The sequence below is a fragment of the Mobula hypostoma genome, chromosome 5, assembly GCF_963921235.1.
Source record: "Mobula hypostoma chromosome 5, sMobHyp1.1, whole genome shotgun sequence".
Taxonomy (NCBI): Eukaryota; Metazoa; Chordata; class Chondrichthyes; order Myliobatiformes; family Myliobatidae; genus Mobula; species Mobula hypostoma.
In genome coordinates this window covers 12,947,709-13,019,797 of record NC_086101.1, presented here as the reverse complement: position 1 = coordinate 13,019,797, position 72,089 = coordinate 12,947,709, and the positions used below count along the sequence as shown (strand labels likewise).

Below are 72,089 nucleotides of genomic sequence, written 5' to 3'. Positions count from 1 at the left end.
CCCTTTATTGCAGGCTCCACATTCCTCTCCTACCAGATTTCATCATCTTTGTCTCTCCCACCTCTCACCTCCCAGTTTCTGACACATTTCCACACTCCACCCCTCCCTCTCTGGATCAGCTGCCAGCTCTCACTCCACCCTTCCTCCCACCTTTCTATGCTGACTGTCTCTGCTCTTCCTTTCAGTCCGGATGAGGGGCCTCAAGTCAAAATGTCAACTATCTACTTCCGTCCATAGACAGAGTCACAGAGAAGTACAGCACAGCAACAGGCCCTTCAGCCCATCTAGTTCCTGCCAAAACCATTGAAACTGCCTATTCCCATTGACCTGCACCGGAACCATAGCCCGGTATGTCCCTACCATTCATGTAACAATCCAAACTTCTCTTAAACATTGAATTCGGGCTCACATAGACCACGTGCTGGCAGCTCCTTCCACACTATCATGACCCTCTGAGTGAAGAAGTTTCCCTCGTGTTCCCCTTAAACTTTTCACCTTTCACCCTAACCCAGGATCTCTGGTTGTAGTCCTACTCACCTCAGTGAAAAAGCCTGCTTGCATTCACCCCATCGATTGGTGTTGGCATCCAACTGTCTCGAAGGACAATGCGTGACGATGATCATCACAGGCCTAGGCAGAAGGTATGGAGACCCTGAGATGCCCAGTCGTCAAGATCCCCCTCTCACCCTCACTAGTGTGGTCCAAAGGAAAGCTTATGAAGCTTTATATTTGGCACCAGCTTGGCTGTAGGGCATTCAGTTGCCTTAGGGGCTCCACTCCGGATTTTCTTTTTCAATCTCTTTATTAATTTTAGAATATATAAACAAAACATAGCAATGATACAAATAATAGGAGATAAATTGTTACACTTACAAACAGTAATCGTAAAGTCCAATATTGAAATTTGACTAAACTCCCAATCATATAAAACTAACAACGGATAATACAGATTAAAAAAAACTAAAAAAAAACATGAAAAAGAAAAAAAACAAAACCAAAAAAAAAACCCCAACCCAAAAGAAAGACAAAATTGATCAACTGAACTAAAAGACTTGGGCAAATCTAAAAACTTAAAAATGAAAAAGAAGAAAACCTCAGTGCCAACGACTCCATTCCCCTCCAACAACAATACAGAGAAATAGAATAGGTTTGGAAATAAAGATATTACATTAAGTGAAAATGCTGAATGAATGGCCTCCAAGTTTTTTCAAACTTGATGGAAGGGTCATAAACTGCACTTCTAATTTTCTCCAAATTCAAACACAGCATAGTTTGTGAAAACCAATGAAATACCTTAGGAGGGTTAATCTCTTTCCAATTCAATAAAATAGACCTTCTGGCCATTAAAGTAAGAAATGCTATCATTCTTCGTGATGAAGAGGTTAAATTATTTAAGTCTATCATTGGTAGTCCAAAGATAGCAGTAATTGGATGCGGTTGTAAGTCTATATTTAAAACCGTTGAAATAATATCAAAAATATCTTTCCAATATTTCTGCAACAGGGGACGTGACCAAAACATGTGGGTTAGAGAAGCTATCTCGGAGTGACATCTGTCACATATTGGATTAATATAAGAGTAATAACGAGATAGTTTATCTTTGGACATGTGAGCCCTGTGCACTTAACTGTATCAACCTATGCTTAGCACATACAGAGGATGAATTCACCAACTGAAGAATTTTTTCCCATTTTTCAGTCGGTATATTAATCTCAAGTTCTCTTTCCCAGTCAGCTTTAATTTTATTAGAAGTATCAGGACATAAATTCAAAATTATATCATATATGATTGCTACAACACTTTTCTGAGAGAGATTTAAATCTAAATTTTTTTCCAAAATATCCGTTGGATATGGATGTGGGAAATTAGGGGAAACAGTAATTTAAAAGTTCCTAATCTGTAAATATCTGAAAAAGTGAGATCTGGGTAAGTTATATTTATTAGAAAGTTGATGAAAAGACATAAAACAATTATCCATAAATAAATCGCGAAAAGATATTATACCTTTGGTTTTCCAATCAGAGTAGGCTTGATCCATCGTGGAAGGTTGAAAAAGAAAGTTTGACAAGATAGGGCTTGCTAGGATAAATTGATTGAACCCAAAAAATCTTCGAAATTGAAACCATATACGTAAAGTATGCTTAACTATTGGGTTATTCATTTGTTTATATAATTTAAAAGAAGTAAAAGGAAGTGAAGTTCCTAAAACCGAACCCAAGGAAAGCCCTTGTAATGAATTAGATTCAAGATTTACCCAATGAGGGTTTAAAGATACGTCCAGATCTCGTAACCAAAATTTAAAATATCGAATATTAATTGCCCAATAATAGAATCTAAAATTCGGGAGGGCAAGCCCCCTCCTTTTTAGACTTCTGTAAATACCTTTTACCTAACCTAGGATTTTTATTCTGCCAAATATATGAGGAAATTTTTGAATCTACATTATCAAAAAAAGATTTTGGGATGAAAATTGGGACTGATTGGAATATATACAAAAATTTAGGCAAAATGATCATCTTAATAGCATTAATCCGACCAATCAAAGACAAAGAGATTGGCGACCATTTGATAAATAACAGTTTAATCTGATCAATTAAAGGTAAAAAGTTAGCTTTAAATAAATCTTTATATTGTTTCGTAATTGTTATCCCTAAATATATAAATGAATCATTAGCCAGTTTAAATGGTAAAAATCGATAAATAGGTACATGCTTATTTAAAGGGAATAATTCACTCTTATTAAGATTCAATTTATAACCAGAGAAGTTACTAAATTGAGCTAACAAATCTAAAATAGCAGGAATTGACTTCTCCGGGTTAGAGATGTATAGCAGCAAATCATCTGCATATAATGATAATTTATGTATTTCATTTCCACGGGTAATACCAACAAATTTGGCGAGTTACGAATAGCAATTGCTAAAGGTTCAAGAGCAGTATTGAATAGCAAAGGACTAAGAGGGCAACCTTGCCTAGTGCCACGAAAAAGACGAAAAAAGGGAGATCTATAATTATTTGTACAAACCGAGGCTACCGGGGAGTAATATAACAATTTAATCCAAGATATAAATGTCAAATTAAAATTAAATTTCTCAAGAACATTAAATAAATAAGGCCATTCGACTCTGTCAAAAGCTTTCTCGGCATCTAAAGAGATAATACATTCCGGGGTGGTAAATGAAGGGGTATAAACAATATTCATTAACCTCCTAATATTAAAGGATGAATAGCGATTCTTAATGAATCCGGTTTGATCCATAGAAATAATTTGAGGTAATACCTTCTCCAATCTAGTTGCTAGAATTTTTGAAAAAATTTCAGAGTCTACATTCAAAAGAGATATCGGTCTGTATGATGTACAATCAGTAGGATCTTTATTCTTTTTAAGAATTAAGGAAATAGAGGCTTCATAAAACGATTGTGGTAATTTACCTAAACTGATTGCTTCCTTGAATATTCTAGACAATTTAGAGGAAAGAATGGAGGAAAAAAAATTTAAATTCCACTGTAAACCCATCCGGACCGGGTGCTTTACCAGAATTCAAAGATGAGATTGTAGTTATTATTTCTTCATCTGAAATGGAAGTTTCTAATGATAGGGACTCTTCGGGTGATAATTTCGGAAAACTCAATTTACTTAAAAAGTCATGCATAAAATTAGAATCATGAGGAAAATCAGAGTGATACAAAGAGGTATAGAATTCTTGAAAGGTTTGATTTATCCCAGCATGATCCACTGTGAAAGTATCATCCTGTTTATGAATCTTAGTAATTTGACGTTTAACCGAATCAAATTTCAAATAGTTAGCCAGTAATTTACCCGATTTATCACTATGAATATAAAAATCACTCCTAGTTCTCATTAATTGATTAATTAATTGTTTAAACCATCCTATAAAACGGAAGAAGGTTTTCAAAGTGTTCCAAAGACTGAATGCTCATATTATTTTTGCACAAGAGACTCGTGTAAGGAAAGAGGATAATCAACGCTTCTTTAAGTTTTGGAAAGTTTAACAATACCACTCAAATGCTCAAGCCAAAATTAAAGGCGTTTCAATTTTTATTGATCTTTCAATTACTTTTATTCATCAAGACATTATTTCGGATCCTAATGGCAGATTTTTGTTAGTTAGTGGGGTACTTTTTAAGCCTACCGTGTGGAACCTTGTCAAATGCCTTACTAAAATCCATATAGATCACATCCACTGCACTACCCTCATCTATATGCCGGTCACCTCCTCAAAGAATTCTATCAGGCTTGTTAGACACGATCTGCCCTTCACAAAGCCATGCTGACTGTCCCTGATCAGACCATGATTCTCTAAATGCCTATAGATCCTATCTCTAAGAATCTTTTCCAACAGCTTTCCCACCACAGACGTAAGACTCACTGCTCTATAATTACCCGGACTATCCCTACTACTTTTTTTGAACGAGGGGACAACATTCGCCTCTCTCCAGTCCTCCGGTACCATTCCCGTGGACAACGAGGACATAAAGATCCTAGCCAGAGGCTCAGCAATCTCTTCTCTCGCCTCGTGGAGCAGCCTGGGGAATATTCCGTCAGGCCCCGGGGACTTATCTGTCCTAATGTATTTTAACAACTCCAACACCTCCTCTCCCTTAGTATCAACTTGCTCCAGAACATCAACCTCACTCCTACTGTCCTCACCATCATCAAGTTCCCTCTCATTGGTCAATACCGAAGAAAAGTATTCATTGAGGATCTCACTCATTTCCACAGCCTCCAGGCACAGCTTCCCACCTTTATCTCTAATCGGTCCGACCGTCACGCCTGTCATCCTTTTTTTCTTCACATAATTGAAGAATGCCTTGAGGTTTCCCTTTACCCTACTTGCCAAGGCCTTCTCATGCCCCCTTCTTGCTCTTCTCAGCCCCTTCTTAAGCTCCTTTCTTGCTTCCCTATATTCCTCAATAGACCCATCTGATCCTTGCTTCCTAAACCTCATGTATGCTGCCTTCTTCCACCTGACTAGATTTTCCACCTCACCTGTCACCCATGGTTCCTTCACCCTACCATTCTTTATCTTCCTCACCGGGACAAATTTATCCCTTACATCCCGCAAGAGATCTCTAAACATCGACCATATGTCCATAGTACATTTCCCTGCAAAAAAAATTCATCCCAATTCACACCCGCAAGTTCTAGCCTTATAGCCTCATAATTTGCCTTTTCCTAATTAAAAATGTTTCTGTGCTCTCTGATTCTATCTTTTTCCATGATAATGCTGAAGGCCAGGGAGCGGTGGTCACTGTCCCCCAGATGCTCACCCACTGAGAGATCTGTGACCTGACCCGGTTCATTACCTAGTACTAGATCTAGTATGGCATTCCCCCTGGTCGGCATGTCCACATACTTGGACAGGAATCCGTCCTGGGCACACTTAACAAACTCTGCCCCATCTAAACCCTTGTAACTAATCAGGTGCTAATCAATATTAGGGAAATTAAAGTCACCCATGATAACAACCCTGTTATTTTTGCACCTTTCCAAAATCTACCTCCCAATCTGCTCCTCTGTATCTCTGCTGCTACCAGGGGGCCTATAGAATACCCCCAACTGAGTAACTGTTCCTTTCCTCTTCCTGATTTCCACCCATATTGACTCAAAAGAGGTTCCTGCTACATTACCCACCCTTTCTGTAGCTGTAATAGAATCCCTGACCAGTAATGCCACCCCTCCTCCCCTTTTTCCGCCCTCTCTATCCCTTTTAAAGCACTGAAATCCAGGAATATTAAGAATCCATTCCTGCCCTGGTGCCAGCCAAGTCTCTGTAATGGCCATTACATCATAATTCCATGTATGTATCCAAGCTCTCAGTTCATCACCTTTGTTCCTGATGCTTCTTGCATTGAGGTACACACATTTCAGCCCTTCTATCTTACTGTCTTTACACCGTTTATTCTGCTTCTCTTTCCTCAAAGCCTCTCTATATGTTAGATCTGGGTTTACTCCATGCACTTCTTTCACTGATCTATCACTCTGGTTCCCATCCCTCTCGCAAATTAGTTTAAACCCTCCCGAACCATGCTAGCAAACCTACCTGCAAGGATATTGCTCCCCCTCGAGTTCAGGTGCAACCTATCCAATCTGTACAGGACCCACCTTCCCCAGAAGAGATCCCAATGATCTAAAAATCTAAAACCCTGCTCCCTGCACCAACTCCTCAGCCACGCATTCAACTGCCATCTCCTCCAATTCTTACCATCACTGTCACGTACCACTGATAGCAATTCTGAGAACGCCACCCTTGAGGTCCTGTTCTTCAGCCTTCTGCCTAGTTCCTGAAACTCACACTTCAGGATCTCATCCCTCTTCCTGCCTATGTCATTGGTCCCAACATGTATCACGACTTCTGGTTGCTTTCCCTCTCGTACCAGGATGTCGTGCACCCGGTCAGAGACATCCCGGACCCTGGCACCCGGAAGGCAACAAACCATGCGGGTGTCCTTCTCACGTCCACAAAATCTCCTGTCTGCTCCCCTGACTATAGAGTCTCCAATGACGACAGGTCTCCTCTTTGCCCCACCCTTGTGCACCACAGGGTCAGACAGTGCCGGAGGCCCTACCACCGTGGCTCACACCTGGTCGGTCGTCCCGCCAACAGGACGGTAAACTTATTATTCAGGGGAATGGCTACAGGGGTGCTCTGCACTACTTGTCTGCTCGCCTTCGCTTTCCCCCCTCTGACTGTCACCCAACAACCTGCTTCCGACAGCCTAGGTGTGACTACCTCCCAGAAGCTCTCATCTATGACTGCCTCATTCTCCCTTATGAGTCGAAGGTCATCCAGCTGCTGCTCCAGGCTCCTTACACGGTCTTCCAGATCGCCCAGCTGTATGCACTTCTGGCAGATGTGACTCTGCGGGAGAGGGGAGTTCCACCAAGACTGACACATCTCACATGAGAGGCACATCACCATCTCAGGAGACATTGTAAAATCTAACTGGGAACAAGCTCGTCCTCCGCCTCTTCTCGTCGAAGCCTCTCGAGTCAAAGCCTCAAAGCTCCACTCCTTCACTGGCCCACTCACTCACTGGCCGCTTTCCACGTCAAATTATTCCCGGTGAAGGTGTGGAGATGGGACTTGGTGTCCGCGTTGTAAAATGAAACTTTCCTGGACCCGTATCTGAGATAAACTCCCACACTTCCGGAAACAACAGGAATTCTGCAGATGCTGGAAATTCAAGCAACACCCATCGAAGTTTCTGATGAACGCAGCAGGCCAGGCAGCATCTCTAGGAAGAGGTACAGTCGGCGTTTCAGGCCGAGACCCTTCCCTCCCGGAGACGGGACCGACTGGGAGACGGGAACACTGATCACACAATCGACCTGCCTGATGCTCCAGAATCCGGTCTCCTGACTCATTCCGACCCGTACCTTCCTCTCCACAGACTCTGCTAAGACTCCTGGCCTCCAATACCAATTCCCCACACACGTCCGCCTCCCAGTAATGTCTCTCTCTCTCCCGTGTTCCATCTCCCTGCCGGTCCCATCCCCGGGAGGGTGGGAGTTTATCTCAGCTACGAGTCCGGGACAGTTTCATTTGACAACGCGGAGACCAAGTCCCATCTCCACACCTTCACTGCGAATAAATTCACGGGGAAACTTTATCCTTTCTGGGAATATAAACCAGTGCCTGAGAGTCTGCTCCGGATCTGTAAACGTGTCGGGTCCCGGGACCGGCGTCAGGAGTAAGTCCCTGTGATCATCCCGGTCGTTGATACAGATGTCAAACAACAAAGGACCCAGCACCAATTCCTGCAGCATACCACAAGTCACAGAGGAAACCATCTACTGTTCTGGCTTCTCCCGCTCAGCCAATGTTGATAAAATTTCTTGCTCATCCTGAATGCCTTCTAATTAAACTGTGGATCTCATTATCGTGTTGGCCCTTGTTTCTCCATTTGAATTCGGCCTCCATTATCTCACTGACGTCTAATTCATGCCATATTCCATCTCCATAAAGCAGCTTTTAAATACTTCTTTGCAATACTTTTAATTACTTCAGGCAAAACATTTTTCATTGCAGTCTCTTGTCAGTCAAAGCAGTGAGCGCAAGCCAAGGTTACGCATCAAATAACACGTCAGGCACAATGAAAAGGCAGCCTGCCAGGAAACTTGCAAAACCTCTCCGGTTGGGTCTGCCATTAAGTTCAAAAGTTCAGGGTAAATTTATTATCTAAGTCTTTAGATGTTACCATATACTATCTTGACTGAGATTTATTTTGCTGCGGGCATTCATAGTAGGTATGTAGAAACACAACAGAATCAATGAAAACTATGCATAAACAAAGACTGGAAATCAATAATGTACAGTAAAAATAATAAATTCATACATAAATAATTCTGAGAATATGAGATGTAGGGTCCTTAAAAGTGAGTTCATAGTTCGTGGAATCAGTTCAGCGTTGAGCTGAGTGAAGTTGGCCGCATTGGTTCAGGAGTCCGATGGTTGAGAAGGAGGGTATAACCTCTTCCTAAACCTGGAGGGATCTAATGCTCTCCGGACCTGGAGCCCCAGGATTGTGGATTCTCCAGACACAAATCATAAGGGAGCATAAGGAAGCACAATGGGGTGTAAATTTGCAGTCTGATTCCAGGGATGAAGGGGTTAACCTATAGGAGAGATTGAGTCACCTGGGACTGTACTCTCTGGAGTTCAGAAGAAAGAGAGGGGATCTTATAGAAACATACAAAATTTTGAAAGGGATAGATAAGATAGAAGTAGGAAAGTTGTTTCCATTGGTAGGTGAGACTAGAACTAGGGGACATTGCCTCAAGATTCGAGGAGAAGATTTCGGACAGAGATGAGGAGAAACTGTTTTTCCCAGAGAGTGGAGAATCTGTGGAATTCTCTGCCCAGGGAAGTAGTTGAGGCTTCTTCACTAAATATATTTAAGATACAGTTAGATATATTTTTACATCATAGGGGAATTGAGGGTTATGGGGAAAAGGCAGGTAGATGGAGCTGAGTTTACGGACAGATCAGCCATGATCTTATTGAATGGAGGGGCAGGCTCGATGGGCCGGATGGCCTACTCCTGCTTCTATTTCTTATGTTCTTATGTTGAAGGTGACTGGAGGGAAGTATTGAGGGATGTCAGAAGTAAGATTTTTACACAGATTGGTGGGGATGTGGAACTCACTGCCGGGGTGCTGGTAGAGGAAGATATATCTGGTACATTTTAAAAACACTTAGATAGGGACATGGATGATAGAAAAAAAGGGAAGGCTGTGGGGGAGGGAAGACTTAGATTGGTCTTAGGTTAAAGGACTGGTATGACATCATGGGCTGAAGGGCCTGTAGTGTTTTGTTGAGTTCTGTGTTCAAATCTCCACATACTTCTTACTGTGCATCTATTCCATACATTGCTAACTCACTGTATCACTCAATTCCACCGTAACCCCCTTCACAAACCCTGCCAATTTCACCCTACCAATTACTTCCCCCTCCCGGATTACCAAATCTGCCAATCCCATCCGACCCCGTTGCTTAAGCCTGGATTCCCAAGACATACATTCCCAACCTGGCTGATCCCATTTTCCTCATCCCCAGACCCAACAAGTCCTACCATATTCATTCCTGAGAACCTTCCCATTCCCAAAGTCCTTGTGGGAAAGAGATGGGTTGATGGCAGTTGGGTGATCAGGAAGAGGGAGAAAGTTACAAAGAGAAGGTGACAGACAGGGAGCAAGACCGTAAGTTTGAGAATTCGATGTTCATTCTGCCAGGTGCAGGCTGTCCAGGAAAAACAAGAGGAGCTTCTAACTTCGGAGACAAATTGTGCCGGGATTCCTGCAAAAAATCTGCCCTTCGGTTTTGGAACCATTTTATCCAGAGGAAGTGCAAGAACGATGCAGCAAGTCAGTCAGTATCCATGGAGGGAGGAACAGGGTTCGCGTTCACGTGGATAACCTTCATAGAATTGTTTCAAACGCTGCCTGACCTGCTGCGGGTTTCAACTATTTTCCGTTTTATTTTAGTTCTTCCAGCATCTGATTCAAACAAAATGTATCTGACACAAGGAATTCTGCAGATGGTGTAAATCATGAACGATACACACAAGTGCTGGAGGAAATCGGCAAGTCAGGCAGCATCTATGGAGGGGAATAAACAGTCGACGTTTCAGACCGAGACACTTCATCAGAAATGAAAGGAAAGGGGGCGTGAGCCAGAATAGGATAGTGGGAGGAGAGGAAGGAGTCCAAGCCGGCAAGTTTTGGATTGGTGAGACCAGCTGACAAGGAAGTTGGGTGGACGGAGGAGCGGATAGGAAGGAAGGAGCTGGAACGGGAGAGGTGGAAGTGTGAGCGGGCGGAAGAAGAAGGAATCTGATGGGAGAGTGGAGTGGACCTTGGATGAAGGGAAGGAGATGTGCGATGGGAAGAAGAGAACGTTTGAGAGGGTAACCAGAACGGTGAATGGAAAAAGAGAAGGCAGGCGGAAAAAGAAATAAATGTTCATGCCATCAGGTTGGAGGCTACCCAGACGGAATATGAGGTTTTGCTCCTCTGACCAAAGCGTGACCTCATCGTGGAAGTAGCTGAAGCCATCAACGACATGACAGAATAGGAATGGAAGGTGGAATTGAAATAGGTGACCTCTGGGAGATCCTGCCTTTCGCGGCGGGCGAAGCATAAGTACTCGACAAAGCGGTACATCAATCCACGCCGGGTCTCGCCGATGCAGAGGAGGTTCCACCAGGACCACCGGATACAGTGGGGTGACCCCGACAGGTGTCACTCACAGGTGAAGTGTAACTGCTTGGTCCTGAATGGTGGTGAGGGAAGAGGTGCAGGGGCAGGTGTCGCAATTGTCCCGCTTGCAGGGTTAAGTGCCAAGAGGGAGGTCAGTGGTGGGGGACGAGTGCACAAGGGAGTTATGCAAAGTGCAGAAAAAGACCTCTACGGAATTGTGATGTTCTCTTTTTGTGTAAATATTTAATGTACTTGGAAGCTTAACCATTTCGGCAATCGCTTTACAGCATCTCGATCGCAGAGATATATAATTTCGCGGTGCAGGGCCCCACCTGCTGCTGAAAACTGGTACTGCAGGAGGAGCATAAACAAAATGCTGCGACTATCGACTGGAACAGAACCAAGAATTTATTTTTTAATGGAATGTGGGCATCATCAGCAGGACCAACGTTTACTGTGTGGTGAACGAGTTCCCAAATTTTTGCTCGACAGCAAGCGGCAATGAAGGAACGGCCGATATGTTAATCAGCCAGAACCCTTTCCGGGGAATGGGAAACCTGAAGCAGGGAGAATGAATTGAAATGAATTGAATTGAATTGACTTTATTTCTTACATCCTTCACATACGTGAGAGAAAATCTTTACTTTACGTCGCCGTCCAAATGTGTAACGTGCAATTTATAGTAATTTGAAACAAATTACTGAATTTGTTGTGAATGGCAACACAGACTTGGGTGTACAGAGAGCAAAGGAGGGCGATTATAACACAGCCCTGAGGGGCACCTGTGTTGAGGGTCAGAGGGCCAGAGGTAAAGGAACCCACTCCTACCATCTGCCGGTAATCTGACAGGGAGTCCAGATTCCAGGTATAGAAGGAAGGGCGAAGTCCGCGGTCTCTGAGCTTCTTGTCAAGCCTGGAGGGAATTATGGTGTTGAATGCTGAACTGTAGTCTGAGAACAGCATTCTCACAAAAGCATTCTTCTCCAGATGTGTAAGGACGGTGTGTGGAGCTGTAGCTATTGCGTCATCTGTTGATGGGTTGTGTCAATAGGCGAATTGTACGGGATCCAGTGTGGGCGGCAGCAGCTGCAGATGTGGTCCTTGACCAGCCTCTAAAATCATCTGCTTATTATTGAGGTAAATGAGACAGGACACCAGTCGTTCAGCCATGTTACCTTAGTCTTTTTAGGAGCAGGAACAATACATATTCCGATATTAGATATATTTACCGACCGGGGAGCAGCGGCGGTGACAGGAGCACAATCCAGGATTCTGTGGTAAAGGGGCAGGACAGAGAGCAAATTGATGGGTCAGTGGGAACTTTCACTCTGATTGGGTGTAGAGAAGTTGAGATAGTAAAATGCACTAACAGTAGTGTTCATTATCCAATCACTTTGGCTGTTCAGAGAATAAAAATCCCAATAAACTCGATGTATCATGATTATTCGGGAATTGATTTAAATGGGTGACACCACACGGACTGCAGCAGCTGAAATCACTCAGTCATTGGGCTGTAAATATTGGTCCTTCTGTCGACGTCCACATTCCATAAGCAATAAATTCTTGCCTCTTTCTTTATTTTATTGGGGGGCGGGGGTGCTGTCGCATCCGGAATCATTTCCAGCTGGCGGACGATTTCCTTCCACGCCGCTCTGACGTGTTGGGAAGTCACATACGAGGCAAGTTACAGCAGTGCCTTCTGCCGGGTGAGTTCTTTTTTAAGAGATCACTAGCGCTTAACGGGAGTCGGCTGGATTCCACCTCACGATCTCTCGCCCCGAAGTCCAGCGCTGATGCCACTACGCAACCAGCCGGCTCCCTTTCTCTATACTTTGACAATAAATTTACCCCACAATTATACCCCCTCAACCGGCGTGGATAAATTCACTCACTTCAACACCGAATTCATTCTACACGCAACAGACCAGCTTTGAAAGACTCTACAATTTATTTATTTCCCTTCTATTTGACTCTGTGATTGGACGCCTGTGATTAGTGATGTGCTGCATGGATCGATGCCGGGTCCATTGTTGTCTGACTTCAACATCACTGATCTGAATGATAGTATGGTAGACCGAGTAATCAAATTTGCAGACTACACCAAGATTGGGGCGTAGTGGGGACGAATATCAGAGGCTTCCAGCGGGACCTGACAGATGGAATTTAATGCAAACAACTGAGGTGGTGCCCAATTCGGAGGACAAACCAGGGTAGGACTTTCACGGTGAATGTTAGTGCACTGAGGAGCGCTGTAGAACAGAGGGATCTGGGAACACAGATCCGGAATTCCCTGAAGGGGGTGTCATATGTAGAAAGGTTGTAAAGAGAATTTTTGGCATATTGCCCTTTTAGAAATCAAAGTATTTACTGAGTACAGGAGTTGGATACTATGTTGAAGATGTATAAAATATTGGGGTGCCTGATTTAGATTATTGTGTGCAGTTCCGGTCACCTACCTACAGGAAAGATATCAATAAAATAGAAAGAGTACTGTGAAAAATTCACAAGGATATTGCCGGGACTTGAAATCCTGAATGATAGGGAAAGGTTGGCAGGTCCAGGCAGAATGACAGTTTGACACAGGTTAGATGGGCCGAAGGGCCTGTTTACATGCTGTAGTGCTCTGTGGGTTTATACCTATTAGCAGCAATAATCTCGTTTTGATTACGTATATTTTCCCCTATGTTTTATTGAATTTCTTTATTTTGCTGCAAATAATAATAATAATTTGCCTTTTAACTCACAAGTGAGAAGAGGCCATCAGTAGTTGCTGATGTTTCTGTCGCAATTTCTTTTTTACGAGGTCGAGTTGCTAGCTCGACGTTCAACCCAGCATGGATGGAAAGCGTGCAAGGAAAATGATTGTGCTGTAAACGCTGACCATAAACTTACTTTGAACTTTGATCAAGCTGAGAGTTGCAGCATTTGTTCTTCCCTTTCCTGCAGTACCAGTTTACAACAGGAGGTGGTGACACTGCACCGCGAAACCACAAATCTGCTACTCGTCATCCCCATCCTCAGACTGAAAGGCGGCACTGCCATTAACTGAACTTTCGAATATCTAGACACGAGGAAATCTGCAGATGCTGGAAATTCAAGCAACACACATAAAATGCTGGTGGAATGCAGCAGGCCAGGCAGCATCTATAGGAAGAGGTACATCGACTGTACCTCCTCCTATAGATGCTGCCTGGTCTGCTGCGTTCCACCAGCATTTTATGTGAGTTGTTTCGAATATCTATCAACTGGATTGGCGGAGTCCTGAATTCAGGACATTTAATCGATTTGCTACCGTTTTACAAGGCAGGTGAGACGGAAAAATAGATGTTGGAAAATACAACAAATTTCCCAGCTTCCACACCGATCTTCATTTTAAACACAAGCAAGTCATTAGACCTCACCAATCGCCCCATGGCTACATATGCAGGTATTGATCGCGAAGGGAACCTTCTTATTTCCTTGGTTATACTTCTGTTCTCAAAATAATTCTAAAATATTCTGTGACTCCGCTTTACAGCCAGCTCTGGGAGGGTGCATTGCCCTGTCCGGCCAGCAGGTGGCGGAATTGCTCCAGTTATTCGCTCTCCCACTCTGCTTTCACCCAGTTGGGACGGATTCTGCCAACAGATATCAAGTACACAGTCGCTGCTCCCCACTGTCCAGCAGGAGTTGTGTGGAATGACTCTAGTCCACACCCCCTCTCCTTACCAGGGAGGGGGCCTCACATACTGAGGGAATCACAAGGGAGAGAAGTCTGGGAACACGGCGCTTCAACAGCTGTCGAGCAAACAGTCACCAACTGACACGGACATGATAGACAGTTGGAGTCTCTTTATCGTCAGCGTGGGATTGTAAATTACTACAGGGAGTAAATATAAGGTGAGAGGAGGAAGTTTAAGGGAAATTGATGAGGCAAGCTTTTTATTTACACAGAATGGTCGGTGCCTGGGAGGTGGTGGAAACAGATACAACAACAACATTTCAGTGCCAAGACTCATGGAATCTTTTTGGAATCACCTTTACCTTACCTGCTAAAGTTATATCATGTCCGCTTTTGCTCTCCTTTGATTTTCCCTCTTCAGTGTTCTCCTACACCCCTTCTACTCCTCGAGGATTCACCTGAATTACGACTCCATCCGAACCAGAGCCTCAATGACCCTCGTCAGCCAGGGTTCCCTCATCCCTCCAGTCTCGCCATTCACTCTGACAAGGACAGGCTGATCCTGAACCTTTACAGAGTCAGTTTTAAAGCCGCTCACTTGCCAGGTGTCTGTTTACTTGGGACCACCCTCCTGTTCTACACCTCTATTCATTCCCCGACCCCTTCTATCCTCCCTCAGTTCAGTCTGTTCACTGCTCTGAACATCAGAAATACCAGCAAGAGGAGGCTGTTCGGCCCCTCACACCTGCTGTCCCATTGAATAAGATCAAAACCACCTCACCGTGCTACAGATGCAAAGGACGTGACAGAAGTGGAGGTCAGAGAGGAGGGAGAGTTGTGATGTCGATTAGGGAGAACATCACCACAGCACTGAGAGTGATCCTTGTGGGGAACGGCCAGTGAGTGTATATTGGTAGCAGTCAGAAATATGTAGATGGTCACTTTGTTGGGATCGTACTGTCAGATCCCAAATGTCAGTGGTGATCAGAAGAGCCCATGTGTAGGGAGAATGCAGATAACTGTTGGAATATCAGGGTTGTAATAGTCAGAGACTTCAGCTTCCCTAATATTGACTGGCACAGACATAGTGCTGAGAGACTTGACAGGGTAGGATTTGTGAGTGTGGTCTGGAATGTTTTCACAAGTAACGTGTAGATGCCCAACTCGAGAAGGGGTCACACTTGACATTCTCTCAGGAATTGCGTCTCAGCAAGAGGTTGACGTGTCAGAGGGTGGGGGCAGGTTGACCATCATTCTGTTAAACATAAAATAGTTATGGAAATACCTATGAACTCGTCCTGAACTGGAGCAAGGTGAATGTTGATGGGATCAGACAGCAATGTGATGGTTGGTTGGTCGAGGCTGTCCACAGGACAAGGCACACAAAGCTGCAGAAAGTTGTAAACTCAGCCAGCTCCATCATATTTAACTGAAATCCATACACACTACATCCACTGCTCTACCATCATCAATGTGTTTTGTTACATCTTCAAAGATCTCAGTCAGGCTCGTAAAGCAAGATCTACCCTTCACAAAGCCATGACTATCCCTAATCAGGTTATGTCTCTCCAAATGTCATAAATCCTGCCTCATCTGTATTTACTGTGGAGAAGGTGACGGAAGCTGTGGAATTCAGGGAGGGGAATAATAATGTCCTGAAACATGCTGACATTACAAAGGAGTCTGACCAGCTTAAACAGGTAAAGCTGAATAAACCTGGGGGTCTGACCCAGTCCTGGGAAGAAATTGCGGTGTCCCTGTCTGTGATATTTCAAACACTGAACATGGAACAGTACAGCACAGGAACAGGCCATTCAGCCCAACGTGTACTGTCCTTCTAATTTTGAGACTGGCCCAGTCAGTGTCATCTCTCTGAGGACACCACGTGAAGGGTAAAGTTTCAAAGTGCAATCGGGATGTTCAAGGAATGTTTCCTGAAACAATGAGTGGTTTGTTCCTGGAATGATGGCCGGGATAGGGAGTGGTGGAAACAGGCACAATCGTGATGTTTAAGAGGTTCAAAGGTTCATTTTATTATCAAAGTTTACAACTCTGAAATTCTTCAGTTCAAACAGGCATTTAAACAGGAAACGAACAGGCAGGGAACAGAGGGTATGGAGTGTTGCTGAATAGAAATACCCAGGGGAACAAGTACATAGTTCCTGAGAGTAGAGACACAGGTAGACAGTGTAGTGAAGAAGGTGTATGGTACGCTGGCCTTCATTGATCGAGGCATTAGGTACATGAGATAGTTTGTCATGTTACAGCTGTACAAGACATTGGTGAGAGCACACTCAGAGTACTGGGTGCAGTTCTGGTCACCGAGCTGTAGAAAGGATGACATTCAGCTGGAATGTGTGCAGACAAGATTCACAGGAATGTTACCGGGGCTCAAGGGCTTCAAGAGAATCTGGATCGACCTGGACTGTTTTCCCTGAAGCAAAGGAGACTGAGGGTTGACATTATTGTGCTTTATGAAATCCTGCAGGGCAGTGATGAGGTCGATGGTCACAGTCTTTCCCCAGGGGAGGGGAGTCTAAAACTAGGGGATATAGATTTAAGCTCAGAGGGTAAAGATCAGCAGTGGACCCGAGTGGCAAATTTTCCACACAGTTGGTGGTCGGTAAGTGGGATGAGCTGCCAGAGGAAATAGTAAAGGCCGATAGAACTGAAACACTTTTAAGACATTTAGACAAGTTCATGATTGAAAATGTTCAGAGGAATGCTACCTAAATGCCGTCAAATGGGAGGTGCTGAGAAAGCCACCTTGGTTGTCGGGGACATGTTACGCTGAAGGGCCGGTGTGCGTGCTGTCTACCTCCATCAGTCTAATGAGGAAGAGTGGGACCTCACATCAGAGCAGGGCTGTACAGGGGTGAAGTCGGGAAGTTTTCCTGCATCCGTGTTTGAGTAATCCCAGTGTATCCGACACCTCACAATCTTCTGCTGCATCAAGATCCCCCATTTCAGTGTTAAAGACATTCCCTGACAATTTAAATAATTAATATTTAATCATCTTTTCACCCTCCTGCTTTACACCTCTATTTATTCCCCAGACCCTTCTATCCTCCCTGTGGTCAGACTGTACACTGCTCTGAAGAACATCAGAAACAGAAACAAGGAGGCCATTCAGCCCCTCACACCTGCTCTCCTATTAAACATGATCAATACCACTTCCCTGTGCTAATGCTGTTTCTACTGATTCACTTTGTATCCAAAACTCCATCCACATCTCTCTTCAACATAGTTGATGTGTAAATGTGCAGAGCCCTGTTAGATTACGATCTGGGAAAATACATTTATTCACCCCTGAAAGGTCGTTCCCTCACTGTGCCTTCTCCTTCCTGACACTCCTGTTACCAGAAACATCATCCCTGCATCTACCTGGGGAGCCTGGAGCAAGTCTCAGACTCTCTCTCTGTCTCTGCCACACAGAAATACACACAGGGGGCTTCACCATTTACATTTCTCCATTGCGGCAATGAACAACAGTCTGCCCGAGGATTGTGCTGGGATCAGCCTGCATGTGTTGCCACACTTCCGGCTCCAAAATAACATGTCCACTTCTCTCTAACCTTCACCGTACCTCTCCGGGTAGTTCCAACCTGAGCATCGATTTCTCTAATGGTCCACTCCCCTCTCCAAGCACATTCCTTCTTCTTTATCCCCCTTCCGGAGGAAATTACACTGCACTCCCATTTTTTCTTGAATCAGATGCTGGAAGAACTAAAACAAAACAGAAATTACTTGAAACCCACAACAGAGCAGGCCGTGTTTGAATCAATTCCGGGAGAGGTCACAGAGGTGGAACGTGAAGCCTGTTCCTCTCTCCACAGATCCTGACCAACCTGCTGTGTTTTTCCTGCATTTCCTGAGTGTGAACTGGGTCTGTTTTGGATGCTGTTGAGGGGGTGACCCCAACAGAGGATGACCACAGCGATCGGGTCTCTGGCACTGAGCCTGGTTCTGTGGTGCAGAAGGGAAACACGATGAGAAATGCAGTAGTGATAGGGGATTCCATAGTGGGGGGAACAGACAGGAGGTTCTGTCAGCCTGATAGAGATACCCGCATGGTGTGTTGCCTCCCAGGTGCCAGGATACGGTATGTCTCAGATCAGGTACAGAGTATTCTGAAGACAGAGCGTGACCAGCCAGAAGTCTTGGTACACGTTCATACCAATGACACTGGTAGAAAAAGTGAGGAGACCCTGAAGAGAGAATTCAGGGTATTGGGTTGGAAGCTGAAAAGCAGGAACTCCAGGGTAGTAATCTCAGGATTGCTGCCTGTGCCAAGTGCTAACGAGCACAAGAATAGCACGATCAGGCATATTAATGTGTGTCTGAGAGACTGGTGTAGCGGGGCAGGGTTTTGGGTTCCTGGATCACTGGGGGAGGAATCACCTGTACAAAAAGGATGGGTTACACCTGAAAATCCTGCCTGACTAACCTACTGCACATTTTTGAGGAAATAACAAGCAGGGTAGACAAAGGAGATGTAGTATATGTGGTGTACATGGATTTTCAGAAAGCCTTTGACAAGGTGCCTCACATGAAGCTGCTGAGCAAGATAAGAGCCCATGGAATTACAGGGAGGTTACTAACATGGTTGGAGCATTGGCTGACTGGCAGAAAACAGAGTGGGAATAAAGGGATCCTATTCTGGCTGGCTGCCGGTTACCAGTGGAGTTCCACAGGGGTCGGTGTTGAGACCGCTGCTTTTTACGATGTATGTCAATGATTTGGACTAGGGGATTAATGGATATGTGGCTAAATTTGCCAATGATACAAAGATAGGTGGTGGAGCGGGTAGTGTTGAGGAAACAGAGAGACTTAGGTAGTTTAGAGGAATGGGCAAGAAGTGGCAAATGATAGAAAGTGTATGGTCATGCACTTTGGTGGAAGAAATAAACAGGTAGAGTATTATTTAGATGGGGAAAAAATACAAAATGCAGAGATGCAAAGGGACTTGGGAGTCCTTGTGCAGGATACCCTGAAGGTTAACCTCCAGGTTAAGTCAAAGGTGAAGAAAGCAAATACAATGTTTGGCATTCATTTCTAGAGGTATAAAATATAAGAGCAGGGATGTGATGCTGAGGCTCTGAGACCACACTTGGAGTATTGTGTGCAGTTTTGGGCTGGATAAACTGACATTGCAGACACGATTCACGAGAATGATTCCAGGGATGAAAGTGTTACCGTACGAGGAAGATCTTGCAGCTCTTGGGCTGTATTCCCTGGAGTTCAGGAGAATGAGGGGGGATCTCATAGAAACATTCTGAACATTAAAAGGCCTGAACAGATTAGATATGGCGAAGATATTTCCCATGGTAGGGAAGTCCAGGATGAGAGGACTCGACTTCAAGATTGAAGGACGTCCATTTGGAACAGATACGTGCATTTAAGGCAGAGATAGATAGGTTCTTGATCAGCCAGGGCATCAAAGGGTATCAAGAGAAGGCAGGGGACTGGGGATGACTGGAAGAATCGGATCACCCCACGACTGAATGGCAGAGCAGACTCAATGGGCCGAATGGTCTACTTCTGCTTCTATATCCTATGGTCTTAAAATGAATATCTGATTCAATGTAGAGATCCCGGCTCTATTCGTCTCGTAAATTAGAGGAATGGCTCCTCATGTTCCACCAGGGTGGCCAGCAACCTGACGGCAACAACATCAAATTCTCAAACTTCTGGTAGTCGCTCCCTCTCCGTCACTTTTCCTGTTTTATTGTCTCTCTCCTCCTGATCCACCATCGCCATCACCCTATCTCTTTCCCCTCCTTCCCAACTCTCTCCACCTGCCCATCACCCACACACTCCTCCCCACCTCCCTCCCTTTACTCCAGTCTCCACTTTCCCCTCCTGTCAGATTCCAAAATCTTCAGCTCTTTGTCACTGACACCTCTCACCTCCCAGTTTCTGACACTTTTCCACACTCCACCCCTCCCTCATCTACCTGGATCCACCCATCACCTGCCAGCTCTGTCTCCATCCTTCTCTCCCCCATTCTGCACCGGTCATCTCCTCTCTGACTTTCAGACCACATGAAGGGCCTCGAGCCAAAACGTCAACTGTCCATTTCCCTCCATAGGTTTTATCCAACACGCCGGAAGTCTCCGGCGCTTTGTCTGTTACTACCACTACATGTCCCGTGTTACCAAGATTCACCTTGACTTCCCTCTTATAGTCAGCATCACTTGTCCCACTTCACCTGTCTTGGTGCGAGTGGACTTCAGCACCCGGGGGAGCCGGGGAGCTCAGGACCCGCCGCCCGCGGCTGCTGCTGAATCCGCGGTGTTTCTGTTCCGTTGACGGATACGGTGAACAAGTTAAAATAAATGGATCGATAATTCTCACATCATGTTTATTTCACTCTCCGCACATTTATATTTACTCCTGACGCCGGTCCCGGACCCGACCCGTTTACAGACCCGGAGCGGAACCGGAGCTGATTCTCAGCCGCTCGTTTTTATGCCAAGTCCACAACAAAGGATAAAGTTTCTCCATGAATTTATTCCCAGTGAAGGTGTGGAGATGGGACTTGGTCTCCGCGTTGTAAAATGAAACTGTCCCGGACTCATATCTGACATAAACTCCCACCCTCCCGGGGATGGGACCGGCAGGCAGACGAGATCCAGGGGAGGTGAGAACCAACATCTCGTCATTAACCCGCCAGATGATCCAGAATCCGGTCTTCGGAATCGGTGTGACCCGTCTCTTCCTCTCCACAGACTCTGCGGCGACTCCCAGACACCACAACCGATTCCCCGTCACCTCCACCTCCCAGTAATGTCTCCCCGATGTGAACCCCTCCGATCCCAGCACACAAGGCCGGACTCTGAACCTCTTCCCGGTGTCAGGGAGATTCCTCCGGGTCCCGGTCCGTCTCACACTCTTCCGATCCTCAGACACCTCGAGCCGAGGATTCGCCGTTTCCACATCCAGGGTGACAGAGACTGGGGGGAGAAGCAGAGAATTAGAGAGTCCCCGGGGATCGGGGGGAGACTCGAGCAGCGCGGCCCCGGGACCGGACCAGGAGAGGCCGTTGGGCCTCAGGCGCAGTCGAATGGCCGACAGGAACCTTTCCCGTTGTTTTATCCACCTACAATGGATGGACAACCAACATCTTCCCGAGATTTTTCCTCGACACAGAGAGCGGATTTTTTCCGATCAATACACACAAAATTCTGGCGTATCTCAATGGGTCAATCAGCATGTATTAAGAGAGACATACAGTCGATGTTTCAAGACGAGACCTTGCCTCAGATTGGAAAGAAAGATGGGAAATAGCTGTGGAATTAAGAAGGGGTGGAGCAACAGCTGGATCCAGATGAGGATGGGGTGAGTAAACACTGGAGGCATTTAAAGAGGAGGTCAGGCAGAATTCATTTGTGCCAACCAACTCACTTTAATGAACTAGTTCTATTTGCCTGTATTTATCCATTATTCCTTTGAACCTTTCCCACTCATGTACCCATCCAGATATCTTTTAAATCATTGTAACTGTACTGACCTCTACCGTTTCCTTTGGCAGCCTCCTGAGCTCCAGGAAAAAAGACCCAGGAGATCCAACCTTTCCTTATAACCCAAACCCTCCAGTCCCAGTAATATAAACACGAGGAATTCTGCAGATGCTGGAAACTCAAGCAACACACATCAAAGTTGCTAGTGAAGGCAGCAGGCCAGGCAGCATCTCTAGGAAGAGGTACAGTCGACATTTCAGGCTGAGACCCTTCGTAAGAACTAACTGAAAGAAGAGCTAGTAAGAGATTTGAAAGTGGGAGGGAGAGGGGGAGATCCGAAATGATAGGAGAAGACAGGAGGGAGAGGGATGGAGCCAAGAGCTGGACAGTTGATTGGCAAAAGGGATATGAGAGGATCATGGGACAGGAGGCCCAGGGAGAAAGAAAAGGGGGAGGGGGGAAAAACCCAGAGGATGGGCAAGGGGTATAGTCAGAGGGACAGAGGGAGAAAAAGGAGAGAGAGAAAGAATGTGTGTGTGTAAATAAATAACGGATGGGGTACGAGAGGGAGGTGGGGCATTAGCGGAAGTTACAGAAGTCAATGATCATGCCATCAGGTTGGAGGCTACCCAGACGGAATATAAGGTGTTGTTCCTCCAACCTGAGTGTGGCTTCATCTTTACAGTAGAGGAGGCCGTGGATAGACATGTCAGAATGGGAATGGGATGTGGAATTAAAATGTGTGGCCACTGGGAGATCCTGCTTTCTCTGGCGGACAGAGCGTAGGTGTTCAGCAAAATGATCTCCCAGTCTGCGTCGGGTCTTGCCAATATATAGAAGGCCACATTGGGAGCACCGGACGCAGTATATCACCCCAGCCGACTCACAGGTGAAGTGTCGCCTCACTTGGAAGGACTGTCTGGGGCCCTGAATGGTGATGAGGGAGGAAGTGTAAGGGCATGTGTAGCACTTGTTCCGCTTACAAGGATAAGTGCCAGGAGGGAGATCGGTGGGGAGGGATGGGGGGGATGAATGGACAAGGGAGTCGCGTAGGGAGCGATCCCTGTGGAAAGCAGAGAGAGGTGGGGAGGGAAAGATGTGCTTAGTGGTGGGATCCCGTTGGAGGTGGCGTAACTTACGGAAAATAATATGTTGGACCCGGAGGCTGGTGGGGTGGTAGGTGAGGACCAGGGGAACCCTATTTCTAGTGGGGTGATGGGAGGATGGAGTGAGAGCAGATGTGCGTGAAATGGGGGAGATACGTTTGAGAGCAGAGTTGATGGAGGAGGAAGGGATGCCCCTTTCTTTAAAAAAGGAGGACATCTCCCTCATCCTGGAATGAAAAACCTCATCCTGAGAGCAGATGCGGCGGAGACGGAGGAATTGCGAGAAGGGGATGGCACTCTCACAGCTATCTGGACTATTCCTCTTCTCACCCTGTCTCTTGCAAAAATGCCATCCCCTTCTCGCAATTCCTCTGTCTCCGCCGCATCTGCTCTCAGGATGAGGCTTTTCATTCCAGGATGAGGGAGATGTCCTCCTTTTTTAAAGAAAGGGGCTTCCCTTCCTCCACGATCAACTCTGCTCTCAAACGCATCTCCCCCATTTCACGCACATCATCTCACTCCATCCTACCGCCACCCCACTGGGAATAGGGTTCCCCTTGTCCTCACCTACCACCCCACCAGCCTCCGGGTCCAACATGTTATTCTCCGTAACTTATGCCACCTCCAACGGGATTCCACCACTAAGCACATCTTTCCCTCCCCTGCCCCCGCTTTCCACAGGGATCACTCCCTATGCGACTCCCTTGTCCATTCGCCGCCCCCATTCCTCCCCACCAATCTCCCTCCTGGCACATCCCAGTAAGCAGAACAAGTGCTACACATGCCCTTACACTTCCTCCCTAACCACCATTCAGGACCCCAGACAGTCCTTCCAGGTGAGGCAACACTTCACCTGTGAGTCGGCTGGGGTGATATACTGCGTCCGGTGCTCCCTATGTGGCCTTCTTTGTATTGGCGAGACCCGACGCAGACTGGGTGATTGTTTCGCTGAACACCTACGCTCTGTCCACAAGAGAAAGCAGGATCTCCCAGTGGCCACATATTTTAATTCCTCGTCCCATTCCCATTCTGATATGTCTATCCATGGCCTCCTCTACTGTAAGGATGAAGCCACACTCAGGTTGGAAGAACAACACCTTATATTCCGTCTGGGTAGCCTCTAACCTGATGGCATGAACATTGACTTCTCTAACTTCCGCTAATGCCCCACCTTCCCCCTCGTACCCCATCCGTTATTTATTTATATACACACATTCTTTCTCTCTCTCTCTCTCTCCTTTTTCTCCCTCTGTCCCTCTGACTATACCCCTTGCCCATCCTCTGGGTTTTTCCCCCTCCCTCTTTTCTTTCTCCCTGGGCCTCCTGTCCCATGATCCTCTCATATCCCTTTTGCCAATCAACTGTCCAGCTCTTGGCTCCATCCCTCTCCCTCCTGTCTTCTCCTATCATTTCGGATCTCCCCCTCCCCCTCCCACTTTCAAATCTCTTACTAGCTCTTCCTTCAGTTAGTCCTGACGAAGGGTCTCGGCCCGAAACGTCAACTGTACCTCTTCCTAGAGATGCTACCTGGCCTGCTGCGTTCACCAGCAACTTTGATGTGAGTCCCAGTAACATCCTTGTAAATCTGTTTTATACCCTCTCAGTTTAATGACATTCTTCCTGTAGAAAGGTAACCAGAACCGTACAGAGAGATCCAAATCATAAAGACAAGAATGTCTGAGAATGCTGGAACTCCAAAACAACCCACAAAGCCTTGGCCTAAAACATCGAGGCAGACCATCATTACTTGCAGTGGGATCTGGAGCAACTGGAAAAATGGGGGGACAAGTGGCAGCTGGAATTTAATGCAGACAAGTGTGAGATGTTCCACTTTGGTAGGACCCCAGTGTAGGTCTTACACAGTGAATGGTCGGGCCCTGAGGACTCTTTGTTCCATAGCATATCTGGGAATACAGATCCATAATACATCGAAAGTGGTGTTACAGGGAGAGAGGGTCATTAAAAAAGCTTCTGGCACATTGGCCTTCATAAATCAAAGTATTGATTAGAGGAGATGGATGTTATGTTAAAGTTGTATGAGATGTTGTTTGGAATATTGTGTGCCATTTCGGTCACCTACCTACAGAAAAAATGTAAACAAGTTTGAAAGAGTACAGAAAAAATTTACAGTGATGCAGCTGGGACTGGAGGACCTGAGTCATAAGGAAAGATTGAATAGTTTAGGACTTTATTCCTTGTAACATAGAAGACTGAGGGGAGATTTGATAGAGGTATACACAATTATGAGAGGTATAGATAGGGTAAAAGCAAGCAGGCTTTTTCCACAGAGGTTGGGTGGGATTACAACCAGAGGTCATGGGTTAAAGGTGAGAGATGAAAAGTTTAAGGGGAACGTGAGGGGAAACTTCTTCATTTAGAGGGTCGTGAGAAGGTGGAATGAACTGCCAGTGCAAGTGGTACATGCAAGCTCGATTTAAACATTTAAGAGAATGGATGGTAGGAGTTGGAGGACTATGGTCCCGGTGCAGGTCGATGGGAGCAGGTAGTTTAAATGTTTCAGTACAGACCAGGTGGGCTGAAGGGCCTGTGCTGTTACTTTCTACCACTCTGTGACGCTCGTACAAAGACATAACGGTTTGTAGGTTAAAAGCTCATTGTTCATTGCCCCGTGATTGGGCCAGTTTTAAATAGTTGGGCTGCTGGGTGGAGCAGGTCATTGGTCTGGGACGGCCTGTTTCACACTGTATCTAAATAAATAAATAACCTCCTCACTGTCCATGAAACCACCAATTTTAGATTCCTTCACAAACACGTCACCTACATTCTCTCCAAATCATTCATATGAATGATGAAAAACAGTGGACCCAGCACCGATCCCTGCAGCACAACCGCTGGTCACAGGACTCCACCCAGCCAATTCTGTATCCTATTCCAGATCGTACTGTATCCCATGTAATCTAACTCTCTGCTACCTTGTCAAATCCTTCCCTAAACTCCATGGAGATGATGTCTACTGCACTTTCATCAGCTGTAATTTATTTATTGAGATACAACACGGAATAAGCCCTTACTTGCAGTGGGATCTGGAGCAGTTGGAAAGCATCAAGTTGGATAAGTCGCCGGGACCGGATGAGATGTACCCCAGGCTATTGTGGGAGGCGAGGAAGGAGATTTCTGAGCCACTGGCGATGTTATTTGCATCATGAATGGGGACGGGAGAAGTTCCGGAGGATTGGAGTGTTGTGGATGTTGTTCCATTATTCAAGAAAGGGAGTAGGGATAGCCCAGGAAATTATAGACCTGTGAGTCTTACCACAGTGGTTGGTAAGTTGATGGAGAAGATCCTAAGAGGCAGGATTTATGAACATTTGGAGAGGCATAATACGATTAGGAATAGTCAGCATGGCTTTGTCAAGGGCAGGTCGTGCCTTACAAGCCTGATTGAATTATTTGAGGATGTGACTAAACACATTGATGAAGGAAGAAGGAAGAGCAGTAGATGTAGTGGATATGGACTTCAGCAAGGCATTTGATAAGCTACCCCATGAAAGGTTTATTGAGAAAGTAAGGAGGCATGGGATCCAAGGGGACATTGCTTTGTGGATCCAGAACTAGCTTGCCCACAGAAGGCAAAGAGTGGTTGTAGACAGGTCATATTCTGCATGGAGGTCGGTCACCAGTGGAGTGCTTCAGGGATCTGTTCTGGGACCCTTACTCTTTGTGATTCTTATAAATGACCTGGATGAGGAAGTGGAGGGATGGGTTAGTAAATTTGCTGATGACACAAAGGTTGGAGGTGTCGTGGATAGTGTGGAGGGCTGTCAGAGGTTACAGCAGGACATTAATCAGATGCAAAACTGGGCTGAGAAGTGGCAGATGGAGTTCAACCCAGATAAGTGTGAAGTGGTTCATTTTGGTAGGTCAAATATGATGGCAGAATATAGTATTAATGGTAAGACTCTCCGCAGTGTGGAGGATCAGAGGGATCTTGGGGTCCGAGTCCATAGGACGCTCAAAGCAGCTGCGCATATTGACTCTGTGGTTAAGAAGGCGTACAGTGTATCCAAAAGTCTCTTCAAAGACATCATCTTCATCAATCGTGGAATTGAATTTAGGAGCCGAGAGGTAATGTTGCAGCTATATAGGACCCTGGTCAGACCCCACTTGGAGTACTGTACTCAGTTCTGGTTGCCTCACTACAGGAAGGATATGGAAACCATAGAAAGGGTGCAGAGGAGATTTACAAGGATGTTACGTGGACTGGGGAGCATGCCTTATGAGAATAGGTTAAGTGAACTCTGCCTTTTCTCCTTGGAGCGAGGGAGTATGAGAGGTGACCTGACAGACGAGTATAAGATGATGAGAGGCATTGATTGTGTGGATAGTCAGAGGCTTTTTTTCCAGGGCTGAAATGGTTGCCACAAGAGGACACAGGTTTAAGGTGCTGGGGAGTAGGTACAGAGGAGTCGTCGGGGGTAAGTTTTTGACTCAGAGAGTGGTGAGTGAGTGGAATGGGCTGCCTGAAACGGTGGTGGAGGTGGATACGATAGGGTCTTTTAAGAGACTTTTGGATAGGTACATGGAACTTAGAAAAATAGAGGGTTATTTCTAAGGTAGGGACATGTTTGTCACAACTTTGTGGGCCGAAGGGCCTGTATTGTGCTGTAAGTTTTCTATGTTTCTATTTGGCTGTTTCACACTGTATCTAAATAAATAAATAACCTCTTCACTGTCCATGAAACCACCAGTTGTAGAGTCCTTCACAAACCTACGAAACATGTCAGCTACATTCTCTCCAAATCATTCAAATGAATGATGAAAAACAGTCGACCCAGCACCGATCCCTGCAGCACAACCGCTGGTCACAGGACTCCACCCAGCCAATTCTGTATCCTATTCCAGATCGTACTGTATCCCATGTGATCGAACTCTCTGCTACTTTGTCAAATCCCTCGCTAAACTCCATGGAGACGATGTGCACTGCACTTTCATCAGCTGTAATTTATTTATTGAGATACAGCACGGAATAGGCCCTTCCGGCCCTTTGACCCCCACCACCCAGAAACCCCTGATTTAATCCGAGCCTGACCATGGGACAAGTCACAATGACCCCCACCACCCAGCAACCCCTGAATTAATCGGAGCCTGACCATGGGACAAGTTGCAATGACCAAATAACCTGCCAACCGGTACGGGTTTGGACTGTGAAACCACAGCACCTGGAAGAACCCACGTCGTCACGGGAGAACGTACAAACTCCTAACAGACAGTGACGGGACATGAACCCGGGTCACTGGTACTGTAAAGCGTTGTGCTAACCACTATGCTACCGTACCGTCCATGCAGAAAACCAAGCTGGGTATCCCTGATTAGTCCTCACCTTTCCAAATAACAGTCTCTCAGAATCCCCTCCATTAATGTACCCTCCAGCGACGTTAGGCTCACTAGTCAGTACTTCCCAGGCTTTTCCTGACAGTCTATCTTCAATAAATGTTCAACAGTAGTCTCCCTGCAGTCTTCTGGCCCCTCGCCCACAGCTATCGATGACACACATATCTCCAAAGGGGCACCATAACTTCTTCCTGAGCTTCCCACAATGTCCTGGGATACACTTGATCAGGACCTGGGGATTTATCTACCTTTCTGCATTTTCGGACCTGCAGCACATTTGCTCCTGTAATGTGGTAGAAACTGAGGTCAATCACCTTCTGTGACACAGGAGAATTCAGGGCACCATGGAACTGGCGCAGGAGTTGAGGCCTGGGACAGAGAAATGATGACAGGGAGGTTTAGAAGGATAAGGGCCAACGCAGGTAAATGGACTGGGAGGTGATCTGACAGAAATATATAAGTTCTTGAGGGGTGTAGATTGAGCAGAGGAGAAGGGGAGTGATGAGACAGGGGTTAGAAGTGACTGTGAACCTGAAGATTGGTGAAAGGTGGCAGGGACGATGCTCCAGGTAGCAGAAGGATGGGGAGTGTGGACTGTGGAGTTGGTAGACACCGGGAAGTGAGTGACAGGTGGAGACCAACACAATGAAAGTTTTGATCGCTAGTCGGAGCGAGGTTGCGGGGGAGGTTGGGAGATGGGAAGGTGGGAGACAGCTGTGGGAGGGTGAAAAACAGGAGCACAAAGGCCGACCTGTGCTGGAATCTTATCATTAAAGGAGGTTCCACTCTATCCGCCCGAAGGGGAACATCCCAGTGGCCAAACGTTTCAATTCCCATTCCAAAATGTCAGTCCACAGCCACCTCTTGCGCCAAGATGAGGCCATCCTCAGGATGGAGGAACAACACCTTATATTCTGCCTGGGTAGCCTCTGACCTGATGGCATGAACATTGATTTCTTCTCCAGATAAATTTTTTCTCATCCCCTCCCCTCTTCTTCTATTTCCCACTCTGGCCTTTAACCTCTTCTCACCTCCCTATCACTACTCCCTGGGTCCCCTCCTCCTTCCCTTTCTCTTCTGGTCCACTCTCCTCTCCGATCAGATTCCAACTTCTCCAGCCCTTTAGCTTTCCCACCCCCCTGGCTTCACCTCTCACCTTCTAGCTAGCCTCTCTCCCCTCTCCCCTCTACCCACCTTTTTATTCTGGCATCTCCCCCCTTCAATCTTAGTCCTGAAGAAGGATCACAGCACAAAACATCAACTGTTTATTCATTACAATAGATGCTGTCTGACCTGCTGAGTTCCTCCAGCATTTTGTGTGTGTTGATTTGAATTTCCAGCATCTGCAGACTTTTTCCTGTTTATGATCATGGGAACCATGAGGGGAGAGATGAATGGCGGATGGAATCAGAACCAGATGGGGGAGGGGTGGAAAGCCTGTGGTGAACTGTGCGTGTAGATGGAAACAGAAGGTGAACGGGGATGAATATGGGTGATAAGGGTCCCTTTGTCTCCTTTCCCACAGACCCACTCCCCACAGCCCCTCATTAGGACAGAGGATGAATTTGCAGAGACTCTGGCAGATGTATTAGCTTCACATTTCACCACAGGTGAGCTGCTGAAAGACTGGAGGGCGGCTGAGGTGGTGCCTTAAGGGCTGGAAGGTCACACCAGGGAACTCCAGGGGAGCCCAAAACTAGCGGGCAGAGATTGAAGATGAGTGGGGAAAGTTTTTGAAGGGATCTGCAGGGCAACTTTATCACTGTGAGAGAGGTGGGTACATGTGGAATTTGCTGCCAAAGAAAGCCATATAAACAGGTATAATTAAAATAATATAAAATCAATTTAGACAGGTACAACGATAGGCAATGGTTAGAAGGATATGGGACAAACACATGGAAATGTGTCTGTGTCTCTGATGATGTGTCCCACTCTGATGGTGCATTTGCATATTATCAACATATCAATGTATCAATGTGTGTGTGTGTGGCAGTTGTGGTAAATATCAGTGAGTGTGTGTACACAGTGAAGATAAAGGTGTATATTGAACTATTTGTATGTTACAGTGTGTCTTCACATGTCCAGTGTGTGTTGACATTGTGACATGTGTGCGAATTGTTCAAATAGAAACCATTCACTGTGTCAGAAGAGAATAGTTTCCAGGTTACAGAGGGGACTAAAAATGTGCAATCTGGCGGAGGCGTGCAACAAGAACTGGCAGCAGCGGACTGCCAAGGTGAAACAGAAACTGGGACTGTGGGGAGGGCGCTCCCTGTCGATAACGGGCAAGAACCTGGTCATCAGGTGTGAGGTGCTCTCAGGGCTGCTGTACTTGGCGCAGGTCTGGCCCGTCCCCCGCTCCTACAGCTCGGAAATCACCCGGGCTGTCTTCAGATTCGTCTGGAGATCCAAGATGGAGCGGGTGAGACGGACCGCCATGCACAAGTCCCTGGACAACGGGGGCAAGAACGTCCCCAATGTCGCCCTCACCCTGATGGCCAGCTTCGTATGTGGCTGCATCAGGTTGTGTGTAGAGCCCAGGTATCTGGGCACCAAGTACCACTACGTGCCCAGGTTCTACTTGTCGCCCTGGCTACGAAGGATGGGTCTGGCCCCACTCCCGCGCAACGCCCCAGTCAGCTGGTCGTTGCCGGCATACCTGTCCTACGTAGCAAAGTTCTTCCAGGAGAACGCCTTTGACCACAGGGCCATCAGGCAGTGGTCGGCACGTAGTGTCCTGCAGGCACTGCAGGAGAAGGACGTGATGGACACAGTGGGGTGGTTCCCTGAGCAGACTGTCCAGTTCATCTGGCAAAATGCCTCATCGCCAGATCTAACCAACAGGCACCAAGACCTCGCCTGGCTGGCGGTGAGAGGGGCCCTCCCAGTCAGAGCCCTCCTGTACGCCCGGAACGTCGTCTCCGCACCCCACTGCCCACGGGAGGACTGCAGTGAGGAGGAGTCTGTGACCCACCTCTTTGCACACTGCCAGTTCGCAAAGATGGTGTGGAGGAGGATGGACGGGCTAGTGTCACGTTTCATCCCCAGCAGCTGCGTAACAGAGGACTCTCTGATCTACGGGCTGTTCCCGGGGACACACACGGAGACCAACGTCCGGTGCTGCTGGCAGATCATCAACTCGGTGAAAGATGCTCTTTGGTCGGCCCGAAACTTGATGATCTACCAGCACATGGAGATGTCCGTGGGAGAATGCTGCCGACTGGCACATTCTCGACTGCAGGAGTACGTGCTGAGGGACGCACTGAAACTCGGTGCAGCCACCGCAAGGGCCCGGTGGGGAAGGACCACAGTATAGGTTTCTCCACCCGTGGGAGTGGGAGGGGTCGGAGGGCAGGGAGTATACCCCTCAACAATGAAATGATATGGTAAGCTGAACTACTGGAGTGCCACGTGGGTGGCTATAAATACGGATATGTACTGTGTATAATGCAAACGTATGTAAAGGATGAAAAGTTATTGAATGGTTTATTGTATATATTTATTTTTGAATAAAGTATATTTTGAAATAAAAAAAAAATCTGACTACAATCTGCTAAACCTTTTTGTGGATGTGTATGAGGGAGATTTGCCAGACCAGTTATGCTGCGTTCACCAATGTTAATGCTGCTTGGTGTGTCCGGGCTCAGTTTTCAATGTGGTGGTTTGATAACAACAGTGAGACTCGTGAGGCCAGCAGGGGGCACAGCTGAATCAATCAGACTGCGGTCACGGACCGGTCAGACAGGGTGAGTGGCACGAACGACTGGTGTATTTTTCTGACAATCCCTGTCACCACAGTTATACCAGATTTTATCCCCTTTAATGTCATTAATGGAATATTAATTCCAGAGCTCACATGTCAGGATTCAAACTGGTGCATTGGCTTGTTTGTCCAGTGCCAATGGGATCAGGATGCAGTGATTCACCGAACAGACCAGTGAATTGGTTGTATTTTGCCCCGGTTTGCTGTGTTCAAGGATCTGACATCTCCTGCTGACCATGTGGCAGTGATGTGTCCCAGCAGGTGGGGTTGGTGCCGGAATGAATCTGCATGTCTTACCTCGCTCAATGCCGTCAAACGCTTCTCCCAATGCTACGTCGAACAAATAGGGGTGATAGAATTTTTCAACCAGAAGGGCACCATCTGTCACTGACATCGTCCATTCTTCATCACTGATCCTGTAGATATTATACATCTATTTATAAACTGAACATCAGTGATATTTGAACTATTTTACAAATCCATCCAGAGTTTCAGTCAAGAACATCTCCTACCTCCTTTTCCGACGAGCTTCCTCCTGAAATAAATAAAACACAGATCTCAATTGACTGAGACTGACCGTCGGCATCCCAACAGCAGGAATCTGAGCCAAGTTACTACAAGCTGCTGAAAATTCCCACTTAACTCACTCCCGCTGACACACATGGAGAAAGAGAGATACAGAACCATGGGAGAAAGTACAAGGAATGTTTATGAGAATTATACCATAACTGGGAGGATGGAACTTACAGGAGAGACTGGACAGGTTGTGTATTTTTATCTGGATATGATGTCAGGGAGGATCAGATGGAGGAATTTAACATTCCGAATGGATTTGATGGGGTGGGAGTGGAGAAAATATTTCTCCTTCTGTGAGACCAAAAATCAAAGATAAAACATCAGTTGGTTGTTAATAAATCCCACAAGAAATGTGGTGAAGAGAATATCAGAAACACATTCACAGCCTGTGACAGTAACTGGGTGTTACTCTGAGTATCGGGGATATTACACATGGGAATCACAGAAACAATCACCAGCTCAGTGCTCTAATCAGAGTAACTCATTCCCGAGAAGGTTGCAGACTGTCCTGTGATGTACAGATGTCGTGGGAGGCCGGTTTGGGACAATGCAATCCTGAACAGTCAGGATGACCACATGGTGGAAATCAGTTTCCAACTGTAGTATTTGAGATAAAATACATCATTTTGTGATGGTGCACTTTTACAGATCCAAACTGAAATCTCTCACCATGAGAAATATGATATTTTCTTGTTGATCCATCTGCTCCTGTAACTTTGAGATTTTCTCCTGGATAGAATTTAAAATCTCTTGAATGCCTTGAAGATTTTTTTCCATTGGATTCAGAATCCTCTCCTCTTCTTCCCTGAGATCTCGGAGTGCACGCTGCTCTTTCTCAGTGAGAACCCCACGCAGTTCAGCAAACAGGGATGTGATCTGGGACTGAAGGCTGTGTGACTGTTCCTGCCAAATGAAAGGAGAGGCTAGTTTACTATTTGAGGCTATTTTTTGTATTTCCTTCTTACATGGAAGGTAACCATTCAGCCCATTAAAGTCCATGCTGGTTCTCAGAACAATCCCCTCCATCACATTCCCCCACATCTCCCTGAAACATATACTCCATCTCAGACCCACTAACTCCGACCTGATTCACAGACCACCCACAATCACAAGGTTAATTACAGTAGCCAATTTACCGTTCAACCATGCAATGTCGGCTAAAAGAAGGTACTGGTTACAGGGAGAACATGCAAACTCCACGCAGACAGCTCCAGGGGTCAGGATCGATCCCAGGTAACTGGAGCTGTGATACTCTGCTACTCTGCATTAAAGGGGAAAAAAAACTACACAGCGAATTTGTAAATTCTTCTCTGGCAGTCTCACCCGAACTCCAGAAATCTTCTCTTTCTGTTGTTGCTCCATTTCCTCGAAGTCAGATTTCTTTTCAGTGAGAGAGTCTAAGGAAGATTTAACCCGACCCTGGGAATCAGAGAGTGAAGACATTAGACCAAAATATGCAACTAAGTAAACAGCTGATCAAAACCTGGTTAGATTTACCTTGCAGATTTCAACGGCTTCTTTAACCGGCATGAAGTTGTGGGACTTGTGTTCCCGCGCAGTCGCACAGATCAGGCAGATCAGTGTCTTGTCCGTCTCACAAAACAGCTTCAGTTCTTCCTCATGTTCCTCGCAGTGAAGTTTACTTTCCTTCTCTTTCGGATTCAGGTTTAGTTTTCGAGCTTTCTCAGACAGATTTGCTAAGGCCCGACTGGCCCTGAGGGTGCGGTCTGCAATATCCTCCCTACATTCCGGGCAGGAGTTTCTCTCCTTCTTTTCCCAACACCGTGTGATACAGGAGCGGCAGAAGTAGTGACCACACGCCAGCGACACCGGTTCGGTGAAGAAATCCAGGCAGATGGGACAAATTACCTCCTCGGTTAAACTCTCGACCTGTCCTTTAAAAGCCATGTTAACTCCCGGCACTTCCTGGTTCAGAATCTCTTCACATTCGGGAGCTGCTGAACCCCTGCAGTACCGCAATTATCCTCTAGTGGCGCTGCAGTCTCGGGAATGAATATAACGTTGCTACAAGTGTTCTCTGGGAAGAAATCGCGGCAATTTCCACGTCAGGGTGGGTTCAGCAACACATAAAAGAGGTCTGAATATAAATGAACCCGGAGCGCAGAGCTTGGTTCAGTGCAAGGCAGAACTGAAAGGGACAATTCCTGAAAAGCGAGACAGCCTGTTGGCCTGTTTGTCCGATCCATCTCCTGGGCGCTCCTGCCCCACTGAACTCGTGTCCTCATACATCGACTCCATTCTATCCCATTCGAGTCAGTCCCTTTCCCCCGACATCCGCGACACTTCTCATGGCCTCAATCTCCTCAGCAGTTTTCAATTCCCTGGCACTGGCCGTCTCATTTTCATCATGGATGTCCAGTTATAACTTCTATCCCCCAGCAAGAAGGCCTCAGAGCTCTCTGTTTCTTTCTCAATAAAAGAACAAACCAGTTCCTCGCTATCTGGAAGGACTGGTGCTCACCCTCACCAATTTTCCTTCCGCTCCTCCCACTTTCTCCAGATTCGAGGGCGATCCACAGGTATCTGTATGAGCCCCAACAATGGCTGTCTCTTTGTTGGCAGTCCATGTTCCAGGCCTTCCCCAGTAATGCTCCCCAAATCTTCCTCAGAAACAGTAATGACTGCATTGGTGCTGGTTCATACACCCATGCTGAGTTTATCAATTTCATCAACTTTAACTTCCACCCTGCACTTGAATTCACTCGGTCCACTTCAAACACCTCCCTCCCCTTTGCCCTTCTCTCTGCCTCCATCTCTGGAAACAAACTGTCAACCGACATATTTTATAAACCTACTGATTCCCACAGATACCTTGACTATGCCTCTTCCCACCCTGTCTCCTGTAAAAATGCTATTAACTTCAATAAATTCCTACATTTCCACTGTATCTGTTCCCAGAATGCAGTTTCCCATTCCAGAACATCAGGAATGTCCTCCTCTGCAAAGAACAGGGTTTCCTTTCATCCACTATTGATGTTTCCCTTTCCTGCATCTCCTCCATCTCCTGAACGTCTGTGCTCACCGCATCTTCCCTTTGCCTTAACAGTGATAGAGCTCCTCTTGTCCTAACCTACCACCACATAAGTGTCTGCATCCAATGCATCATCCTCTGAAACCTCCTCCATTTCCAAATAGATCCGACCACCAAACGTCACTTTACCTCCGCCTTTCTCTACTGTCTGCAGGGATCACTCCCTCCATGACCCCCTTGTCCATTCACCCTCCCCACTAATCTCACTCCTGACACTTATCCCTGCAACCAGCCGAAGTACCTATTCACCTCCTCCCTCACCTCCATTCAAGGACCCAAAATGTCCTTCCAGGTGAGGCAACACTTCATCTGCTGGGGTCATTTATTTGGTCTGCTGCTCGCAATGCAGCCTCCTCTGCATTGGTGTGACCTTTTATAAACTGGGGACTATTTTGTCAAACACCTCTGCTCCATCTGCCAAAGATGGAACTTCCTGGGGGCCAAACATTTTAATTCCAATTCTCATTCTCAATCCAGCCTCTCAGTCCATGGCCTTCTCTTGTGCAAAGGAAAAACACTGTATTTTATGACTGGGTAGCCTTGAACCTTAAACACGAATTTTATTTCTGCTTCCAGAAAAAATTTCCTTCCCCCTCACCTCTCCATCTATTCCCCACGCTGGCCTCTTACCTTCGCCTAACTGACTATCATCTCCCCCTGCATCCCCTCCTCCTTTGGTCCACTCTGCTCTCTTATCAGATTCCTTCTTTTCCAACCCTTTATCTTTCGAACCTACCTGGCTTCACCTATCACTTTCCAGCTATCTTCCTTTCCGTTTCCACCCAACCCCCCGCCGATTTTATTCTAGGGACGTCCCCCTTCCTTTCCAGTTCTCAAGCAGGATCTCGGCCCGAAATGTCATTTCCATAGATGCAGTCTGACCTGCTGAGTTCATCCAGTATGGAACATAGAACATAGAAAATCTACAGCACATTACAGGCCCTTCGGCCCACAATGTAGTGCCAGCCATGTAACATACTCTAGAAGCTGCCTAGAATTTCCCTACGGCATAGCACTCTATTTTCCTAACCTCCATGTACCACTGCTATCATGTTTGCTGTTGTGTGCTGGGGCAGCAGGCTGAGGGCAGCAGACACCAACAGAATCAACAAACTCATCCGTAAGGCCAGTGATGTTGTGGGGATGGAACTGGACTCTCTCACGGTGGTGTCTGAAAGGAGGATGCTGACTAAGTTGCATGCCATCTTGAAAAAAGTCTCCCATCCACTACATAATGTACTGGGTGAGCACCGGAGTACATTCAGCCAGAGACTCATTCCTCCAAGATGCAACACAGAGCGTCATAGGAAGTCATTCCTGCCTGCGGCCATCAAACTTTACAACTCCTCCCTTGGAGGGTCAGACACCCTGAGCCAATAGGCTGGTCCTGGACTTATTTTATAATTTACTGGCATAATTTACATGTTACTATTTAACTATCTATGGTTCTATTACTAGTTATTATTTATGGTGCAACTGTAATAAAAGCCAATTTCCCCCAGGATCAATAAAGTATGACTATGATTTTTAAAAGACCTTATTGTACCTGGCTCTACCACCTTCACTGGCAATGCATTCCACGCACCCACCACTCTCTGTGTGAAAAACTTACCCCTGACATCCCCTTGTACCTACTTCCAAGCACCTTAAAACTATGCCCCCCTCCCTCGTGTTAGCCAGTTCAACCCTGGGAAAAGCCTTTGACTATCCACATGACCAATTCCCCTCATCATCTTATACAGCTCTATCAGGTAACCTTTCATCCTCCGTCACTCCAAGGAGAAAAGGCTAAATTCACTCAACCTATTCTCATGAGACACACTCTCCAATCCAGACAACATCCTTGTAAATCTCCTCTGTGCTCTCTCTATATTATCCACATCCTTCCTGTAATGAGATGACCAGAACTGACCACAGTATTCTAAGTGGGGTCTGACCAAGGTCTGATACAGCTGTAACATTACCTCACAGCTCTTGAACTCAATCCCACAGTTGATGAACCTTCTTAACCACACTGTCAACCTGCGCAGCAGCTTTGAGTGTCCTATCGACACAGACCCCAAGATCTCTCTGATCCTCCACACTGCCAAGAGTCTTACCATTAATATTATATTCTGTCTTCAAATTTGACATACAGAAATGAACCACTTCACTCTTATCTGAGTTGAACTCCATCTGCTGCTTCTCAGCCCAGTTCTGCATCTATCACTGTCCCGCTGTAACCTCTGACAACCTTCCAGACTATTCACAACATCCCCAACTTTTGTGTCATCACCAAACTAACTAAACCACCCTTCTACTTCCTCATCCAGGTCATTTATAAAATTCACGAAGAGAAGGGTCCAAGAACAGATCCCTGCAGAACACCACTGGGCTCCGTCCTCCATGCAGAATATGAACTATCCACAATCAATCCTTGCCTTCTGTGGTCAAGCCAATTCATGATCCACAAAGCAAGGTCTCCTTGGATCCCATGCCTCATTACTTTCTGAATGAGCTTTGCATGAGGAACCTTATCGAATGCCTGACTGAAATCCATATACACTACATCCACTGCTCCAACTTCATCACTGTGTTTTGTTACAACCCAAAGAATTCAATCAGGTTCGTAAGGCATGACCTGCCCTTGACAAAACCAGGCAGACTATCCCTGATCAGATCATATCTCTCCAAATGTTCATAAATCCTGCCTCTCAGGATCTTCTCCAACAACTTGCCCACCACTGGGAAAAGGGGATGGGATGGTGAAGGACATGTGGGGGGCATTACCAGGGCCTCCTCCACTGTTATGATGAGTCTACGATTAGGTTGGAGGAACAACACCTTATATTCTTCCTGGGTAGCCTCCAGTCGGATGACATCAACATCGATTTCTCGAACTTCCGGTAATGCCCCCAACCCCTCTCCTTCACCATTCCCCATCCCCCTTTTCCCTCTCCCACCTGATCTCCTTGGCCGCCCATCGCCTCCCTCTGCTGCTCCTCCCCCTTTTCTTTCTTCCGTGGCCTTCTGTCCTCTTCTGTCAGACTCCCCCTTCTCCAGTCTTATTTCTCTTTCACCGATCAACTTCCCAGCTCTTTACTTCATTCCTCCCCTTCAGGTTTCACCCATCACCGTGTGTTTTTCTCTCCCTTCCCCCACTTTTTAAATCTACCCCTCAGCTTTTTCCCTCCAGACCTGCCGAAGGGTCTCTGCCCGAAATGTCGTCTGTACTTTTTTCCATAGATGCTGCCTGGCCTGCTGAGTTCCTCCAGCATTTTGTGTGTGTTGTACCGTGTACATCGAGTCCTTCCTGCTGACTTGTGGTCAGTGGTGTTGGTCTGGAGGAACTGTGTCCGAGTCCATTAACGCAAAGTTCATAGGCACAGGCGATAAACAAAATTACTGATAGGAGCTTCCTGTGACTCTGAGAACAAACTCGGCGCTTCCCTTGGACTGAAATCTGCAGCTCACGGAGGCGGTCCGTCAATCAGCAGGACCGGCTCTCATCGGCCGAGGAGTGAGCCCCGCCCAGTGGGCCGTCCATTGCCACCGGGAGCGAGTGGGTCCGATCCGGGGACAGGCCGCAAATCGGCAGCTGCATCTTGGGCAACCGCTGCGACACCGACCGGGGCTGCGAATCTTTTCCGTTGTGGAGGTGAGGAGATTCCGTGAGAAGTTCCAGCTATACGGAGGGTGCCCGGCCTTTCCCCGCCGGGGATTGGGGCCTGTTGCCTGCAGCTGCCTCCGAAATCCGTCTCCTGCTGCAGGGAGACCGGAGCTGCGCCTCAGCGGCTGCTGATGGGTCGCTGGTGCTCTCACCTCTCTCCTGTGCAATCCGACAGACTGAAGGGCGAGGGAGGACAAGCACCGATGACCTCTTCTCCGGTCTTCAACCCTCCTCCTCTCCCTGGTCACCCCGCTCGGGTCTTCTGCCTTCTCTGGATCTTTACATTGCCAACTGCCGATGGGACATCAACCATCACCACTTCACCACTCCTTTCTCCAATTCCAACCTCACTCCTTCCGAACGCTCTGCTCTCCACTCCCTCAGCACTAATCCTCACCTCACCCTCAAACCCGCAGATAAGTGGGGTGCTGTAGTAGTCTGGCGTACTGACCTCTACCGTTCAGACCCAGCGACAATTCTCAGACACCTACTTACTTACCCCTCGAACAGGACCTCACTAAGGAGCACCAGGCCACTGCCTCCCACACCATCACCGACTTTATAAGCTCTGGGGATCTCCCATCCACTGCCTCCAACCTCATAGTTCCCGCACCTCCCCTTTCTACTTCTTATCCAAGATCCACAAACCTGCCTGTCCAGGTAGACCCATTGTTTCAGCTTGTTCCTGCCCCACTGAACTCACATCGGCATACTTCGACTCTGTTTTATCCCTCCTGGTCCAGTCCCTTCCTACCTACAACAGTGGCACTTCACACACTCTGGATCTTTTCAATGATTTCACGTTCCCTGGCCCCAATCATCTGATTTTCACTTTGGTTGTCCTGTACCTATACACCTGCATACCCCACCAGGAAGACCTCAAAGCTCTCCATTTCTTTCTGGACACCAAACCACCCAGTTCTCCACCACCACTCTCCTCTATCTGGCAGAACTTGTCCTCACTCTCAGTAATGTCTCCTTTTGCTCCTATTTCCTTCAAACTAAAGGGGTAGCCATGGGCACTCACCAGGATCCCAGCTATGTCTGCCATTTATCAGCTACATGGAACAGTTTATGTTACTGGTGTCTGTCCCCCACTTTTCCTATGCTACGTTGATGACTGCAGAGGTGTTGCTTCCTGCACCAACTCTGAGCTCTTCGACTTCATCAACTTTGTCTCCAACATCCACCCTGCCCTCAACTTTACCTGGTCCATTTCCAACACCTCCCTCCCCTTTCTCGACCTCACTGTCTCTATCTCTGGTGACAGCTTATTTACTGATGCCTGTTACAAACCCACGGACTCTCACAGCTACCTGGACTGTACCCCTTCCCACCCTGTTACTTGTAAAAATGCCATCCCTTCTCTCAGTTCCTTTATCTCCACCGCATCTACTCACAGGATGAGGCTTTTCATTCCAGAATTAAGGAGATGTCCTTCAATGAAAGGGGCATCCCTTCCTCCACTATCAAAGCTGCCCTCAACTGCATCTCTTCCATTTTGCGCATATCTGCTCTCACCCCATCCTCCTGCCACCCCACCAGAGATAAGGTTCCTCTTATCGTCACCTACCACCCCACCAGCTCCTACATCCAGCACATAATTCTCCATAACTTCCACCATCCCACTGCAAAGCACATCTTGCCCTCCCCCTCACTTTCTGCTTTCCACAGGTTTTTCCCCCTACACGACTGCCTTATCTATTCACCCCTCTCCACTGATCTCCCTCCTGGCAAATGGAACATGTGCTACACCTCCTCCCGCACTACCGTTCAGGGCCCCAAACAGTCCTTCCAGGTGAGGCGACACTTTACCTGTGACTCCTGGTGTGGCCTCTTGTACATCGGTAAGACCCGGCGTAGATTGGGAGACTGCTTCGCTTAGCACCTATGCCCCATTTGCAGAAAAAGCATGATCTCCCAGTGGCCACCCATTTTATTTGCCCTTCCCTTCCCATTCTGACATGTCAATCTATGGCCTTCTCTTCTGTCGCGATGAGGCCACACGCAGGTTGGAAGAGCAACACCTTATATTCTACTTGGGTATCCTCCAACCTGATGGCATGAACATTGATTTCTCATGCCCTTCTTCACCATTCCCCATTCCCTTTTCCCTCTCTTACTTTATCTCCTTGCCTGCCCATCACCTTCCCCTAATGCTCTTCCCCCTTTCCATTTTTCTATGGCCTTCTGTCCTCTCCTTTTGGATTTCCCCTTCTCCAGCCCGGTATCTCTTTCACCAATCAAATTCCCAGCTCTTTACTTCACCACTCCCTCCTTCCCGGTTTTACCTATCACCTTGTGTTTCTCCCTCCCTCCCCCAACTTTTAACCCTGACTCCTCATCTGTTTCTCTCTGGTCTTGATGAAGGGTCTTGGCCAATACGTTGACTGTACTCTTTTCCTTAGATGCTGCCTGAGACTGCTGCATTCCTCCAGCATTTTGTGTGTGCTGCAAAGGTAAACTTATGTTTTAAGAAATTAAACTTTATTTATAATAAAATATCTGCAAGAGATTTAAACACTTCAAATGATATTTAACATTCTTTATGTCATATGGTCAATATATTCAGCAGTGTTGACACTGTTTGAACCATTGTCATTCAGATCGCCTCGGGGATGTTGCAAATTTCAGTGTTCGTGGGGCTTCCCCACCTGACCCAGGCCCTCCATGTGTGGTAGCAGAACGAGCCTCAAATGTGGGCCTCCTCCCCAGAGACTTTGCACTGGCTGCACTGATATCCACTGTGTCCCTCAGCACGTCCTCCTGCAGCCTGGACTGTGCCTGTCGACAGCATTCCCTTCGCGACATCTGGCTGTGCTGGGAGACCAACAGGTTTCGGGCAGAACAAAGAGCCTCTCTCACTGAGTTGATGATCTTCCAGCAGCAGTTCCCGGGCTGAATGACTCAGTGGAGAACGTGGTGAGTCAGTGTGTGTGGAAGTGATAAATAGGAAGGGAACAAGTCCTCTGTTCGAAGCTAGGGGATTGGGAAGCTTTTAAAAACTAACAGAAGGTAACTAAAGATGAACTGGTTAATAATATAAAGGAGGATATCAAAAGTTTTATCAGATATTTAAGAGTAAAGGAGGGGTGAGAGTGAAGCACCTTCAATAACTCCAAAAGACTGAGGTTTCGTAAAATACTGAAAGGCTTTTATTCGCTGTACAATATGACCTCCACGGTGAGTGTCTGCCCCAGACTGAGGGAGAGGGACAAGGCGAACACCTTTATACAGGACTCTGTGGGAGGAGCCACAGGGGCAGTCAGCAGAGGGGCGTGTCCAGACAGTTAACCCAGTTACAACATATATATATGGTTTACCACAGAGAGTGAATATCAAAGCACTAGAAACTTACATTGGAAATGTTGGACAAAGACATTAAGTACATTGTATCAGTCTTCATTGTGGAAGACACCAGCAGTATGCCAGGATTTTGAGAGTGTCAGGGCACAGAAGTGAGTGTTGTCACTATCACTATGGAGAAGGACTGTGGAAAACAGAAAGATCTAAAAGTAGACAAGTCACCTGGACCAGATGAGTGAGACCCAGAGGTTCTTAAAGAAGTAGATGAAGTGATTGTGGAGACATTAGTGCTGATCTTTCAATTTTCACTCGTGCTTTTGGGGGACTAGAAAATTGCAAATGTCACTCCACTCTTTAAGAAGGGTGGGAGGCAAAAGACAGGAAATTATAGGTGATTTCTTCTGACTTCACTGGTTGGCTAGAGTCTGTTATTATGGATGAGGTTCCAGAGTAATTGAAGACACATGATAGCTTGAAATCAGCGTGGTTTCCTTTGGGAGAAATCTTGCCTGACCAATCTGTTGCATTCTTTGAGGAAATAACAGGAAGGATTGACAAAGAAGAGTCAATAGATGTTGTTTACTTGGATGTTCAGAAGGCGTTTGACAAGGAGCCGCACATGAGGCTGCTAAACAAGATGAGAGTCCATGGAATTACAGGAAAGATACTAGCACAGATAGAAGATTGACTGACTCTCAGGAGATAAAGAGGGGGAATAAAGAGGTCCTTTACTGGTCAGGTTTCGATGACGAGTGGTGTCTGCAGGGGTTGGTGTTGTGATCGCTTCTTTTCATTTTGTTTCTCAGTAATATAGATGGCAGAATTGCTGGTTTTGTGGATAATACAAAGATAGCTGGAGGGGTTGGTAGTGGGAAGTACATGGTCTTGCATGTTGGTAGAGGGAATAAAGGTATCGAAGGAATTAAGGTGCTTGCAAGTAGGTACAGAGGAGAAGTCAGGTAAGTTTTTTATGCAGAGAGTGGTGAGTGCGTGGAATAGACTGCCGGTGACGGGAGGCGGGTACGATAGGATCTTGTAAGAGACTTCTGGATTGGTATATGGAGTTTAGAGAAATGGAGTGCTATGGGTAATCCCAGGTAATTTCTAAAGTAAATACATGTTCAGCACAGCATTGTGGGCCGAAGGGCCTGTATTGGGCTGTAGGTTTTCTATGCTTCTATTAAACATGCAGCAAATTCAGAAATCAAAGGTGGAGAGAGACTTGGGAATCCTAGTGCAGTATTATCCAAAGCTTAACATGCAGGCTGAGTCAGTGGTTGGGAAGGCAAATGCAGTGTCAGCATTAATTTTGAGGGTACAAGAATGTAAAAGAAAAGATGTAATGCTGAGCCTTGGTAAGGCATTGGTGTGACCCCATTTGGAGTATTGTGAGCAGTTTTGGCTCCTTGTATCAGAAGGGATGTGGTGACATTGGAGAGGGTCCAAAGGTCGTTCAGAAAAATGATCCTGGTAAAGAACGGGTTAGTTAGAAGAAGCAGTTGATGGTTCTGTGCCTGCATTTGCTGGAGTTTAGGAAAATAAGGAGTTTTCTCATTGTGACCAATCAAATATTGGATGGCCTACAGAGAGTGGATTTGGAGAGGATGTCTCCAATAAGTGGGAGAGTCTAGTACCAAGGGGCGCAGACCCATAATACAAATATCTCCCTTTTGTACAGCGGTGACGGGGAATTTCTTTAGCCAGAAGATTGTGAAACTGGAATTCATTGTCACAGAGAGATGTGGGGGCCAAGTCATTGAGTATATTTAAAGTTGAGGTTGATGGGTTCTTGATTAGTAAGGGCATCAAATTGTCGGGAGGAGGCAGGAGAATAGGATTGAGAGGGTAAATAAGTCAGCCATGATGGATTGACCACGAAGACTTGATGGGCCGAATGGTGTAATTCTGCTCCTATATTCTATGGTTTTCTGGTCAAACTCACTTTGATCCTGTCTGTCAGAAATTTTCCCATCACAGATGTGAGGCTCAGCAGCCTGGAGTTCCCTGGATTGTCCTTCCAGCCCTTCTCAAGTTATGCCCGTGAGCCACCCTGCAGTCGTCCGGCCCCTCACCTGTGGCTAAGTGTGAAGTAAATTTCTCTGCTACGACTCCTGCAATTTTGACCTGGTCCTGATGTCTTTATGGAGATAAAGGGCTGGAGAAGGGGGCAATCTGATGGGAGAGGACAGAAGGCCATGGAAGAAAGGGAAGGTGGAGGAGCACCAGAGGGAGGCGATAGGAAAGGAAATAAGGTGAGCGTGTGAAATGGGAATGGGGAATGGTGAGGTTGCGGACATTACCAGAAGTTCCAGAAATCAATGTTCATGCCGTCAGCTTGGGGGCTACCCAGATGAAATATCGGGTGTTGTTCCTCGAACCTGACTATGGTCTCATTGCGGTTGGAGAGGAAGTCATGGGACTGACATGTTGGAATGGGAATGTGAAGTAGAATTTAAGGTGGATGGCCACCAGGAGATCCGGTTTTTTCCATTAGATGGGGCTAAGGTGCTTGACAAGGCAGACTGGCAATCTATGTCTGGTCTCGCCAACATACAGGAGGCCACACCAAGAACACCAGATACAGTAGATGACCCCAACAGACTCACAGGTGAAGTATTGCCTCACCTGGAAGGACTGTTTAAGGCCCAGAATAGTAGTGAGGGAGGAGGTGTAGCACTTGTTCCACTTGCAAGGATCAGTGCCAGGAGGGAGATCAGTGGGGAGGGACAAGCGGACAAGGGAGTGATCCCCATGGAGAGTGGGAGGGAAAGGTGTGCTTGGTGATGGGATCCCATTGAAGATGGCTGATGTTATGGAGAATTATGTAATTATGTGCTGGACACAGAGCCTGGCGGGGTGGTCTGTGAGGACAAGAAGAGCCCTGTCCCTGGTGGGGTGGCAGGAGGATGGGATGAGGGCAAGCATGCACAAAATGGAAGAGATGAGGCTGCGGGCAGCATTGATGATGGAGGAAGGGAAGGCCCTTTCTTTGAAGAAGGACGATGTCTCCCTAGTTCTGGAATGAAAAGCCTCATCCTGAGAGCAGGTGAGATGGAGACAGAGCAATTGAGAGAAGGGGATGGCAATTTTACAAGTCTCATAAAGCATGCTCCCCAATCCAAGCAACATCCTTGTAAATACCCTCTGCACCCTTTCTATGGTTTCCACGTCCTTCCTGCAGTGAGGTGACCAGAATTGAGCACAGTACTCCAAGTGGGGTCTGACCAGGGTCATATATAGCTGCAACATTACCTCTCAGCTCTTAAACTCAATCCCACGATTGATGAAGGCCAATACACCGTACGCCTTCTTAACCACAGAGTCAACCTGCGCAGCTGCTTTGAGAGTCCTATGGACTCAGACCCCAAGGTCCCTCTGATCCTCCACGCTGCCAAGAGTCTTACCATAAATGCTATATTCTGCCATCATACTTGACCTACCAATATCAACCACCTTTCACTATCTGGGTTCTCAGTCCACTTTTGCATCCTATCAATGTCCCGTTGTTACTTCTGACAGCCCTCCACACTATCCACAACACCCCCAACCTTTGTGTCATCAACATGTCACAATTCAAACATGTTTTCTGTTCTGATAGCGAGAAAGAGGGTTCCTCACATCAGAGCAGGGCTGCACAGAGTTAAAACCAGGTAGTTTTCCTGAATCCATGTTTGAGTAATCCCAGTGTATCCAACATCTCACAATGTCATGATGCCATCGGATCGACCTTTTTATTCTGAAGATTGTTTGCATGCAGTTGAAATTATTTGAATCACAGTTTCTCAAAAATTGTGTTTCACTACTTTTTCACCTCCTGCTCTTTACCTGTATGGATACCCACGCCCTTTCTATCCTCCCTCATTTCAGTCTGTCCACTGCTCTGAAGAACATTAGGAATAGAAGAGGAGGCCATTCAGCCCCTCACAACTGCTCTCCTATTTAAGTAACATCAACATAACTTCCCTTTATGTTGCCATTTCCACAATTCCTTTTACAACTCCACATCCTGCATCTTCCTCCTGCATTCCCCACACAGACCCTCATTCACACTCCCCACTTTGAGTCCTGGCACCCCCCTTCTCACTGCATCCTTTCTTCCCCCACCTCCATGCAGTCCTCAACCTCAGTCTTTTCCACTCACTCACTCTCCAGCCCTGTAAACTTGATTCCATTTGCCAAAAGGCTCCCACAAAGGAGTGAAGAGTCAAAGGTCTTTACAGATGTGTGGATTTCTTTCTGTCCCTCTGATTCTCAGAATTTCAGTGCCTTGTTCTCTCTATCTGGGACTGTGCGACACCAGATTCTAACAGTATAATTGTTAGTAAAACAATTTTAATGGATAGTCAGCACTGGCGGTTTGGTATCTGGAGTACAGCTGCTACAGGTGTGATAGAAATGGAGGGAAGAGAGTAGGGGAGACATGATGTTGTTTAGGGTGAGCATTTCTGCAGAGTTTAGAGGGATATTCCTGGGGGGAATATGTAGTGAGGGTAAACTGGTAGAAATTGAAAGTAATAGAGAGGCACACACTGGAACAATTTTCACTGCAGTACTTCATGCGATAAACATGGGACTGCATTCAATGAGACGATATTGGTTGAAGTTATAAATGAGAGAAGGATCATCACTTTGTTGGGATTTGATAGGAACCCAACAGTCAGTGAGAATTGTGAGAGCCCAGTTGAACGGAGATTACAGATTACTGTTGGAATATTAAAATTGCGATAAAGGTGATTTCAACGATCTTAATATTGACGGGGACGGACATAGTGCTGAGGGATTTGACAGGGCGCAATTTGTGAAATAAGTTGCTGAATGTTTTGACAGGATATATGCAGACAGTTTGACTAGAGACGGGATTCCACTTGACCGCCTCCCGGTAAGTGAGGCTGGGAAAGTGGTTAATGTGTCAGTTTGTGCCAGTGAACATCTTTCTATTTGTTTTGAAATAATTATGGGGAAATCGGACCAGTGCTGAGCCTGCATCTACCTGGAAAGCAGAGAAGATGTCTCAGGCTCCCACACTCACAAACTGAGCTCAGACATTTACCTTTATCCACAGCCTCGTCTTCACTTCCACTAACACCCAGTTTCATCTGAACCTCCCTCAACTTTGATCCCTCTTGTTCTCCACCTCGGGATTTCCCCTGCCCTTTACCTTTTGTGCACCCTTCCTCAGACCTCATGCCTCCAACACTTGCCCACCCCTCCCTTTGCTGCACCTTTTGCGACGTGGTACCTTCCTGTGACCCCTGCATTGGGCTCTCCTTCCCACCCGAGCGGGTGAGACGATCCTGGCCCAAAGATCAGACTGACGACAAGGATCGCCACCTGCTGCTGGGAACCGGTACTGCAGGAGGAGCCGAAAAAAGGTCGCAACTCTGCTGGGACACGTATTGGCAGCAGGACCAACATTTACTGCCCTTGAGAAGATCGAAATGAGCGACTTCAACTGCTGCAGTCTGTGTGTGTGTGTGTGTAAATCGATACCTTAACAATTATGTTAAATTGTATTTATGAGGGTTAGTATTCCAGTATTCCTGTCTTTTTCTCCCATTCCGACATGCCGGTCCATTGCTTTCTCTACTGCTACGATAAGCACACACTCAGGCAGGAGGAGAAACACCTAATACGCCGTCTGGGTAGCTCCAACCTGAAGACATGAACATCGATTTTTCCCATTTCTAGTAATTTCTCCCTATTCCCCCTCTCTTCTTGCATTCTCCATTCTGGTTCCACTGCCACCCCGTCTCTTCTCCCCACCGGTCTATCACCTCCCTCTGGAACCCTCATCCTTCCCTTTATTCTGGGCCCATCTCCTCAACATCAGATTCTCTTCAGCTCTTCACCTTTCCCACCTGTCACCTCCCAGCTTCCCCCTTCATGCTCCCTCCCCCGCCTCACCGATCCTTACCCTACCCCATCTAATTTTGGCTTCTGCTGCTTTCTTTCGAGTCCCGATGAAGGTTCATGGCGCAAAATATTGACTGTTTATTCCTTTCATTTAATGCTGCCTGACCCACTGAGTTCCTCCAGCACTTTGTTTGAGATTCTTGGGATTTCCAGCATCTGCAGAATGTTTTGTGACAGATTGACCACAAGACCGTAAGACAGAGGAGCAGAATTAGGCGATTCAAACCATCGAGTCTGCTCCACCATTCCTTCATACTGACTCCGGATCCCACTCAACCCCAAACACCTGCCTTCTCACCATATCCCTTGATGTCCTGACCCATCAAGAAATGATCAATTTCGACCTAAAATATACCCGTGGACTGGGCCTCCACGCAGTCTGCGTAGAGAAACCCACAGATTCACTACTCTCTGGCTAAGGAATATCCTCTTTACCTCTGTTCTAAAAGGTCACCCCTCAAGTTGGAGGCCGTGCCCTCTAGTTCTGGATATCCCCAGCACAGGAAACATCCTTCTCTACATCCATCCTATTTAGTCCTTTCAACATTCGGTAGGTCTCAATGAGATCACCCTGCATTCTTCTGAATTCCCGTGATTTCAGGCACAAAGGCTCCTCTCTGCATCCTCTCTCACCCCACCTCCATGCGCTCCTTAGCTCCAGTCGTTTCCACTCACTCACTGTCCAGCCCTGTGACCCTGACTCCATTTGCCAAATAGCCTCCACCAGGGAGTGAGGGGTCAAAGATCTTCACACACTCCTCCCAGTGTGGATTTTGTTTTGCCTCTCTGACTCTCAGACTCCAGCGCATCTCTGTCTTCATCTGGGATAGGGAGTTGTCTATCCCAGCATGTGAAGACAGACTCCGGTGGATTGAGTGGACGACACTAGTGGGGTACCGCAAGGCTCAGTGCTGGGACCCCAGTTGTTTACAATATATATTAATGACTTGGATGAGGGAATTAAATGCAGCATCTCCAAGTTTGCGGATGACACAAAGCTGGGTGGCAGTGTTGGCAGTGAGGAGGATGCTAAGAGGATGCAGGGTGACTTGGATAGGTTGGGTGAGTGGGCAAACTCATGGCAGATGCAATTTAATGTGGATAAATGTGAAGTTATCCACTTTGGTGGCAAAAATAGGAAAACAGATTATTATCTGAATGGTGGCCGATTAGGAAAAGGGGAGGTGCAACGAGACCTGGGTGTCATTATACACCAGTCATTGAAAGTGGGCATGCAGGTACAGCAGGCGGTGAAAAAGGCGAACGGTATGCTGGCATTTATAGCGAGAGGATTCGAGTACAGGAGCAGGGAGGTACTACTGCAGTTGTACAAGGCCTTGGTGAGACCACACCTGGAGTATTGTGTGCAGTTTTGGTCCCCTAATCTGAGGAAAGACATCTTTGCCATAGAGGGAGTACAAAGAAGGTTCACCAGATTGATTCCTGGGATGGCAGGTCTTTCATATGAAGAAAGACTGGATGAACTGGGCTTGTACTCGTTGGAATTTAGAAGATTGAGGGGGGATCTGATTGAAACGTATAAAATCCTAAAGGGATGGGACAGGCTAGACGCAGGAAGATTGTTCCCGATGTTGGGGAAGTCCAGAACGAGGGGTCACAGTTTGAGGATAGAGGGGAAGCCTTTTAGGACCGAGATTAGGAAAAACTTCTTCACACAGAGAGTGGTGAATCGGTGGAATTCTCTGCCACAGGAAACAGTTGAGGCCAGTTCATTGGCTATATTTAAGAGGGAGTTAGATATGGCCCTTGTGGCTACAGGGGTCAGTGGGTATGGAGGGAAGGCTGGGTTCTGAGTTGGATGATCAGCCATGATCATAATAAATGGCGGTGCAGGCTCGAAGGGCCGAATGGCCTACTCCTGCACCTATTTTCTATGTTTCTATGTTTCTATGACACCAATGGAAGGTCCAACGGTCAAGAAGGCGGTCTCTGCAAGCATCGTGGAACATGTAGAGCAGGACAAGACACAGGAGACATCCTGGTCATCCACTGCGCCTAGTCCCATCTCCAGCCGTCTAGACTCTGTCTTGCCACTGGATCCAGATGGGAATTGGGAAGAGAGAGTGAGGCTGACGCTGCGCAACTCTCCCTCACTTAAATCCAAATCACACGCTAGTCTCAACACCATCATAATGGTGTCAACGTCCTCATCGACGTCGAGGACGGACGAACACAAAGTCTTCATCTGGGAATGTGGAACACAGGATTATGACAGGATAACTGTTCCCAAAACAATTTCAATGGATTGTCAGGACTGGCAGCTCAGCGTTGTGGAGTACAGGTGCGAGAGGTGCGATAGAAATGGAGGCCAGAGAGGATGGGGAGTCACAATGTCAGTTCAGGAGAACAGCACCGAAGAGTTTAGAGGAATATTCCTGCGGGAATGTGCAATTTGGCTACGTTGGCGAACATCGGAACAATTTTCACCACAGTGCCTGAGAGTGCATCCGGTGAGACTATATTGATTGAAGTTATAAATAACAGGAGGATAATCAGTTATTATTGTTTAATAACAGGACCCCAACACTCAGTGGGAATTATGTGAGCCCAAATGCGGGGAGATTGCAGATACCTGTTGGAAAATTAAAATTGCAATGAGGGGTGATTTCAACAATCTTAGGATTAACTGGTATAGTCATCGTGCTGAGTGATTTGAAAGGCAGAATTTGTAAAATGTGTTCCTGAATTTTTTTGACAAAATATATGCAGACAGTTCGACAAGAGAAGTTTGTACACTTGATCACCTCACAATAAGTGTGCCTGGGAAAGTGGTTAGCATGTCAGTGGGAAAGTACTTTGTTCCAGTGAGCATCTTTCAATCAGTTTTAAAATAATTATGGGAAAAAATGGACCAGTACTGAATCTGCATTTACCTGGAAAGCCACAAAGTCTCAGACTTCCTGTCTGTATCTCTCTCACACACACACACATACACACACACGCACACGGACACAGACACAGACACAGACACAGACACACACACACACACACACACACACACACACACACCATGCAAACTCAGACATTTATCTTTATACAAGCCTTGTCTTCACTTACACCTGATCCTCCCTCAACCTTGGTCCAGGGTGCCATGGTAGTGTACTGGTTAGCACAACACTTTACACGACCCAGGTTCAATTCCTGCTGCTGCATGCAAGGAATTTGTATGGTACCTCCATGTCTGCGTCGGTTTCCACTGAGTGACTACAAGACCCGAAGATATAGGAGCAGAATTAGACCATTTGGCCCATCAAGTCTGCTCTACAATTTAATCATGGCTGATCCATTTTCCTTCTCAGCTCCAATCTTCTGCCTTCTCCCCGATAAGACCTCAGGTTTCCTCCTACTGACCAAAGACGTACCGGTTGGCAAGTTAAGAGGACATTGCAAATTGTCCCATGTTTAGATGAGGATTAAGTTGGGGGATTGCAGGGCAGCATGGTGCAAAGGGCCAGTAGGTCCGATTTTATGTTATCTTAATAAATAAAATTAAAATCCCTCTGATCATCTACTTCTGGAATTCCCCTGCCCCTTACCTTCTGTGCGCCCTTTCCCAGATCTCATGCCTCCAATACTGGCCCTTTGCTGCACTTGTTCGCTACATGGTACCTTCCTGTGGCCCCTGCATTAGCCTCTCCTTCCCACTCAAATGTGTCACACAATCCTTGCTCAGGTGACACGTCTCCCCTGAGTGACGGATGGACTGAATGAGGCTCTGGAACACTGATTGAAGGAGGGGCAGAAAGAAACCCACACTGTGAATACCTTTGACGCCTCACTCCCCAGTGGGGGGCATTTTGGTTCACAGGGCTCGAGAGTGAGTGAGTGATTGGAAAGCTCTGAGGTTGAGGATAATATGGAGGGGGTGAGAGAGGAAAGGGCTACACTTCTGTGTGACCCTCAACCTCGGCTATCTGTTGTTAATGCTCTGAATTCAGGACTCCTCCAGTCCAACTGAGAAATGTTTGGAAGTTCAGTTCAAGGCAGTACCGCTTTCAACCAGACGATGGAGATAGCGTGCGGCCCAAAGATCAGCTTCACGGCGAGGACCGCCACCTGCTGTTGGTAGCCGGTACTGCAGGAAAAGCCGGAACAGAAAATACAGTACTGTGCTGTAACTCAGCTGGAACAGAATCAGGTTTAACATCATCCTTCACCACCAGAGGCGGCATTTCCCGCTGGCCACCCATTTCAATTCCACCTCCCATTCCCATATGTGGGTCAACGGCTTCCTGTACTGCTACGATGCGAACACATTCAAGTCGGAGGAGAAACACCTGATATTCCGTCTCGGTTGCTTCAACCTGATGACATGAACATTTATTTTTCCAATTTCCAGTAACTCATCCCCTTCCCCCTCTCTTTTTACATTCCCCATTCTGGTTCCACTGCCACCCCTTCTCTTCTCCCCACCGGTCTATCACCTCCCTCTGGAACCCTCACCCTTCCCTTTATTCTGTGTCCATCTCCTCAACATCAGATTCTCTTCAGCTCTTCACCTTTCCCACCTGTCACCTCCCAGCTTCTCCCTTCATGCTCCCACCCCCACCTCACCGATCCTTACCCTCCCCCATCTAATTTTGGCTTCTGCTGCTTTCTTTCGAGTCCCGATGAACGTTCTCGGCGCAAAATATCAACTGTTTATTCCTTTCATTTAATGCTGCCTGACCCACTGAGTTCCTCCAGCACTGTTTGAGATTCTTGGGATTCCAGCATCTGCAGAATGTTTTGTGACAGATAGACCACAAGACCGTAAGACAGAGGAGCAGAATTAGGCGATTCAAACCATCGAGTCTGCTCCACCATTCCTTCATACTGACTCCGGATCCCACTCAACCCCAAACACCTGCCTTCTCACCATATCCCCTGATGTCCTGACCCATCAAGAAACAATCAATTTCCACCTAAAATATACCCGTGGACTGGGCCTCCACGCAGTCTGCGCAGAGAAACCGACAGATTCACTACTCTCTGGCTAAGGAAAATCCGCCTAACCTCTGTTCTAAAAGGTCGCCCCTCAGTTTTGAAGCTGTGCCCTCTAGTTCTGGATGCCCTCACTACAGGAAACATCCTCTCCACGCCTATCCTATCTAGTCCTTTCAACATTCGGTAGGTTTCAATGAGATCCCCCTGCATTCTTCTAAATTCCAGTCAGTACAGGCACAAAGCTGCTGAACGCTCCTTATATGTTAACCCCTTCATTCCTGGAATCATCCTTGTGAACCACCACTGGACTCTCTCCAATGACAACACATCCTTTCTGAGGTATGGGGCCCAAAGCTATTGGCAAAACTCCAAGTGTGGCCTGACTAGTGTCTTATAAAGCCTCAGCATTATCTCCTTGTTTTTATATTCTGTTCCCCTTGAAATGAATGCAACTTTGTATTCGCCTTTTTTACCAAAGACTCAACCTGTAAATTAACCTCCTCGCCGTCTTGCATGAGGACTCCCAGCTGCAGCTTAATGTGAAAAAGACTAAGGAGCTGGTGGTAGACCTGAGGAGGGCTAAGGTACCAGTGTCCCCTGTTTCCATCCAGGCGGTCAGTGTGGACATGGTGGAGGATTACAAATACCTGGGGATACGAATTGACAATAAACTGGACAGGTCAAAGAACACTGAGGCTGTCTACAGGAAGGGTCAGAGGCGTCTTGATTTCCTGAGGAGACTGAGGTCCTTTAACATCTGCTGGATGATGCTGAGGATGTTCTATGAGTCTGTGGTGGCCAGTGCGATCATGTTTGCTGTTGTGTGCTGGGGCATCAGGCTGAGGTTAGCAGACACCAACAGAATCAACAAACTCATTTGTAAGGCCAGTGATGTTGTGGGAATGGAACTGGACTCTCTGACAGTGGTGTCTGAAAAGAGGATGCTGTCCAAGTTGCATGCCATCTTGGACAATGTCTCCCATCCAATGGACTGGTTGGGCACAGGAGTACATTCAGCCAGAGACTCATTCCACTGAGATGCAATACAGAGAGTCATAGGAAGTCATTCCTGCCTGTGGCCATCAAACTTTACAACTCCTCCCTTGGAGGGTCAGACACCCTGAGTCAATAGGCTGGTCCTGGACTTACTTCCGGGCATAATTTACATATTACTATTTAACTATTTATGGTTTTATTACTATTTAATTATTTATGACGCAACTGTAACGAAAGCCAATTTCCCCCGGGATCAATAAAGTATGACTATGACTATGACTATGACTATGACTATGATTAAGTCCCTCTGCACCTCTGATGTTTGAATGATCTCCCCATTTTGGTCCACATTATTGTTCTTTTTACAAAAATGCATTTCCATACATTTCCCAACACTTTATTTCACCTGCCGCTTTTTTTCCAGTATTCAAATTTGTCTAAATCCTGCTGCAATCACATTGCTTTCTCAGCACTACATACCCCTCAACCCATCTTCATATCATCCGCAAACTTTGCCACAAGGCCATCAATTCCGTTATCTAAATCAATGACAAACAATGTGAAAAGTAACAGTCCCAGTACTGATCCCTGAGGACACCACTAGTCACTGGCAGCCAACCAGAAAATGCCCCCTTTATTCCCACGCTGCCTCCTGCCTGTCAGCCATTCCTCTATCCGAGCCAGTATCTCCCCTGTAAGGAATGATCCTTTTGCTGTTGTAGTTGTTTGTTTCTTTGAATCAGAGGGTTAATAAACTAAGAATGAACAAAAACCACTTAAAAACCACAGAGTGTCCGGCAGCATTTGAATGAATTCCAGAACATGTCGTCCACGTGGATCTGTTTCCCTCTCCGTGGATCCTGACCAACCGGCTGTTCTTTTCCCTGCATTTCCCGGGGATAAAATGATTCCAAATAGAATAACTGATTCCATGTGGAAACCGGTTAGGATCCCGGCTCGATTTGTCTCGTAAATTAGAGGAACAGCTCCTCACGCTCCGCCAGGGCAGCCTGTAAACTGGTTCAATGTTCAAAATTCAAAGTAAAATTTATTATCAGAGTACATACATGTCACCACATACAACCCTGAGATTCCTTTTCTGCGGGTATAATTAGCAAATTACAGAACAGTAACTGCAAACTGTAAATATCAGGAACTAAGAGCAGTAAACAAACTCAGGAAATACAAATAAATAGCAATAAATAACGAGCATGAAATAACAATATAACAGAGTCCTTAAATGAGTGTAGTTATCTTCTTTTGTTCAAGAGTCTGGTGGTTGAGGGGTAGTAACTGTTCTTGAACAAGTCCTGAGGCGCGTGTATCTTCTACCTGATGGCAACAGTGAGAAAAGAGCATGGCCTGGGTGGGGAGGATCTTTGATGATGGATGCTGCTTTTCTACGGCAACGTTTCATGTAGATGTACTCAATGGTGGGGAGGGTTTTACCAGTGATGTACTGAGCTGAAGCCACTACCTTTTGTAGGATTTTCCACTCAAAGGCAGTTGTGTTCCCAAACCAGGCTGTAATGTGGCCAGTCAGCACTTCCCACCTCACATCTATGGAAGTTTGCCAAGGTTTTTGATGTCATGCCAAACCTCCACAGACTCTGGAGGAAGTTAAGTCGTTGTCCTGCTTTCTTCGCAATAAAATTTATGTGATGGGTCCAGGACAAATCCTCTGAGACAGTGACACCCGGGAATTTAAAGTTACTGACCCTCTCCACTCCTGATCCTCCGATGAGTACTGGCTCATGGACCTCCAGTGATGTGAACATGGAATTCTCAGACTTTCAGTAGCCGTTCCACCTGTCTTTATTCCTTTATAGTTTTCTTTCTCCTGATCCACCTGTCCCCATCACCCTATATCTTTACCCTCCTCCCTCATCCTCTCCATCTGCCCATCACCCACACTCTCCTGCCCAACTTCCTCCCTTTATTCCAGGTTCCACTTCCCTCTCCTACCAGATTTCATCATCTTTGTCTCTCCCACCTCTCACCTCCCAGCTTCTGACACATTTCCACACTCCACCCCTCCCTCTCTGGATCAGCTGCCAGCTCTCACTCCACCCTTCCTCCCACCTTTCTATGCTGACTGTCTCTGCTCTTCCTTTCAGTCCGGATGAGGGGCCTCGAGACAAAATGTCAACTATCTACTTCCCTCCATAGACAGAGTCACAGAGAAGTACAGCACAGCAACAGGCCCTTCAGCCCATCTAGTTCCTGCCATAACCATTTAAACTGCCTATTCCCATCAACCTGCACTGGGACCATAGCCCGCCATACTCCTCCATCCATGTAACAATCCAAACTTCTCTTAAACATTGAAATCGGGCTCACATAGACCATGTGCTGGCAGCTCCTTCCACACTCTCATGACCCTTCGAGTGAAGAAGTTTCCCTTGTGTCCCCTTAAACTTTTCACCTTTCACCCTAACCCAGGATCTCTGCTTGTAGTCCTACTCACCTCAGTGGAAAAAGCCTGCTTGCATTCAGCCCATCGATTGGTGTTGGCATCCAACTGTCTCGAAGGACAATGGGTGACGATGATCATCATAACAAGCCGAGGCAGAAGGTATGGAGACCCTGAGATGGCCAGTCGTCAAAATCCCCCTCTCACCCTCAGGAGTGTGGTCGAAAGGAAAGCTTATGAAGCTTGTTTGGCACCAGCTTGGTTGTCGGATCTGCTGGAAGGATGTTCAATGATGTCCAGCTGCCTTAGGGACTCCACTCTGGATTGCTGTCTGGGTTTATTCCCGTAGCTTCCGTCTCTCCCGAGGCTGCTCACGAGGCAGTGGGGATATTTACCCATATCTGGGGCTCTGGTTCACGAGCACCAGGGCGTGTCGAGAGACTTACACACTCAGCTCTCCTTTTCACAAAACTGCTAGCCAGTGGTGGAAGCTGAAAGTGAGAGTGACAAGCACTCACAATGTTGTACACCCCTATCAAATCTCCTCTCAATTGTTTACATTCTACAGAGTACAGTCCTAACCTAATCTATCTTTCCTTATAACTCAGGTCCTCCAGACCCGGCAACATCCTTGTCATTTTTCTCTGTACCCTTTCAACCTTGTTTACATCTCTCCTGTAAGCAGGTAACCAAAACTGTACACAATACTCCAAATTAGGCCTCTCCATCATCTTACACAGCTTCAACATGAGATCCCATCTCCTGTACTCAATACAGGATTTCGATAGGTCAATGTGTCAAAAGCTTTCTTTATGGCCCTATCTACCTGTGACGTTACTTTTTACAAATTATGGGCCTATATTCCCAGATCACTTTGCTCTACCTGTGACGGAATCCTAAGGATTATTCATTATGGACTGTGCCTTTAAACAGAGAGAGAGTGTGTCGCTGTTTCAGAGAGAGAGAGAGAGAGAGAGACATCGAGCAGCTCGTGAGTTGCTATGGTGACGGAAGGGAGGAGCTACATGATGGACAGCTGGTGTTTCGTGCACCAGTATTTAAACCAGCGTAATTGTCTCTTTAGTAGACACACGTAGACACACAGGAGAATACACGCAGATGCTACTGAACTTTTAAGTGCCCACAAGGGTGCGGCTGAGGATCGATTAAGAAGAGTCGATCCGTGACTATCAGTGCGTGTAAGGGGGTGACTGGTGAAAAGCTCTCAGTGTGTTTAACCCTTGCCTGGGTTGATCGCTTTACCACGTGAAGACGGTCCCTTTAGTGTGGTCACAATCGGTGACCTTAAGGGAGTCGGAGAACCACGGAAGGATCGATGGTATCTGCATACTTGTGTACTACAACACCTCTCTCTCTCTCTCTCCTCAATTCGACTCAACTCAATATCATGAACTGAACTGACTTCATTTACCTCCCATCGAAAGACCGTATCAAATACCATCCTAAGTTTGAAGAAGTTTGAGGTTTGATATTTACACACCTATAAATGTATAACTTTTGTTAACCTGCTTGATTTATCTGGTTTTATGTTACTTTATTACGCAGTTACTAATAAATAGCATTTGTTAACAGCAAAACCAGACTCCAGTTGTGTTCCATTTCTGCTGGTTGTTTTAACCCATTACGGGGTACGTAACATACCACACTGCTCAGTGTCCGACCATTCACTGTGTAAGAGCTACCCCGGTTGTCCTCACACTTGTTGACATTAAATTCCATCTGCCATTGTTCAGTCCATTTCTCCAGCTGATGCAGAGCCCTCACTGTCCACTACACCCCCAATCTCAGTGTCATTCACAAATTTACTGATCCAGTGACCATATTATCATCCAGATCAGTGATATCGATGACAAACATCAAGGGACCCAACACCAATCCCTGCAGCACACCACTAGTCACAGGTCTCCAGTCTCCAGGCAACCATCTAACCATCTACTACCACTCTCTGGCTTCTCCCACAAAGCCAATGTCTAATCCAATTTACTAGCTCATCTTGAACGCTGAGCGACTGAACCTTCTTGACCAACCCCTCATGCAGGACCTTGTGAAATGCCTTGCTAAAGTCTACGTAGTCAACATCCACTGCCTTGCCTTCATCCACTTTCCTGGGAACTTCATTAAAAAACTGTAAGATTGGTTAGACTTGATCGACCACACACAAAGTTATGCTGACTATCCTTAATCAGTCCATGTCTCTCAAAAATTATACATCCAGTCACTTAGAATACCTTCCAATAACGTTCCCACAACTGACGTCAATAATTTTCTGGGTTTTGTTTGGAGCCTTTTTTAAACAGTGGATCAACATTGGCTCTCCTCCAATCCTCTGGTAACCAGTCAATATGTGGGATTCCCAGTCAATATGTAGAAAGTTAAAATAATTTACTTTACCAATCTTATGTTTGTTGCTATGGTCTGTGATCTCTTTACAAATTTGTTCCTCTAAATCCCCGGTATGGTTGGTTGGTCTGTAATATAATCCCATTAATGTGGTCAGACCTTTCTTATTTCACAGCAGCTGTCGACCACGCCCCTCCCAGAGCACCACAATATCATCATTCCAGGTGTTGATCCATGTCCTGAGCTCATCCCCCTTTCCTACGGTACTTCTTTTATTGAGATTTACACAGCTCAGATACCAGTCACACCATGCTCAACATTCTGATTCCTGACTTGGTCTGAGGTCTTACCAATATCTGTCTCAACAACTTCTCCACTCGCTGTTCTCATCCCCCTGCAACTCTAGTTTAAACCTCACCATGCAGCATTAATAAACTTTCCCACAAGCATATGAATCCCCTTCCAGTACAGGTGCAGACAGTCTCTGTGGTACAGATCCCACCTCCCCTGGAAGAGAGACCAACAATCCAAAAATTTTATACCCTCCTCCCTACATCAAATCCTTAGCCACCTGTTAAACTGTATAATCTTCCCAGTTCTCACTAGCACATGGCATAGGGAGTAATTCTGAGATCACAACCCTGAAGGTACAGCCCTTTAACTTAGTACAGAACTCGCTGAGCAGAAGCTGTCACTCGCCCGACCCAGGTCATTGGTACCGACATGGACCACGGCTTCTGGCTGCTCACCCGGCTAATGCGGTGAACGAGTTAAAATTAATGGATCGATAATTCTCACATCGTGTTTATTTCACTCTCCGCACATTTATATTTACACTGACTTACTCCTGACGCCGGTCCCGGGACCGACCATTTACAGACCCGGAGCGGAACCGGAGCAGATTCTCAGCCGCTCGTTTTTATATCCAATCGCGAACAAAGGATAAAGTTTCTCCGTGAATTTATTCCGAGTGAAGGTGTGGAGATGGAACTTGGTCTCCGCGTTGTAAAATGAAACTGTCCCGGACTGGTAACTGAGATAAACTCCCACCCTCCCGGGGATGGGACCGGCAGGGAGACGGGAGTCAGGGGAGGTGAGAACCTTCATCTCGTCATCATCCCACCCGATGATCCAGAATCCGGTCCCCGGACTCGGTGTGACCGATCCCTTCCTCTTCACAGACTCTGCGGCAACTCCCAGATCCCACCACCGATTCCCCGTCACCTCCACCTCCCAGTAATGTCTCCCCGATGTGAACCCCTCCGATCCCAGCACACAAGGCCAGTATGTGAACCTCTTCCCGGTGTCAGGGAGCTTCCTCCGGGTCCCGGTCCGTCTCACACTCTTCCGATCCTCAGACACCTCGAGCCGCGGATTCACCGTTTCCACATCCAGGGTGACAGAGACTGGGGGGAGAAGCAGAGAATTAGAGAGTCCCCGGGGATCGGGGGCAGACTCGGGCAGCGCGGCCCCGGGACCGGACCGGGGGAGAGGCCGCCGGGCCTCAGGCGCAGTCGAGTGGCCGACAGGACCCTTTCCCGGGGTTTTACACAAACACAGCGGATCGACAACTAAAACGTTCCCGAGGATTAACAAAATCTGAGGAAACTCAGTGGTTTAAGCAGCATATGTGGAAGGAGATGGACGATGGATGTTTCACATAAGAAATGGGAGCAGGAGTAGGCCATTCGGCCCATCCAGCCTGTCCGCCATTCAATAAGATCATGGCTGATCTGTCCGTAAACTACCGGACTTTCCCCCATAACCCTTAATTCCCCTACTATGTAAAAATCTATCTAACTGCATCATAAATATAATTAGTGAAGAAGCCTTAACTGCTTCCCTGGGTAGAGAATTCCACAGATTCACCACTCTCTGGGAAAAACAGTTTATCCTCATCCCAATCCGAACTCTTCTCCCCTGATTCTTGAGGCAATGTCCCGGAGTTCCAGTCTCACCGAATGGAAACAACTTTCCTACTGCTATCTTATCTATCCCTTTCAAAATTTTGTATGTTTCTATAAGATCCCCTCTCATTCTTCTGAATTCCAAAGAGAATGATCCCAGGCGACTCAATCTCCCCTCATAGGTTAACCCCTTCATCTCTGGAATCAACCTGGTGAACCTCCTCTGCACTGCCTCCAAAGCCAGGATATCCTTCCTCAAGTATGGAGACCAGAACTGCACACAGTACTCCAGGTGTGGCCTCACCAATACCCTGTACAGTTGCAACATGACCTCCCTGCTCTTGAATTCAATCCCTCTAGCAATGAAGGCCAACATTCTGTTTCCCTTCTTAATAACCTGTTGTACCTGCAAGCCAACTCAACAAGAGAAAGGAAAAAGGAAGATAACCAGTGGAAATGTTTATGAGAAAGGGGTGGAGCAACACCGGAGTTAGATGAGGATGGGGTGAGTGAATACTGGAGGCATTTAAAGAGGAGGTAAGGCAGGCTGTTCAGCCAAATTCACTCGTGCTGACCAACTTGTTTCAGCGAGCTAGTCCCATTTGCCCATCATTGTTTTAACCCTTTCCTATCCATGAACCAGTTCAATTCTATTTAAGAATATATAACAGCACCCACTACTGCACTTCCTCTGGCTGCCTCCTAAGCTCCAGGGAAAATTCCCAGCCTATCCAGCCTCTCCTTATAACCCAAGGACTTCAACTACTGCACAGAGTCTTGTCATCTTCAGAAGTTTTCGGATGACTCTGCCATAGTTGGATGCATCAGCAAGGGAGATGAGGCTGAGTACAGGGCTACGGTAGGAAACTTTGTCACATGGTGTGAGCAGAATTATCTGCAGCCTAATGTGAAAAAGACTAAGGAGCTGGTGGTTGACCTGAGGAGAGCTAAGGTAGCGGTGACCCCTGTTTCCATCCAGGGGGTCAGTGTGGACATGGTGGAGGATTACAAATACCTGGGGATACGAATTGACAATAAACTGGAATGGTCTAAGAACACTGAGGCTGTCTACAAGAAGGGTCAGAGCTGTCTCTATTTCCTGAGGAGACTGAGGTCCTATAACATCTGCCAGACGATGCTGAGGATGTTCTACGAGTCTGTGGTGGCCAGTGCTCTCATGTTTGCTGTTGTGTGCTAGGGCAGCAGGCTGAGGGTAGCAGACACCAACAGAATCAACAAACTCATTTGTAAGGCCAGTGATGTCGTGGGGATGGAACTGGACTCTCTCACGGAGGTGTCTGAAAAGAGGATGCTGTCTAAGTTGCATGCCATCTTGGTCAATGTCTCCCATCCCCTACATAATGTACTGGGTGGGCACAGGAGTACATTCAGCCAGAGACTCACTCCTCCGAGATGCAGCACAGAGCGTCATAGGAAGTCATTCCTGCCTGTGGCCGTCAAACTTTACAACTCCTCCCTTGGAGGGTCAGACACCCTGAGCCAATAGGCTGCTCCTGGACTTATTTCATAATTTACTGGCATAATTTACATATTACTATTTAACTTGTTATGGTTCTATTACTATTTATTATTTATGGTGCAACTGTAAACAAAAACCAATTTCCCCCGGGATTAATAAAGTATGACTATGACTATGACTATGAAGTCCTCCAGTCCTCAATGTCCAACAATTTTAGAGTCTTCCACAAACATACAGAACATGTCACCTACTCCCACTTCCAAATCATTCATATGAATGATGAAAACAGTGGACCAGCGCCCAACCCTGCAGAACACCACTGGACACAGGTCACAACCCAGGCAGCTCTGTATCCAATTGGCCAGATGGTAGTGTAGCCCATGTGATCTAATTCTCTGGAATATTCTACCATAAACTACCTTTACAAATATCTCATTGAAGTCCATGTAGACAATGTCTCCTGCTTTTCCATCATTGGTCTTCTTCATCCATGCAGAAAGCCACACTGGGTATCCCTGATTAGTCCTTGCCTTTCCAAATGATTGTAGATCGTGTCTCTCAGAATCCCCTCCATTAATGTACCCACCACGGACGTTACGCTCACCGGTCTGTACTTCCCAGGCTTTTCCCGATAGTCTATCATAAATAAATGTTCACCAATAGCCACCCTACAGTCTTCTGGCCCCTCACCCGTACCTACTGATGATACACATATTGTGACGAGAGTCCGAGGCGAGGACGGTAAGGACCCAGGTGCTGGAGTATCCGAGACGAGAATCGATACACGATATGAGACTGAGACGAGAATCCAGAGTCCAGCTGACAACTGAGCACCGAACCTTCTCCTTCCACTGACTTTTGTGCTAATGGCAGCTCGCACCGATCAGGAAGGTACATTACCGCCACCTACTGGACTGGAGTATGATAGGAGCTGTCACAGGGATCAGGTCATGCCCCACAAACCTCTTTTAATGAAAAAGTTAACCAGGGTCCTACATGACTTATCCATCCCTGCTTCAGGTGCCAGAATATCCTGCAGCCCAGGGACCACAGATCTACCCAATAATTGATTAAACAGCTTCCTACGTTTACCAAATATCTGTGGCACATCATGATCTCATGTTCCACTGTCTCGGATACCTTAAAAAAAATCACACGACTCATTCCCATACTTACTAACAAGCACCAAAGTGGAGTGAAAATCTGTGTATCCTAACCCCAATCTCACCAACCAAGCGTCTTCCCTCTTATTCCTTCCCAAATGGCCCCTCCCCTGAACTCATAGGCAGCCATCAATCCCAGGGGATTATGGATTTACACCTCTGGTGGACTGTGTCCTCTCCAGGGTGCAAGCCTGTGTGGGAAGATCTGAAGAACCGGCTGTTGCCCATGCAGCAGCATCAAACTAATGATAATGGCCATAACTTCTGCTGTATAGACAGATAATCCACCTGCCAGCCTTTTCCCCAGCTCGACACTAAACCAGGGGATAAATATCACAGACCCCACCCATTATTGACTGGGTCTTTAGATCCATCGGTGAAAATAGGCAAAAAGGGCAAAATACTGCTGCCATAAATGACCAGACACCATCTCATCACCCACAAGACCCTGTCTATCCCCAGTAATGACAAATCTATTTCCACATCCGGAAATATCCAAACTTGAACTCCTGGCCAGGCCACTGTTGGGTTAATCTGCAAATCGACAAGACCATACTCCCATACCAATTCCCTAATTATCCACCCAAAACATTTACCAAATCTGTTAGTCTGTTCCCAACAATCCATTAAAGCCGGGTCACAGACGGAGCAGATGGTTGAAATCTTCTTCTCACAGGAGTGGGATCAAATACAAGTGGTCACATGTCTGAGGTGGGAGGAAGGAGTTTAAGGTGAGTCTATTTGAACGGTGAGTGGTTGATGTTGGAACTTGCTGCTGGAGGAGATGATGGAATCAGATACAGTCACTGTGTTTAAAAGACACTCAGACAGACACTACAGTTCACAAGACACAAAAGGAGACTGACCTAATGCCAGCCAATGGGATGAGTATAGATGGGTAAATAGGTTAGCACAGAGTTGATGGGTTGAAAGGCCTGTTTCTGTGCTGTAAGACGCTGACTCTGTGACTCTAAATGAACTGAATGACTGAGACCCCACAGTCTCCGGTGCAGAGAATTCCAAAGCTACCCCATCCTCAGAGGGTTCACCCATCCTGAGACAGTGACCCCTGACCCTCAACTCCTCAGACAGGGGAAACATCCTCCCTACATCCTGTCTGTTGAACCCGGGAAGAATTTTGTGTTTCCCTGATATCTCCTCTCATTCGTCTGAACAGAGAACACAGAACAGTACAACACAGGAACAGACCCTTCATTCAATGTGACAGTGACTGATCGATACCGGTATCAATTCCTCTTCTGTACCAGTTCCCCAAAACCTCAATCTCTCAATCTTTCAGAAGTTTCTCTAAATCCACCTTAAATATATCAAATTATCAGGCCTCACATAATCTGCTGGAGGAACGCAGTGGGTCGAGCAGTATCTGTGGGAGAAAAGGGACTGTTGACGTTTCAGGTCAAACCCCTACATCAGGACTGAGGGTGGAGAGGGGAGACAGAGGATAAAGTGAGAGGGAGATGGAGCAAGGAGAGAGTGTGATGGAACATTATCAGTAAAGGAGGTGATAATGGGAACTATTAGGAGAGAGATGAATGACAGATGGAACCAGAACCGGATGGGCCAGTGGTGAGAAGCATGTGGATGAACTGTTAATGCAGATGGTAACAGAAGATCTTTGTCCCCTTTGCCACAAACCCACCTCCACCACCCCATCACCCACATTCCACTCTCAGTCCTGATCCAGGGGTTCAGCCCATTCAGGATCAACGTGGTCGTTGACATCTGGAGTCACAGGACGTGGGAGAGGCATTTCACCTACTTCCCATGGAGACAGGTATGGGAGATGGGGAATTAAGACAAATGAGTCGCTATGTCTTGCAACGTATCCATATTACTAAACAGGAATGTCGATTGGATTCACAATTGCCTTGGCCACAGAAGACAGAGGACTGTGGTGGAGGAGTGTTATTCTGTCTGGAGTGCTGGTAATTCTGTTGGTGAGTGATATATGTGGCCTGCACACTTGAATTGGCACAAATTTGGTGGAGTTGTGGATAGCAAGAAGATTGTTGAAGGGTACAGTATGAAAGGATCAGTTGGAGATCTGGATGGAGAAATGGCTGATGGAGTTTAACCTGGAGCAATGAGGTCCAAGACCACAGCTCCCTCAAGTGGCAACACAAGTGCAGAGTCTGGTCAGGCAGGTGTAGGACAAGCTTGTCTTCACCAGTCAGGGCATTGAACGTGGAAGTTGGCAAGTCCTGTTGCAGCCATTGAAACTTTGGTGAGGTCTCACTTGGTCTCACAAGAGACCAGAGAGGCAGGACTCTGATGCAGAGTCTCCACCTGAAACTTTGACCATCTCTTTGTCTCTGCAGATTCTTCCTGACCTGCTGAGCTCCTCCAACTGCTTGTTTTTGGCTTTGGAGTATCAATAATAATAATAATAAAAACATCATCATTTATTACTATTGGTAACATCTACAACTGGTATCATCCCAAAGTCACCAGATAATAGCATTAACAAATTAGACCCACACGGGAATATTTCTGTAAATCTTCAGAAGGCCACAATACTAAACACCACTAGAATAGTCGAAAGTTCCTAGCAATTGAGAAATTAGTGGCTTGTCCGTGCCCGTACCTCAGGTTTTACCAGCTTGAGCTGAGAGAAAATTAGAAGTACAATGATAATCAGAAGAATTAATTTACAGAGCACCTTTCGTACAAACAATGTAACTCAAAGTGCTTCACAATGGGATAAAGTGGAGACACGAAACATGTCTGTTGAATGCCAGGTTAAATAAATAGGAGTATTGAGGAAATGGATACAACAGCAATGTTTAAGAGGTGATTCGACAGACAGATGAACAGGTAGGGAATGGAGGGATGTGGAACGTGGGCAGGCAGGTGGAATTAGTTTAATTTGGTCTCATGGTCAGTACAGACACAGTGTGATCAGGTTACTGAGGGAACTGAGAAAATACATCGTGGAGGCTCTGGTCACAAAGAGTGAACAACAGGAGATTGAACTCTGAGAACCGCCTGGTCACAGCTCTCTGACCTGAGGAGTTTCAGAGACAGAGGAGTGTACGGATGAGGGAAATTTAAGGGCAGAAAGTGAACATGTGATCACTCCGGCATTGAGGTAAAGGACAGTTTTAAGGGGTTCGATATGTATATTAAATGAAAGAGTAGCTCATGAAAGAATTGGTCTATTTAAGGAACAATCTGGAGCCATTGCAGAACGAAGTGGTTTTAAATTGATATTTCTTATCTGTATTTCCCAGGGAGGTCACGGAATCCAAGGAATTGAGGAAAATAAGTTCAGCAAATTACTTTTTGGAACATATGACATTACAAAATAGGAGGTGCTGGTGAAATCTTGACCGGGGTCAATCCTGGTTGGTGTGTCCGGGCTCAGTCTGATTCAATGATTCAATGTAGTGCTTTGTTAACAACAGTGAGACTCGTGAGTCCAGCAGGGGGCAGACCTGAGTCTACAGTCACAGACAGGTCAGACAGGGTCAGTGGCTCACGAGGGTCTCATGTGTATCTTTCTGACAATACTGGACGCCACACTGATACAAGCTTTATTTTATTTAGAGATACAGTATGGAACAGGCCCTTCCAGCCCAACAAGCCACACTGAGCCACAACCCACCTATTTGACTCGAGTCTAACCACAGGACAACTTTCAATGCCCAACTAACTTACCGACTGCTACATCTTTAGACTGTGGGAGGAAACCAGAGCACCCGGAGGAAACCCATGCGGTCAAGGGACGAACATACAAATCCTTACGTAAGGTGCTGGAATTGAACTCAAAATCTGACACCCAGAGCTGGAATAACCTTGCACTAACCACTACGCTACAGTGACTGGCCTTTATTCCCTGTAATGTCATTAAATGAATATTAAATCCCCAGATTATGTGGTCGGGTTCAGACTCATGTCCTGTCGGATTTGTACCGTCTGGATGGGAACAGGATACAGTGGGACATCTAACAGTCCCGTGTATTGGTTGTATTGTGCCCCTGTGTCGGTGTGTTCAGGGGTCAGACATCTCCAGCTGACAATGTGACACTGATGTTTCCCAGCAGGTAAGATTAAAGCTGGAATAAAACTACAATTCCCCTTTAGCCCATTGTTACAGACAATCTTTGCTTCTAATTCTAATGACTTGAGTCTCGTAAACAAAGACAAATGAATCAGTGTAAGTTTTACCTCGATTAATGTCATCAAGTGTTTCTCTCAACGCTGAGTTCAACAAATAGAGGTGATCGAATTTTTCAACTGGAAGGAAACCATCTGTCACTGAGAATTCCTGGATGTTGTCACTAATTCTGCAAATGTAAAATTGTTGGTTATGAACTGCAATGTTGAACTAGTTTACAAATCCATACAGAGATTCAGCAAAGAGCAGATCCTACCTCCTCTTCTGATGAGTTTCCTCCTGAAATAAATAAAACACAAATCTGAACAAGACTGAGACTTGCAGTCCTCATCCTGAATTTCATCCAAATCATTACAAGATGTTGTAAATTCACATTCCTACAGTCACACGCAAGTACAAACAACACAGAACCACTTGGAAAATGAACAAGAAGTATTTCTGAAAATGTAAAGAAACAGTGTAGGTTTCCCTTAATGCTCTAATCTAATAGAAAGCACATTTACCTATTGATGATAAATCTGATGTGTGGGTCACATTCTGGAATTGATCCTTTACTCTCACTGATTGACAGAGAGACCCTCACACCCACGGCACCAGACACACTCACAGCATGTGACTGCAACTGGATATTAATATGAGTTTCTGGGATGTTTGATATGGGAATTGAGGAAACAATCACCGGTTCAGTGTTATGTTGAGATTAACTCACTCACATAAAGAGCGCAGATGGTCCAGTGACATACCGATATTCTGGAAGTCCAGTTTTGGGACAACAACAGTCCAGAACTTCTGAAACATTTCTCTGTCGTAAATCAGTTTACAACCAACTGTAAATGTCACAGTTACTTCAATTGTATTGATCACAGTTTTGTCTACTTTTACAAAAGCAAACAGAAATATAATCTCTCACCTTGAGAAATATCACATTCTCTTTTTGATCCATCTGTTCCTGTAACCTTGAGATGTCCTCCTGAATAGAATTTAAATTCTTTTGAATCTCTCGAAGATTTTTCTCCATTGGATTTAGGATCCTCTCCTCTTCTTCCCTGAGATCTCTGAGAATGCGCTGCTCTTTCTCGGTGAGAATCTGGTGCAGTTCAGCAAACTGTGATGTGACGTGGGACTGAAGGATGTGTGACTGTTTCTGTCAAGTGAAAGGTGAAGATTAACTTACTATATTGTTTTGTTGTATTTCCTTCTCACATGGAAGGTGTGTGTTCAAATCATCAAATCTATTTTGGTTCTCAGAGCAATCCCATCAATCCCATTTCCTCTTGTTGTCCTGAACCCATTACTCCCTCATGTGTCCATTAACTCCGACCTGAGTCAGATACCCCATCTTCAGCTCAAAGTTCAATGCAAGATTATTATCAAAGTACAGATGTATCACCATGTACAACCCTGAGATTCCTTTTCTTGCAGGCAGTCACGTTAAATACAAGAAACACAATTGAATCAATGATCGACTGCACCCATCAATGTGCAAAGAAAAAGCAACAAAGATCCAAATACAAGAAGAAAGACAAAAAAAACCATCATAATAAATAAATAAGTAAACAATCTGGAGAATATGAGATGAAGAGTCATTGATCGTGAGTCCAGTTCAGTGGGAACAGTTCAGTGATGGGGTGAATGAAGTTATCCACACTGGTTCAGGAGCCTGATGGTTCAGTTGTAATTGATCCTGAACCTGGTGGTGCTGGATCTGAAGTTCCTGTACCTTGTTTTTGATGGCAGCTGAGAGATGAGAGCATGGCCTGGACGGTTTGGGTCCATGATGAAGGATGCTGTTTTCTTGTGACAATGCTCCAAGTAGATGTGCTCAATGGTAGGGAGGGCTTTACCTGTGGATCCACTTTTTTGGTAGGTTTTACTGTACAAAGGCATTGGCATTTACATGACAGGCCACAATGCAACCTGTAAATATAGTCTCTACCACACATCTATAGAAATTTGTCACAGTTCTGGACGTCATGCCATATATTCACATAGAATGTGAAATGTCAGAATAGCAGCAGAGAGAATGATTTATTTCAGCTTTTATTTCTTTCATCACTTTCCCAGTGGGTCAGAAGTTTACATACAGTTTGTTAGTATTTGGTAGCATTGCCTTTAAATTGTTTAACTTGGATCAAACATTTTGGATAGCCTTCCACAAGCTTCTCACAGTAAGTTGCTGGAATTTTGTTCCATTCCTCCAGACAAACTGGTGTAACTGAGTCAGGTTTGTAGGCCTCCTTGCTCGCACACACTTTTTCAGTTCTGCCCACAAATTTCCTGTTGCATTGAGGTCAGGGCTTAGTGATTGCCACTCCAATACCTTGACTTTGTTGTCCTTAAGCAATTTTGCCACAACTTTGGAGGTATGCTTGGGGTCATTGTCCACTTGGAAGACCCATTTGCGACCGAGCTTTAACTTCCTGGCTGATGTCTTGAGATGTTGCTTCAATATATCCACATAATTTTGCTTCCTCATGATGCCATCTATTTTGTGAAGTGCACCAGTCCCTCCTGCAGCAAAGCACCCCCACAACATGATGCTGCCACCCCCATGCTTCACGGTTGGGATGGTGTTCTTTGGCTTGCAAGCCTCACCCTTTTTCCTCCAAACGTAACGATCGTTATTATGGCCAAACAGTTCAATTTTTATTTCATCAGACTAGAGGGCATTTCTCCAAAAAGTAAGATCTTTGTCCCCATGTTCACTTGCACACTGTGGTCTGGCTTTTTTATGGTGGTTTTGGAGCAAGGCTTCTTCCTTGTTTAGCAGCCTTTCATGTTATGTCGATATAGGACTCGTTTTACTGTGGATATAGATACTTGTCTGCCTGTTTCCTCCAGCATCTTCACAAGGTCCTTTGCTGTTGTTCTGGTACTAATTTGCACTTTTTACGCCAAAGTACGTTCATCTCCAGGAGACAGAATGCGTCTCCTTCCTGAGCGGTATGACGGCTGCGTGGTCCCATGGTGTTTATACTTGCAAACTATTGTTTGTACAGATGAATGTGGTACCTTCAGGCGTTTGGAAATTGCTCCCAAGGATGAACCAGACTTGCATCATTTTTTGACCTCAATTCGATAGAAAATTTGCGGGCAGAACTGAAAAAGCGTGTGCGAGCAAGGAGGCCTACAAACCTGACTCAGTTACACCAGTTCTGTCTGAAGGAATGGAACAAAATTCCAGCAACTTACTGTGAGAAGCTTGTGGAAGGCCACCCAAAACGTTTGACCCAAATTCAACAATTTAAAGGCAATGTTACCAAATACTAACAAAATGTATGTAAACTTCTGACCCACTGGGAAAGTGATGAAAGAAATAAAAGCTGAAATAAATCATTCTCTCTACTATTATTCTGACATTTCACATTCTTAAAATAAAGTAGTGATCCTAACTGACCTAAGACAGGGAATGTTTTCTTGGATTAAATGTCAGAAATTGCAGAAAATCTGAGTTGAAATGTATTTGGCTAAGGTGTATGTAAACTTCTGACTTCAACTTTACAACAACCAAACAAGCAACAACAGCAAAAGGATCTTTCCTTACAGGAGAGATACTGGCTCGGATAGAGGAATGGCTGACAGGCAGGAGGCAGCGTGGGAATAAAGGGGGCATTTTCTGGTTGGCTGCCAGTGACTAGTGGTGTCCTCAGGGATCGGACTAGGACTGCTACTTGTCACATTGTTTGTCATTGATTTAGACAATGGAATTGATGGTCTTCTGGCAAAGTTTGCTGATGATACGAAGGTAGTTTGAGGGGTAGGTAGTGCTGATGAAGCAATGTGATTGTGGCAGGACTTAGACAAATTTGAATAATGGACAAAAAAGCAGCAGGTGAAATACAGTGTTGGGAAATGTATGGAAATGCATTTTTGTAAAAAGAACAATAGTGTGGACCAAAATGGGGAGATCATTCAAACATCAGAGGTGCAGCAGGACCTGGGAGTCCTCATGCAAGACAGCCAGAAGGTTAATTTACAGGTTGAGTCTTTAGTAAAGAAGGCAAATACAAAGTTGGCATTCATTTCAAGGGGAACAGAATATAAAAACAAGGAAATAATGCTGAGGCTTTATAACACACTAGTCAGGCCAAGCTTGGAGTTTTGCCAACAGCTTTGGGCC

General features: G+C 46.3%; 2 protein-coding genes and 1 long non-coding RNA gene across 3 annotated transcripts in view; 1 reads left to right on the top strand and 2 right to left on the bottom strand.

Annotated features, from left to right (window-relative positions):
• Positions 1-20,707: 20,707 nt before the first annotated feature.
• LOC134346607 (nuclear factor 7, brain-like) lies at positions 20,708-34,593 on the bottom strand. Its single transcript, XM_063048046.1, has 6 exons — positions 34,142-34,593; positions 33,968-34,063; positions 33,314-33,547; positions 32,581-32,603; positions 32,366-32,484; positions 20,708-21,340 (listed from the first exon to the last, which is right to left on the bottom strand). The coding sequence occupies exons 1-6, from the start codon at positions 34,550-34,552 to the stop codon at positions 20,808-20,810; spliced, it is 1,416 nt and encodes a 471-aa protein (XP_062904116.1). The 5' UTR covers positions 34,553-34,593; the 3' UTR covers positions 20,708-20,807.
• Positions 34,594-38,713: 4,120 nt separating this feature from the next.
• Positions 38,714-44,908, top strand: LOC134346111 (uncharacterized). Its single transcript, XR_010017832.1, has 4 exons — positions 38,714-39,333; positions 41,754-41,804; positions 41,952-42,267; positions 44,612-44,908. It is a non-coding gene; the product is annotated as an uncharacterized LOC134346111 (long non-coding RNA).
• Positions 44,909-56,579: 11,671 nt separating this feature from the next.
• Positions 56,580-72,089, bottom strand: part of LOC134346608 (zinc-binding protein A33-like) — a 29,989-nt gene continuing 14,479 nt past the window's right edge. Inside the window, exons 3-6 of the mRNA XM_063048047.1 lie at positions 68,880-69,113; positions 68,226-68,248; positions 68,020-68,138; positions 56,580-60,687 (exon numbers count right to left, since the gene is read on the bottom strand). Of these exons, the coding sequence (XP_062904117.1) occupies positions 60,155-60,687; positions 68,020-68,138; positions 68,226-68,248; positions 68,880-69,113 (909 nt within the window). The 3' untranslated portion in view covers positions 56,580-60,154. The remainder of the gene's footprint in view (positions 60,688-68,019; positions 68,139-68,225; positions 68,249-68,879; positions 69,114-72,089) is intronic.

Coding starts and splice junctions, on each gene's coding strand:
- LOC134346607 (XM_063048046.1), bottom strand. CDS start 34,552: ATGGCTTTTAAAGGACAGGTCGAGAGTTTAACCGAGGAGGTAATTTGT. Junction 34,064..34,141: donor AAGCCGTTGAAATCTGCAAG/GTAAATCTAACC, acceptor TCTGATTCCCAG/GGTCGGGTTAAATCTTCCTT. Junction 32,604..33,313: donor AAAATATCATATTTCTCATG/GTGAGAGATTTC, acceptor TATTTATTTCAG/GAGGAAGCTCGTCGGAAAAG.